Source organism: Mercenaria mercenaria, unplaced genomic scaffold (genome assembly GCF_021730395.1).
Source record: "Mercenaria mercenaria strain notata unplaced genomic scaffold, MADL_Memer_1 contig_940, whole genome shotgun sequence".
In the NCBI taxonomy this organism is placed as follows: domain Eukaryota; kingdom Metazoa; phylum Mollusca; class Bivalvia; order Venerida; family Veneridae; genus Mercenaria; species Mercenaria mercenaria.
The window spans coordinates 1-56,403 of NW_026463858.1; the positions used below are offsets into that span (position 1 = coordinate 1).

At 36.5% G+C, this 56,403-nt stretch overlaps 1 protein-coding gene across 5 annotated transcripts; it reads right to left on the reverse strand.

Annotated features, from left to right (window-relative positions):
* Positions 1–834: 834 nt before the first annotated feature.
* Positions 835–41,827, reverse strand: LOC128555015 (uncharacterized). Of its 5 annotated transcripts, XM_053536362.1 has the most exons (9): positions 41,727–41,827; positions 38,196–38,322; positions 34,547–34,641; positions 15,267–18,719; positions 14,734–14,905; positions 8,294–8,407; positions 4,891–5,187; positions 4,509–4,568; positions 835–986 (listed from the first exon to the last, which is right to left on the reverse strand). In XM_053536362.1, the coding sequence occupies exons 4-9, from the start codon at positions 18,702–18,704 to the stop codon at positions 850–852; spliced, it is 4,218 nt and encodes a 1,405-aa protein (XP_053392337.1). In that variant the 5' UTR covers positions 18,705–18,719; positions 34,547–34,641; positions 38,196–38,322; positions 41,727–41,827; the 3' UTR covers positions 835–849. The 5 variants fall into 5 exon arrangements, with proteins under 5 accessions (XP_053392337.1, XP_053392338.1, XP_053392335.1 ...); XM_053536363.1 differs by lacking the exon at positions 34,547–34,641; XM_053536360.1 differs by lacking the exon at positions 38,196–38,322 and having other exon boundaries at positions 41,727–41,826.
* Between the last annotated feature and the right edge of the window lie 14,576 nt (positions 41,828–56,403).

The window sequence follows — 56,403 nt, forward strand, 5'->3', positions numbered from 1 at the left end:
CAAATCCATTTTGTAATAATTGAGATATAGTGAAAATACATCAAAATCAACCTTAAATTTAAAGTAAAAGGGGACATAATTCATAAAAAATTTAGGTCAGAGTTAAGCACCTTATGTCACATCATCTGGGTGATGAGGTGGAACAACTATTTTAAGTTTGAATCAAATCCATTTAGTAATAACTGAGATATAGTGAAAATACAACAAAATTAACCTTAAATTCTTAGTAAAAGGGGACATAATTCATGAAAACCTGGTGTCAGAGTTATGCACCTTGTGTCACATGATGTGGGCACATGATCTGGAAGATGAGGTGGAACATCTATTTTAAGTTTGAATCAAATCCATTCAGTAGTAACTGAGATATAGTGAAAATACATCAAAATCAGCCTTAAATTCTAAGTAAAAAGGGGCATAATTCATAAAAAAATGGTGTCAGAGTTATGCACCTTGTGTCACATGATGTGGGTGATGAGGTGGAACATCTATTTTAAGTTTGAATCAAATCCATTTAGTAATAACTGAGATATAGTGAAAATACAACAAAATTAACCTTAAATTCTAAGTAAAAGGGGACATAATTCATGAAAACTTGGTGTCAAGAGTTATGCACCTTGTGTCACATGATGTGGGTGATATGGTGGAACATGTATTTTAAGTTTGAATCAAATCCATTTGGTAATAACTGAGATAATAGATTTCGGGACGCGACAGGACGGGACACGATGGGACGCGACAAAACTGACTCCTATATACCCCCCTCAAACATGTTTGGTGGGGGTATAATAAGTGGTACTGCCTAAATTGAATGACAGTCAAGTCCATTTTAGAATTATAGCAGGGAAAAGTTTAAAGCATAACTTTTTTAACACTTACATGTTCTTGATGACGTCTCTGTACTGCAGCCACATATCTCTCGCCTTTCAGTTTGTTGACATATTCACAACGTGGAAACCATCTTGTATGTTCCAACATTGGATCATCTCCTATTATACATAAATCATTGAAAAATATAAAGTTTGAGCGTATAAATTACTGTAACTATTTGGGATATAAGGCATTTTCATAGAAAGTATTTCTGGTCATTTCTTTACCTAATACTTAAAATCTACCAGGGTTAATCCAGAAGTATGTCACTATGTCCAATGCGCATTTATTTTTATATTATTATAGAGATTATATGAAGATGTTACCTAATTCAAGTATGATTACATGGGAAAATTTTGTATTCTAAGGTTGTTTTATTTTAACTTCAAAGTTCACCTCTTGCAACATTTTGGCACACGCAAAAATAACGTTTCTTTCATAAACAGAAAACAAGAGGACCATGATGGTCCTGAATCGCTCACCTGTCCCAACATGACCAGTTTTGAACCGAGTATGATGTCGTTTTTTCTATTATTGGACATAGTGACCTAGTTTTTGAGCTCATGTGACCCAGTTTTGAACTTGATCTAGATATCATCAAGATAAAAATTCTGACCAATTTTCATGAAGATCCATTGAAAAATATGGCCTCTAGAGAGGTCACAAGGTTTTTCTATTATTTGACCTAATGACCTAGTTTTTGAAGGCACATGACCCAGTTTCAAACTTGACCTAGACATTATCAAGATGAACATTCAGACCAACTTTCATAGAGATCACATGAAAAATATGGCCTCTAGAGAGGTCACAAGGTTTTTTATTATTTGACCTACTGACCTAGTTTTTGATGGCACGTGACCCAGTTTCAAACTTGACCTAGATATCAACAAGATGAACATTTTGACTAATTTTTATGAAGATCCATTGAAAAGTATGGCCTCTAGAGAGGTCACAAGGTTTTTCTATTTTGAGACCTACTGACCTAGTTTTGGACCGCACGTGACTCAGTTTCGAACTTGACCTAGATATCATCAAGATGAACATTCAGACCAACTTTCATAAAGATCCCATGAAAAATGTGACCTCTAGAGTGGTCACAAGCAAAAGTTTACGGACGGATGCACGGACGGACGGACGACGGGCGCTGCGTGATCACAAAAGCTCACCTTGTCACTTTGTGACATGTGAGCTAAAAACAACAACAAACACTGACAATCACAAATTGACACCAAAATAACACATTTAATAAAATGAAATTGTAATGATGAGAAGCTATGTCCTTCAACAAAACTTTAGTGGAATCCTCGCAGGTTAAAGTTCATTGTGCAGTGCTCAGGCTTGAAACTGCTTTATAGTGGCAAAAATATCAATTTCTGACGTCAGACACGTCAGTGACGGGCAACAATCATCCTAACCATGCTTTCTGTGCATGGCGATACCTCAATAGAATAGCTGTAAAATCTAATATTTTCCAAAAATAGTGCAAATAGATCAAAGTACTTGTACATGATTATTTTTATTTATACACATTCGTAAGGCTCTAGTAACATTACTTGTGGATCAACCCTTGTATATGCTGCTTTCTCATGGATATCAGGGGTCACGCTGTCGATCGCCACTTGAGCCATTTGCGACAAAAAATTAAATGTGGCTCCGAAATTTTCTAATTGGCGAAAATGGCCCGAAGCTATGTCTGCCTGCAGAACTATGAATATTGCTAGTTTTACGAACCAAAAGGTGTGAAAAATCGATAATCTGTGTAGACACAACATCCGTTATTGAAAGGGAGGGAGCCAATTTGCAATTTTTTTATTTGATCAGGCAGTTAATTGGTGATAATTAGATTACTGAATAACAAACTGGATAATTATAATCTTCATTTTGTGCACTTGATACGATTTTATGAGCAGTCGGCCGTTAGACAAATTTTCTATGATTGCCGAGGGTTAGTTTGGGCAAAAACAAATAAAAATGCTTTAGACAAGCAGAAATTGTAAGTATTGAATAGCTATGATGATAGAAAAGCGATAAAACATAGGTATTTTAGCAAATATTTAATTCTAACTTACGTTTTCCGAATTTGTCACCCGTTTTCGCGACCGTGATTTTCGGATATTTCTGTCATTTCTGACGAAATTTTTTAGTGCAATCTTAATAAAAAGCCAATAAAAAGTCTACATTTAAGAAAAATATGACAAATGTTGCAAAAGGAGCTCTTATTTTGAAGTAATTTTCGAGAATAAAACATGCGAAGGCATCGAACCCCACCCACTTGTAGGCAATGCAAAATAAGACACTGTTTTTTTTTTAAACAATTTTTTTTTCTTTTTTGACATCTTTATTTTAAATGTGATTTTCAGAATTTTTTTTATTAAATGGCAAATGTTTATAAAAATGATAATTTTAGAAATTAACACAAATTGATTTTCTAAATAACTTTTTAAAGGGTTAAGAAATATGTAATAACTACATTAATTTCTTGAGTAGTATGAGTACTTTGGTACATATAATGTAGTCGTACAAGAACGTCAATGCTATGCGCTTTGCCCTTGTTGGCCTCATAATTTTATCTTCGGAAAAAGCAGTGGCTCAGAGAAAAAAATTCCCAGTGTGACCCCTGGATATGAACCTCCTACAGTTACATCAGCACATGCATATTTCATGAAACTGACTCAATTCAATTAGTCAGTAACTGAAACAAAAGCTATTACTTTACAGAACAAAACATCAAAAATATCCATATTAAACATTCTCTGCACAATATCGATATCTTCACTCATTTGATCTGTTCATAAATATAATATATTACTGGGCTTCAGATGCAGTGTGTTTACTGCCTCAAATGTCACTGATTATCATAAATTTGAAGTGGTCCTAACTTGGAAGAATAAGTTAACAATAACTCAGATTAAATAAGTAAGGACTAAAATAAATACACAAGTATATGATAACTCAGAATAATTAGTAAATAATTAGTAACTAGGAAGAAAAAGTACATGATACCAAGTCTTTGTAATAGTCTTGACAATGGCTCATTAAGATGTGCTTCACAAGTAATGATTTCTCACTACTGCTTTGTGTAAAAGTTGAATTCAGAGGAAAAAATTTTCAAAACCACTTGTTTGCATTTAATACACCAGGACGGAAAAATATCAAGTGGCTTTTTCCTCTGAGTTATTGAATTGCAACAGGGCAAATACTGTGAAATCATTTAATATTCGTGGGGGACTAATTTTCGTGAATTTCGTGGTTGAGTCAATCCACAAAATTTAATCCCAGCGAACAAGTAAAATTCCCATTCATTTTATGTTCAAAAGTGAAATCCACAAATTCTTATCCCCATGAAATTACCATTTTGACCAAAACCACGAAATTTCATGACCACGAAATTAAATAATTTTATAGTAGTAAGAAACCTGACCTGGTCATATAGTTTCGACTTCAGTTCAGTCCAACACAAGGATCCAACTAGATGTTATCCAAAAACATCAGTTATCAACATCTATATCTGCTTTCACTGCTATAAATGTTTCATAACCTGTATAATGACTGACACAGACTGACAAAAATATTAAGATCTGTTCATTTGTTCTACGACTTATATTAGACAAGAGAACTAAAACAGTCCCCATGTAACCTACCTGGTTCCCAGTTTCGTAGACCTCCGCCGCAACAAAAGCAACGGGTAAAATCGGCCACACCTGTAATATAAAAGACAGTTACGGAGATCAGAAGTCCTAACTATACCAAGGTATATAGCTTACTGAAACAAAAGCTCCTAACACATGGTTGCACCTCTTGTTTTACATTTTGCTGCTATGATTCCCAGTAATGTAAGCAAAATTCAGTATAACGATCTTAACTTCCCAATACAGACCTATGAACAAAGCTTAATTTGCTGAGTTATCTGACTGCATAGCAGTCAATAAAATTTGCTCATTTTGCACTGTTCACATGTCACTTCCTTGCCAGAAATACGATTTTTTGGTAATACTTTCAGTTTTTAACATGAATGATACCTACCAACAAAGAAGAAACCTGCTTCTGACATTTGTCTAGGGGTTTGATCCAGGTAATCTGGCCATCCTTGGTATGAACTAACTCTAGAATCTATATTGACATAGTCTGGATGTTTAGGGTTATCGACAACCACAGTTATTGTAGGATCTGTTCTTCCTCCTGCACCAGGTGCAGGGTTAGTTTGTCGTGGCCCAGCAGCTGCTTCGGTAGACGATGATGGAGCATTGCTTCGTTGTAAACCTTCAGTTGCTCTTATAACAGAAGGCTGTGCATCTGTGTTTTGACCAGCTCTATTCAGACCTTGAAAAGATATTCTTTTAGTTAGATAAACAAAATATTTCTATCATGTATAAATTTAGATATTCTCAATTTCAAGTAAATTTACACTGGAAACAAGAGTGCCAGAATGTCACAATATACGCCCGTCACAGCAAATTTCTTTACACTAGCACCTGTATTTGCAAATGGAATTTTAATTTTGTGGTAGTAATTGTTTTTCTAAATCCACATAAAAACTCCTTACCAGGTAGAGATACCTTAAATTACACCTAAAATTTGAAAGTAGCATCTATGTTGTACCACAGAAAAGTGGTCTTGGTTTTTCCCTACGGTCAATTATAAAAAAGTTACAATATAAGTTATTTATAGTAACAACTAAGGGAAGTTAATCTTAAAAAAAAACAAGAGGGCCAAAATGGCCCTATATCGCTCACCTGTTATCATTGCACTTAAGGATAAGAAGGTCAAAAAATCATAATCAAGATCAATCAAAAGAATTATGAGAAAATATAGTTGAAATTTTCTTAAAGTTACTTCAAATAAAATTATTTTCAAATCAGGCCAGTAGTTTCATGCCTGAAGGATTACATCAGAGGAGGTTAGGAGCTGATTTTGACTGATGAAGCCCAAAGGACAGGAACAACAAAGGGAAGAAATTAAAAATAAATCTAAGTCCTCAGAAAAAAATCTAAGTCAAAAGGACAGGAACAACAAAGGGAAGAATTTAACCAAAATTAAAAAAAATTCTTACAAGGTACAGATATGTCAAAATACACCTAAAAATTGGAGGTACCATCCATGTTGTACCACAGAAAAGTGGTCTCAGTTTTTCCCTACGGCCAATAATAAAAAAGTTTCTTAAATAAGCTATCTATAGTAACATAAAAGGGAAGTAATTAAAAAAAATCATTGTAAGTGAACAAAACGATCTGCCAAATAAAAACAAGAGCACTGCAATCGACACAAATGCAGAGCAATATACACACAAAACAAAGTCATATGACCTTTGACCCCTAAGTGTGACCTTGACCTTGAAGTGAGCCATCCGAAACAGGCGCTCTGCACATTGTTTCGATGAGGTGAACATTTGTGTCAGGTTTCTTTGAAATCCTTCAAGGGGTTCAAGAGTTACAGAGCAGAAGGGAAATTGCTAACCAACAGACATACAGACAGATGGACACCGAGGCGATATAATATGTCCCTTCATGTGAATAAAAAGGAATCGAGATTTCTGTGCATTGTACTTTTGCCAGACTGAACAATCCCACATTCCATTTATTTGCACTTTATCTAAATTGTGGTAAACCAGTATCACTTTATTTACATATACTAAACCCATTAAAAGGTGGTTTTATCGAATGAAATGTGAAATGTAAGAGGATTGTAAGTACAAAGTACATGTGGTCAAAGGAGTGTCTTTGAGAATTTTGGATCAGACAATTTATATTACTGAACACTAATAGCAATCTGATGACAAAATACAAACAAGGGGAATGATAAACAGTAACTATACAATTAATCAGTACTTTAATTTTTTTATTGGCAAGGCTTTTGAGTAGTTAAGTGTTGTTGTTTTGAGTGCAGTATAACTCCACTTTAAGGTTGTAGCTTTCTCTCTTGGAAACTTTAAATGATTCCTATTATAGTAAATATTTTTTTAAAACACAATCATATAGAAATATTTCCTGTTCTTAGAAAAATACTAGGATTATCCAGGGACTTCTTGGGATTCTTTCAAACAGGACTTTAACAACAAAAGAAAGAATTTGATAGAAGAGTTGTCCTGTTTACAGGAAAATAACATGACTTTTTTCTTAAAAATATAGAATTTTAATCAATCAATTTGAAACATGATCTTGTAATGGTATTGTAAACAAGCGACCAAGTATTTCAGTGACAATACAGAAGTCCCCTAATGCTAGAAAACTTTCAATAGTGAGCTTGACCTTTGACCGACAATCATAGATCATGTGTTGACATATTGTCCAGGGATATAAATAAGCAGGGGCCCAATAGCCCTTGGCCCCTAGATTTTGGGCTGGGCCCCTAAATTGTTGGAGAAAATGCACATATACTTATAATGCTAAATAAAAATACTCATGTACAGGGCATTGCATAATCTACATATTGCCCTCTACTCATATACCAAGTTATATAAACCTAGCTTGAATTCTTTTGCAGACGGACAGAGGGCATTCCTACAGCCCTCTCCGGTGTTATGGGTAGGGGACTTATTAATTGCATCCAGGTGTTGTTTATCCATGTTTAGGGAGACATTTCATTCATTACACATTTCTAGTTATGGTGTTGTCAGAGTAAATGAAATTATTCTATATTTATGGTAAGTTAGAAAATTATTTCTGTATAAACTTTTAGAAAAAATACTGCATCATATTCCTTAATAATATTATGCTTTTAATGGTTTTAAAAAACAAAAAGGCATTTAGAATAGAAATTTTCTTAAAAATCAGTCTGATTACAGCATTAAAATTGAAATTTAATGTGTTAGCAGAGTTTCGGGATATCTGTACAAGTTTGATCAAGGACAGTTTCTTTCGCTTTGCCCAAGGGCATAAAACAAAACAAGTTTGATGGGACCTGTTCATTACATATACTATATCACAATGGTGAACAAGTGTGTTAAAGTTTCAATCTATTTCCAAAAGTGGTTACTAAAATACCAGCTTACATGCAAAACAAATCCACACGTGGAAAAAAGGGGAGAAACTTTGTAAAAAATGCCCACTGCATGTCAGAACAATTGTGTGAAGTTTCAATCAATTCCCTTTGCGGATATCAAGATACCAGCTTTCATACAAAATTTACCCCCTCCCCCACTCCCCAAAAAACTGGGACATAATTTTGTAAATGCAAAATACTGTTATGATATCAAACACACGCACTGTAAGTCATTTTATCACAGTCAACATATGTGTGAAATTTCAATCCATTCCCAAAAGTGGTTACTATTTAGATACCAGCTTTCACAAAAAATTCACAACTAGAGACGGTCTGAGATGAATGGGCGAGTGCAACAGCTCTACTTAATCTTCGAAAAGTCAAGCTAACAACTTTGTATGTACATGTGTGTTAAAATCTTTAGAGTATAATAATTATGGAGATTTACCGGCAAAAGCGCCCGCCCCTACAGGCCCTCCCAGAATTGAAGAGGGGCGGATCCCTGGAATCTGACTGCTTGTACTGGATGTTGTAGAACCACTTCCTAAAGGATCAATTCCAACTGTAACGAAAGAAACGGTCGATATGAATTTCATAAAAAACTTTCCCAAGCAGAAATAAATCCTGGTGGTCAGGAAATCCTGGGAAATCTGTGAACTTCCTCCTAATGTTCAAGAGTCAGTGCACTGCCAGAAAAAGTCGGGACTAAGGCAGACAGGAATATCAACAAGAGCTGTCACAGAAGACAGTGTGCTCGACTATTTCAGTGCTGGATAGTGAAATAGGACATTAATAGTATAATCTGAGGTAGCTTGAGCTATCACAGGAGTTTTTAATGACCCAAATGTGCATGACTACAAATTGGAAAATAGTTTAAGTCTGAGTAAAATGTAATTAGTTTTGATTGAGATAAGGTGAAAGTGTATCAAAACATTAACTAAGTGTAGAAGGGGCATAATTTATAGAATATTTCTGCAAGAGAAATGCACCATGTGTCATAATTTATTATGTTGCTAATTATGTGAAACATTAAAAATAAATCCATTTAGTAATAACTGAGATACAGAAAAAGGGCATCATAACTTTAACATGTTAAAAGGGAGCATAATTAAAACAATATTGGTGCCAGAGTTATGGACCTTGTGTGATATAATGTGAGTGCTGATGATGAACACTCATTGTAAGTTTGAAACAGATATATAGTTAAAGTGCATCAAAATTAACCTGGAATTGAATAATTCATGAAACAAGGCAGTCTGAAAGACAGCTAAATCCCCCGCCACTGCTATGGGTAGTGAAAGGGTAAACCTTTGACCTTTAGCTGTGACCTTGACCTTGAACTAACATGGCTGACTCATGAACTCTGCAAAATGTCTTGATGATAAGTTCTGCATATCATTTTGATGAGGTGATCATTTGACCCAAGTTTTATAAAATTCCTTCAAGGGGTTTAGGAGATACAGAGCGGACACAAAATGGAAGGCTAAAACCTTTGACCTTGAGTTGTGACCTTGACCTTGAACCGACATGGCTGACTCATGGGTTCTGCATATCGTCTTAATGAGGTGATCATTTGACCCAAGTTTCATGATTATCCTTCAAGGGGTTTAGGAGATACAGAGCGGACACAAAATGGAAGGCTCAAACCTTTCACCCTAAGTTGTGACCTTGACCTTGAGCAGGCATGGCTGACTTATGAACTCTGCACATTGTCTTGATGAGGTGATCATTTGACCCAAGTTTTATAAAATTCCTTCAAGGGGTTTAGGAGATACAGAGCGGACACAAAATGGAAGGCTAAAACCTTTGACCTTCAGTTGTGACCTTGACCTTGAGCCAGCATGGCTGACTCATGGGTTCTGCACATCGTCTTGATGAGGTGATCATTTGACCCAAGTTTCATGATTATCCTTCAAGGGGTTTAGGAGACACAGAGCGGACACAAAATGGAAGGCTCAAACCTTTGACCTTCAGTTGTGACCTTGACCTTGAAACGACATGGCTGACTTATGGGTTCTGCATATTGTCTTGATAAGGTGATCATTTGACCCAAGTTTTATAAAATTCCTTCAAGGGGTTTAGGAGATACAGAGGGGACACAAAATGGAAGGCTCAAACCTTTGACCTTCAGCTGTGACCTTGACCTTGAGCCGACAAGGCTGACTAATGGGTTCTGCACATCGTCTTGATGAGGTGATCATTTGACCCAAGTTTCATGAAAATCCTTCAAGGGGTTTAGGAGATATGGAGCGGACACGAAAGTGTTACGGACAGACGGAAGGACGGACGGAGACCATTCCTATAACCCCCCACCATTTGTGGCGGGGGATTAAAAATGGTGCAAGAGCATTGGCCCTAAGTGTCACATGATGTGGGTGATGAAGTTAATTACTTTAATTTTGAATCAAAACCCTTCTTTAATAACAGAAATATAGTGAAGATGCATAAAAATAAAATAGAAAGTAAGAAGGGGGCAAACTTCATGAAAAATGTGTGTCATAGATATGAACCTTGTGCGATGATATGGAATAACTGCTTTAAGTTTTAATCGAATCCATTTGGCATATTCAATTTTGAGATTGTTTTAGTGTTAAAACTATAAAATCACTTTTGATAATCAAAAGTTCTCTTGGCAAACCTGTGTCTGTTGACTCTTCCTGTAAGGAACTGACCTTTGCACATCATGCAATTTACAAAACATGTACATCTAAAGATGTTGCAGTGTGCTAAAATTAAATAATTTGTACAGTAATTGGGACACAAAGTCTGAATAGTCTATTAAGAGGCTCAGTAATATTGCAAGGCCATTTATCATGAAGTCTTCATTAAGTTGTAACCTTTGTGTAATACTGATCATTAAAATGACTACCAGAACTGCTTCAGTAACAGTTTTAAGACCTGGATCTGTTCTGAACATAACTGAAAGACATCAAGATCAGAATCAGGATATTAAAGATGAATAAGTACAGAAATAACAAGAGGGCCATGAAGGCCCTGTATCGCTCACCTGACCTATTGACCTAAAGATCATCAAGAATAACATTCTGACCAAGTTTCATTAAGATATGGTCATAAATGTGGTCTCTAAAGTGTAAACTAGCTTTTCCTTTGATTTGACCCGGTGACTTAGTTTTTGACCCCACATGACCCAGATTCGAACTTGACCTAAAGATCATCAAAATTAACATTCTGACTAAGTTTCATGAAGATACAGTCATAAATGTGACCTCTAAAGTGTTAACAAGCTTTTCCTTTGATCTGACCTAGTGACCTAGTTTTTGACCCCACCTGACCCAGATTTGAACTTGACCTATAGATCACCAAGATCAACATTCTGACTAGGTTCCATTAAGATACGGTCATAAATGTGGCCTATACAGTGTTAACTTGCTTTTACTTTAATTTAACCTGGTGGCCTAGTTTTTGATCCTACATGACACAGATTCAAAACGGAGCTTGAGACCATCAAGATTAACATTCTGAACAAGATTCATTAAGATTGGGCCAAAATTGTGACCTCTAGAGTGTTAACAAGCTTTTCCTTTGATTTGACCTGGTGACCTAGTTTTTGACCCCAGATGACCCAATATCGAACTCGTCCAAGATTTTATTGAGGGTAACATTCTGACAAAGTTTCATTAAGATTGGGCCAAAATTGTGACCTCTAAAGTGTTAACAATCAAATTGTTGACAACAGACACAGGGCGATCACAAAAGCTCACCTTTGAGCACTTGGTGCTCAGGCGAGCTAATAAAAAGTTTTATTTTTGTTGGGTTTAACATTGCACCAACAAAATTTAGGTCATATGGCAACTTGGAGGAAGAACTTTGGTGGCCTCCTTGCATTATTTTATCAATGGCAGGCACCTGGGTAGAACCATCAATCTTCTGTAAGCCTGCTGGAGGGCTTCCTCACATGAAGAATTCAATGCACCGAGTGAGGCTCAATTTGCAGCCTGATCCAGGGATATCTTGATATATCATGACCTGGTATTTCCTCCAATATCCTGGTCCTGGGATATCCTGATCCCTGAATATCTTGATATATCCTGGACCTGGGATTTCCTCAAATATCCTGGTCCTGTGATCTCCTAAGATATCCTGGTCCATGGAACTCCTGATATATCATGGACCTAGGATTTCTTTAGATACCCTGGTCCTGTGATGTCTTGAGATTATAATCCAGGACCTTGGACTTCCTGAGATATCTTTGTCCTGGGATTTCCTGAGATACCCTGGTCCTGGGATTTCTTAAGATATCCTGGTCAAGGGATTTCCTGAGATTTCCTGGTCCTGGGATCTGATATATCCTGGACCTAGGATTTCTTTAGATATCCTGGTCCTAGGATGTCTTGAAATATCCAGGACCTGGGACTTCTTGAGATATCTTTGTCCTGGATCTCCTGAAATATCCTGGTCCTGACATATCTTGAGACATCCAGGACCTGAGATTTCTTGAGAAATCCTGGTCCTGTGATCTCCTGAAATACCCTTATCCTGGGATTTCCCAAGATACCCTTGTCTTTGGATATCCAAAGATATCCTGGTTCAAAGAAGGGATAATCTACTATCCTGGTATTATCTGTCTTTTTCAGATCTGATGTGAAAAACTGCAATGTTCATTACTTTCTCAACTTTAATCTGATTTTGAAACTTCTATCCTCTCCTTTAATGAAATAAGAAGTCATATTAGACAGAAATAACATTAAAACAATGTTGCCTTTCCCTTAAAGATCATCTTTCTTACCAAGTTTCATACAGATCAGGTATAAAGTATGATTGAAGGACAAAATCCGCTCTGCTCAATTTGACAAAGGCAGACAAAATCCTCCCTTTCATTTTGTTGTTTAACTTGAGCAGGGTGTGTGTGCCTGCATGCGTACGTGCGTCTGGCGGGGGCATGATTTTGTCTGTATTCCATAAAATATGGCGTCTGGAGTGTTAACTGGGTTTTCGATAATTAATTCTAGTGGTCTAATTGTGGGACCTTAATGACCCAGTTTCAAACTTTGTCCAGATTTCATCAAGATAAACATTCTGACCTGGTTTAATATAAATCAGTTTGAAACTATATCCTCTAGAGTTCAACAAGGTTTTTCTTTGGCATGACCTAGTCACGTAGTTTATGAAACAAGATGAGTCACTTTTGAATTTGGCCTAGATTCTTTAAAGACAAACATTTGACCAGGTTTCTTATAGTTCTTGTAGAATAATAGGCCTCTGCAGTGTTAACATGGTTTTCTAAAGAGATGACCTAGAGAACTAGTCTTCATCCTATATCAGCAAGTTTAGAACTGGACTTCATTTTCTTAATGACAAAAATTCTGACAAGTTTTATATAGATCAGGTAAAAAGTATAGCCTTTAGAGAATTAACAAGGTTTTTCTATAATTTGACCTTGTGACCTAGTTTTTGACCCATGATGAGTAAGTTTAGATTGTCCCCTAGATTTCAAAAAGGTAAACATTCTAACCAGGCATTATAAAGATAAGGTAGAAAATATGTCCTCTATTGTAAATAGGGTCCATGATTTAACCTATAGTGACCTGGATTATAACCCAAGATGACCAGGTCTGGAATTATAGAAGATTTCATAAAGACAAATATTCTGACCAAGTAGCAAAACTGTGACCTCCAGAATAAAAAGTAAGATTGTTAATGATGCACCATGCATGATGCCCACCAACAGACATATAGCTATCATAATAACTCACCTTGACCAAAGGTGAGCTAAAAAGACTGGCTATTCCATCAATTTTGCATGCAAAATTTCTAAAGTCATAACTAGCCTCTGCAACAATTCATTTTTACATGTTTACTTACTTGTAAAAGTAAAAGTAAAGAACAACAGATTTACAATAGCAAATTAACTGCTGTCTACAACAGTTTTTAACCCAGATTAGCATAGTTTTGACAAAACGTAAGCCAGAGTTATTAAACTTGTCATATGAAGTGTGGAGAATGTGAAAACATCTGATCAAGTAATTCCAGAGAAACAGGCTTACATGTTAACCAAAGTTCCCATTTAAACAGGGGCATAACTTAATAAATGGTAGAGTTATGTAACTTGCCCCTAGATGCCAAACACAATACCATAACATAAGCTCTTCTATTTGAAAAATTTCAGTCAAGCTAAAAATTTGATTCAAACCAGTACCCCTAAAAGGACCTTTTCCCAATTGAAAAATGCAATCTTTTTTCCCAATTATCATCCAAAAATTGCCCAAATGACCAAATTAAGTTTGCATTTCGATGATTGCAGAAGGAAAACTTAGTTACATTGACATTCACCATGATTTAACCATTCAAACAGTTTGTTTGATGATATTTACATGGAATAAAAGAAAGAAGCATTCTAAATGATGTTATTAATTAACTATAAAAATTCCAAATCTGAGTAAAAACTCCGCTATTTTCCCCAATTTATCCCGTACCGGACCTTTTCCCAAATGGGAAAAAAAACCCACTGCAAACATACCTTTGTATTTAGGTTATGTGAACCAAATGTTTATCTTAATTATAAATCAGCTATCAACTGTCAGCTATCACTTGCTGGTCATTATTATATATATCAAAGTCTAAATACATGGACCATTCAACTATTCAATGATATCTTTAGTGATTTGTACCAACCATATATCAAAATCATGCGAGTCTCAAATGCTTGACCTTTGTGAAGTTGTGAACAACCTTTGCTTTATATACACTCGGTGGTTTTAACTTGCTGATTTCGGTGTTGTTTTATTTTGCAAATGAAATCTCTGTTTTAGTTTATCAAACTTTTTCCCAAAAAGCTAACAGTAAAACTAGATGCACATAAGAAACAAATAATTCAAGTGCAGATAATGTCAAGCAAGTAAAATTTTGCTAAAATATATAAAAACATACCATTACTTCTTGCACCTGTAGCTACGTTATTTCTTCTTGGAGCTATGATAGTAGAATAGGAGTGCCCTGTCCGTCCCAGAGCTCGTTGTGTACGGGGCTGAGACAATGCCAACAAGGAACGATCTCTACTTTCTGGATCTTCTGTTGGTTGCTGGGATATACTTTCTCCTCCCTTTTAAATACCGTATAAATTTCAAAATAGTTTTTTAACAATCTATGAATAGATATTTTCAATTAACTTTAATTGACTAAAATCAAAAAATGCAAAGAATGTATTTTAATTTCATGAAATCTTGAGAAAGTCTATAGGTGGAACTAATGGCAGCTTCCCAACAAGGCTTTATTAAGTGATCATATGCAGAGTGATATATCTTCAGTCCTAGGCTCAGTTTAGCCATTTCATCAATCATTTTGCAGATATTCTAATTTCCAGCATGATTAAAGGAAGACTTAAAGTTCTTTAACATATTTTTGCTTTATCTGTCTGCCAAAGATTTTGGGCCTTGCTATCATTTGACAATACATATACTTACACTACTTGAAGCCTGACCAATCTGCAAACTGCTCATGGCCTCACTGGCAGCTGCAGCACTGGAGCTAGTAACTGTGGTATTCACTGAAGTAACAGTAGGAGCTGAAGTCCTTGCCTGTACTGATGCCCCACCTTCATTGTCCCCAGAAGTTATTGATATGTTCACAGACTCTTGGCCTCTGTTTTCATGAAATGGACAATTTGGAGACTGCCGTCGGTGTTCAGCATTAACATCATCAAACATTTCCCAATTAGAGTGACGGGCATCACAAAGGTAACATCTTGTGGTTGTGTGTCCTTCTGTATTGTCATGGTAAAATCCATCTCTAGCAAGAGCTATAGCATTTCCATTACCAGTGTAATTACAAAATGTGGCCAGTCTGAGCCATTCATACTGCATACGCTCTCGAGTTGTTGGAGGTGGACCATTGTTTAGTCTATCAAAGTATCTCGCTAATCCATACACAAATTGAGAATGGTGGTCTAAGTGTATTTCTCGAGCAACAGATTTTGCAACTCTTCTTCCTTCGTTTGTAATATAATATGTCAGACATTTTCTAAGCTTTTTTGTAAAAGATTTGTTAGATATGGTTGAAGAGCCAAGTCCGGAGTCTACTGTAATTTGAGACAATTCTTGTCTGGACTTCAATTCTTTATCCTTGTAACTTTCACCTGTACATGAATGCCTCAACTTTGCCCTTGTACTTTTTTGTAAAAAACATTTCTTTTTTGACCTTAAGGAACATACAAAATTGGCCGGTTCCAGTGACCGAATTTCAGGCTTTGGAGCATGTTTATAGTGTTTCCTTTTCTTTTGCATACGTGGTGTTATCTTCCCTTCTCTTTTACTACTTTTCTTCTTACAAATTCTTCTCTCGCCAGTTTGCACAGTTATTTCTGGATAAACACTCTTGCTAAAGTAATAGCTCTCCTCAGTAATGTCAGCATCACCTAGTTGCTCCATAAAGTTAGGAAGACCTTCATCTAAAGGTACAGTTTTAGAAACAGGCATATTGTAGTCATCAGTAGTAGACTGTGACTCTGTCTGAGATTTTTTTCCTGGGTCCTTTTCAGGAACGTATCTTAAAATCCCATACTTATTATTCCAACTTTTTTCAACATACACCTCTGATGATACTTTAGCACACATACGTCCTGATAGCTCCGTTTGTGAATTTGTCCTAACTTCATTTTCAGCATAACATATAGCGAATGAATAAAATCTCCTTTGAGAAATATCATTATTAAACTGTAAATTACATGTAACATCATGTTTGCAGTAGTCTGGTAAGATTTCTAAACTTCGTGTTTTTCTTAAGTTTGTTTCATACAAGATATAGGAATCTGTAATTTTTTCGTCTTCGTTAGAATGTACTACCAGAATGCTACTATCAGCTAGACTTTTACCAGCATCAACAATTTTCTTTTTTCCACAACTCTCCGTATGTGCATGAAAAACTGCACATCCTTCACTGTCCTTCTGCACTAAAGAACAATTCTTATCACCAGTGTCTGCAGATGATAAAATGAAATGTAAATGATCTGACACATCAAGAACATCCAGATCAATACCTGAATCTGAACTTTCTTTCAGCAGTCGCCTTCTTTTGTTACCAGTTTGAATGAGTTGTTCACTTAAAAATGGTAAGATTCTTTTCCTGCTTCTTGCTTGATTTAAATTTGCATTTTTCTCAAAGTCAGCAAAATCTTTAAATCGGTCACTTCTATGCTTCTTTGTAAGTTTCATACTATGTAGTGTCACTGGTATTTGTTTATCTCGAATCGTGCTGTTTGCCAGGCTTTTGAAATGATCATGTTTGATTATTTCATTACCAGCCCCCTCTTCCTCACCGTTTTGATTTATTTCAACATAACTTTCTTCTTCATTTTCAACTGCTTCCTGCCTACAAAAATTGTGAACTTCTCTGGAATTTTGTAATTCTGTCCATTCATTAAGTCCATTTTCACATATTTCCATGGCAGCTTCACGTGACTGATCGTTTTCACCTTCCCCTTTGACTTCTTGTCTGTTTTCATACTTTGGACTTGAATCTGAGTTATTACAGTTTTCAACTTCATTTAATGAATCTGCCACATATGACTTGTCAGTTTTTACTTCAGTTAACTCTGCCCCAGGCTTCTGATGAAACTTGTCAAAACAATCTGGATTAGATTCTTTTTTACTTACATCTGAAGTAATAAAATCTTCTGTTAACTGCCAGACAGTGCCCGATGAGATGGTGTTCCAAGGATATCCTGTTGGAACTGTTGACTTAGAACTGCTTTCACCTTCTGAATCTGCCAACTTTTTGAGCTGCTGTCCAAACCCTTTAGCTTCAGTCTCATCTCTATTATATGAAGGCTGCGGTAACTTAAGAATAGTCATTTCTTCTTGACCTTCAGTCTCTATATTTAAGACAGATTTTAAGTCTGTTTCTTCATCGCAAGCATTCGTAAATATAGATGTAGACTTGCAAAGTCCTGAACACTCTTTCCCTTTAATATCTTTCCTACCTTCAATTCCAAATTTTCTTTCTTGTTTTCCACATATGAATCCATCACAATTATTTTCTGTGACCACAGCACAATACTTGGATTCATTATTGTTTGAAGTATCATTATCTTTATTTTCTATTGTCAGCAGTTTTCTATTCTCTGTTTTGGTATGATCTTGTTTCACTAATGCTTTTCCATTAGGATTTAAATGACTGACCCTTTGTGAATCTCTTGGATCATGACTATGAGCTCCTCTCTTTTTAGCTAACTGCTGTACTTGTAGGACATCTTCTTGATTCTTAAACATATCACTCTCATTCTCTGATCTAACACATGTTTTCACATTTGAATTTGAACAATCTTTATATCTTTGAGCATTTTCTTTCTTTGACTTTATTTTTGCACATGTATTTGTGGCCTTATTCAAGTGTGTATCTTGTAAGGTAGATGAATGCACAGCAGTGGGACAAGTTGAACCAGAAGGATATGGTCTTTGGTTAGCAATCCCAAATGATGACTCATTTTTATATTCATTACCAGTTTCTGGATCAATATGTCTAGAATGTCTATGCTTATCAAGAGGTATGTCATTCACAAAATGTAAAGAGGGATCAGTAGTATCCAACTCTTCTATTAATGATTCTTGTACTGGTTCTTTAAAACTGTCTGTTCTGGAGTGGAGTCCACAAAAATACTTCCTCGTATTCTTACCAATCGTAAACTTTTTCACAAGGATTTTTAATTTGCTTTTTATACCAGCACTTGACTTTTTAGGATGGCAATTTTTTGCAGTAAAATCAGCTTCTGATCGTTTCGATATTGATTCTGTGCCATATTCTGCACATGCGCATGAGTAATAATTAATGTTGAATATGCATTCTTTCATAGCCCCTACATGAAGTTGGCCCTTCGGCAACTCAAAACTAGTTTCGGTTTCTGCCATCTCCGGTATGTCACTCTGCAGAAGAAAAAAAAACACATTTCAAAATAAATCTGACAGCCTAGACTAAGAAATAGCAATAAAAATAAAATTGTGGGGGGTGGGGGGGGGGGGGGGTGCAATATAAATAACTATATTTTTTGTCTTCTAAGTGTGACTTTGACCTTAAAGCTAAGGGACTGTGATTGCACATGGCACATTGTATCTTCATTCCAAGTAAAATTGAAATATTGATGGCCTGATGGAAGAAAACACAAAACGGACCTTGTTAATCTTCAACCTCCAGTGTGATCTTGACCTTTCAGCTTTGGGTGTAAGTGTTGCACATGACAAATACAAATACACTTAATAGCACAAAAAGTATAAAAATATTCTTTTGCGCTTTACAATAACCTTAAAATGCATATCTGGATTTTATTTTTTAAAACTAATTAATTATTTAAGAAAAAATTATTACAAATATCAACTAGAGTTGTCACAGGAGTGACGAATTATACCCCCACAATATGGCCTTGTCACAGAACTAAGCCAATGTCAAAGCCGAACTTGCTTGACCTTTGACCTACTGACCACAAAATCAACAGAGGTCATCTGCTAGTCATGATCAACCTCCCTATGAAGTTTCAAGATCCTCCGCTAAACCATTCTCAAGTTATCGTCCGTAAAAGGTTTAAATGACCTTTGACCTTTGGAACTCAAAATCAATACAGGTCATCTGCTTGACATGACCAACATCCAGATTCACCGAGTCTCAACGTAAGCGTTGACCGGTGGTATAACTACGTGCGAGCAGGTTGCTTTTTGCGGTTGTTTTCACCAGTCAAGGTAATATTTTCCTTCGCAATTTTTTTCATTTTTAAAGCTTTGTTATTAAGAATTGGCCGAGGATGACCTACAATGGACGCGCTTTGATGGTGATGTATTGAAATTTTCATGTCATTTGTATTTTTTTCTAACATTCATGAAATATTCACTAAAAAACACGTATTTGGATACCATACCATAGTTTTCTCGCTTTAAATGGATAAATTACTGTTAAAATGTCCTGTAATTTAGTTATACATGTACGATATACCCACGTTAACAGATCGCTCACCGTTATATGCAGTTTAAAAATCACATAGCCCGGCAAAACCCGGCCGTCGGCGAAGGTGCTGTCTTACGTCCGAGTCGGTGGTACACCAAAATAAAAATGCATACGTACGAGCTGGTGGAATTTAAGAAAAACGATATTTTCAAGACTTTTCAGGATCCGACAGTGGACAAAATGCATTTTTATCGATATATAGACTACCATTTCATGTTTCTTCATTGTGCACAGTCATTTTAACATATGTCGGGTTCATACTCGAAGCCTGTAGTAAATAATAATGAATTAAAGGGGGGCGGGGGACAGTAGCTGTGCAATAAATAAATTGTATGCATAAAAAGAGAGCACTATATCAGCAAAAGAAAGTATTTACTAAATGTCACATTAAAATAGTATAGATATTTCGCGATTAAAAAAATCACGACAAAATGAAATTTTTTTTGATGATTTTTGTATCAAAATTTACCATATCTGGCAAACATTTTTCAAAACCTTATATCAACGCTACAAAAATTCAAGACTTATAAAAGACGCATAATAAATATGTTTTATTCATAACTTCTATGTAATATATTGACATTCTGTGTGACACAGTTACGTAGGTTTTCTTCGTTCAATACAACAGCCAGTTTTTAAACACATGACCAGTTTTTGACCCTTCAACTGACAGTACTATACCCTTTTGAGGCCCAGGCTAGAGTGCATTTAAACATTTTATTTAACATGGTCATTCTTTTCAACATAAACTTCCTAATAATTGTTCATAACAAGGAGCTGCATTCAATAAACGCTTGATGCCCCCAGTGGGATCCTTGTTGATAGATTTTGCACCTAAGTCCAAAACGAGGTCAAGGTCAAACTGAGGTCAGGTGATGTTTGAAGGAATGGTCACAGGTTACATCTGCATTAGTATCAAGTCATTCTAGTAAGGGGTATTGATGCTAGACGAAACGGTCCCATTTGGTTAACCAAGAGATGGCCCATATAAAGCAACCTAAGTCCAAAATGAGGTCAAGGTCAAACTGAGGTCAGATGATGCCTGAAGATGAGGAATGGTCACAGGTTATATCTGCCTTAGTATCAAGTCACTCTAGTAAGGGGTATTGATGCTAAACGAAACGGTCCCATTTGGTTAACCTCGTACGGACGGACGAACGAACGAACGAATGGACGGACAGGAAATCACTATTTGCCTCCCGCATCAGTAGATGCTGGGGGCATAAAAAGAAAAGGCCTTCGTCTTGATAGGGCACTACTGTCCATGTTATTCGACCTGGCGGGACGGAGTTAAATTCAGATTTGTGCGAATGCTGGTAAACGAGCAAAATACGCAGAGCAATATATTTCTAGATGGCCACTGAATGAGAAATCTGGTTGCAGAATATACTATATATCCAGCACAATAACGCAGTGGAACATCGCGAAACCCCGCCCCGGCAGGTCCAATTACAATCGTACAGAATGTTGGTGGCGATTTCCTGTGCAAAAAAGGTAGTTATTGCCTTATATATAATAGTAAATGATCAATGGAATGTTTGATGTTACTCAATCGCTATTGGGTAAAATCTATGTAGAACAAAGAAATAAACTTTCTAAATTGTAGAAAAAGAAAATTGATTTACTTTCAGTGTTGGTATGACCTAATTATGAACCTGTATCCAATTTCACCAAAATCAAGCGTTTGGTTAATAAAAAATTGAGATTTTTTCGTGTCATTTTGAATCGCAAAACATCTAAAACTTAAAGAAGTATACATTTATATAAAACAAGTGAGTATAACTGGGACCAAAAGCTTGATAGTTAACTATTAACTATCTTCATTGAAAGGTTTTGGTCGAAACAAAGTCATTTAAATCAAGTGATTTCTTTAAATCGATAAAGTAGCATAATTCTATGAGAACCACATGAAACAGTAACTGAAATTTAAATTGCACAATCAAATATTAGTCAGGATGGTTCACAGAGTCTTTACAGTTAAAACTTTCCAATATACATTTATTTATATTTCCATTTCTCGTGCAGCTCGTGTTTTACGTACACTCCTTTTCAATAATAGGTTGTGTCTTATTATGTATTATAATGCAAAGGTCAACCACCGGGGTCAAGTTGCTTCCACTATACTTCAATTACTTTTCTCCCAAACGTTACTTGCAATATTTACACCTATTAATATACTGAGCTAATCTAGAAACGCAACATTTTTCAAAATATATATACATGTACAAGGAAAGTGTGAAAGAAAAACGAGGGAAAAAACGTTGCGTATCAAGATGTACTTAGCTTTTAATAGGGTCAACTGTGGTTTAACTGTACTGTAAGCGTAGACACATAAGCAAATAATAGTCTGGCGATTAATATTCGGTCACAAAATCCTGCTAAATGCGCTAAATGACTGTGTACAATGATGCGTTAAATGACTGTGCACAACGAAGAAACATGAAATGGTAGTCTATATATCGATAAAAATGCATTTTGTCCACTGTCGGATCCTGAAAAGTCTTGAAAATATCGTTCTTCTTAAATTCCACCAGCTCGTACGTATGCATTTTTATTTTGGTGTACCACCGACTCGGACGTAAGACAGCACCTTCGCCGACGGCCGGGTTTTGCCGGGCTATGTGATTTTTAAACTGCATATAACGGTGAGCGATCTGTTAACGTGGGTATATCGTACATGTATAACTAAATTACAGGACATTTTAACAGTAATTTATCCATTTAAAGCGAGAAAACTATGGTATGGTATCCAAATACGTGTTTTTTAGTGAATATTTCCTGAATGTTAGAAAAAAATACAAATGACATGAAAAATTCAATACATCACCATCAAAGCGCGTCCATTGTAGGTCATCCTCGGCCAATTCTTAAAAACAAAGCTTTAAAAATGAAAAAACTGCCAAGGAAAATATTACCTTGACTGGTGAAAACAACTGCAAAAAGCGACCTGCTCACACGTAGTTATACCACCGGTCAACGCTTACGTTGAGACTCGGTGAGATTAAGTTTCCTGATCCTAGTCCCAAGCATTCCCAAGTTATTGTCCGAAAACTGTTTAAATGATACGAGTGACTGTGACCTTGACCTGTGACCTACTGACCTCAAAATCATTAGGGGTCATCTGCTAGTCATAACCAACCTCCCTATCAATTTTCATGATCCTAGGCCCAAGCATTATCAAGTTATCATCCAGAAACCATTTAACTGTTCCGAATCACTATGACCTTGATCTTTGACCTACTGACCTCAAAGTAGAACTTGACCTGTATTTTATGATGTTACACCTGTGTACCAAAATTTATGATCCTAGGCCCAAGCGTTCTCAAGTTATCATCCGGAAACCGTTTAACTGTTCCGAGTCACTGTGACCTTGACCTTTGACCTACAGACCTCAAAGTCAAATCTGACGTGCATTTCATGATGTTACACCTGTATACCAAAATTTATGATCCTAGGCCCAAGCGTTCTCAAGTTATCATCCGGAAACCGTTGTTCCGAGTCACTGTGACCTTGAACTTTGACCTACAGACCTCAAAGTCGAACTTGACCTGCATTTCATGATGTTACACCTGTACACCAAAATTTATGATCCTAGGCCCAAGCGTTCTCAAGTTATCATCCGGAAACCGTTTAACTGTTCAGGGTCACTGTGACCTTGACCTTTGACCTACTGACCCCAAATTCTAACTTGACCTGTATTTTCTGATGTTACACCTGTGTACCAAAAATTATTTAAATCGGTCAAGCCTTTCATGAGTTATCATCCGGAAACCATGCAAACCAACGGACCAACTGCCAAGCTCACTCCTTTATACCCGCCAAAACTTCATTTTGTGGGGGTATAAATACAACTTTATAACAGTATTTAGATATCACTAGATGTTCATATTCCAAAAAAGGCTTTGTCATAATACTACAACAATTACAAACTAGAGTTGTCACAGGAGTGACGAATTATACCCCCACAATATGGCCTTGTCACAGAACTAAGCCAATGTCAAAGCTGAACTTGCTTGACCTTTGACCTACTGATCTTAAAATCAATAGAGGTCATCTGCTGGTCATAATCAACCTCCCTATGAAGTTTCATGATCCTCGGCCCAAGCGTTCTCAAGTTATTGTCCAGAAAAGGTTTAAATGACCTTTGACCTTTGGAACCCAAAATAATTACGGGTCATCTGCTGGTTATGACCAACCTCCCTATTAAATTTCGTGATCCTAGTCCGAAGCATTGTGAAGTTATTGTCCGAAAACCGTTTAATTGTTCCAGGTCACTGTAACCTTGACCTGTGACCTGCTGACCTCAAAATCATTAGGGGTCGTCTGCTGGTCATAACCAACCTCCCTATCAATTTTCATGATCCTAGGCCCAAACGTTCTCAAGTTATCATCCGGAAACCGTTTAACTGTTTCATGTTATTGTGACCTTGACCTTTGACCTACTAACCTCAAAGTCGAACATGACCTGTATTAAATCATGTTACACCTGTGTACAAAAAAATTAAGACCCTAGACCCAAGGGTTCTCAAGTTATCATCTGGAAACCGTTTAACTGTTCCAAGTCACTGTGACCTTGACCTTTGACCTACAGATCTCAAAGTCGAACTTGACCTGTATTTCATGATGTTACATCTGTGTACCAAAAATTACGATCCTAGGACCAAGTGTTCTCAAGTTACCATCCGAAAACCATTTAACTGTTCCGAGTCACTGTGACCTTGACCTTTGACCTACAGACCCGAAAGTCGAACTTGACCTGTATTTCATGATGTTACACCTGTGTACCAAAATATATTATCATAGGCCCAAGTGTTCTCAAATTATCATCCGGAAACCGTTTAACTGTTCAGGGTCACTGTGACCTTGTCCTTTGGCCTATTGACCCGGAAACCGTTTAACTGTTCAGGGTCACTGTGACCTTGTCCTTTGGCCTATTGACCCCAAATTCGAATTTGACCTGTATTTTCTGATGTTACACCTGTGTACCAAAAATTATTCAAATCGGTCAAGCCTTTCATGAGTTATCATCCGGAAACCACAACAAGAGGGCCATGATGGCCCTGTATCTCTCACCTGTTATCACTACACTTAAGGACAAGAAGTTGTTTATAGTAACATAAAAGGGAAGTAATTAAAAAGTTTTTATTGTAAGTGAACAAAAGAAGGATCTGCCAAATAAAAACAAGAGCACTGCACTGCAATGCAAATGCAGAGCAATATACACACAAAACAAAGTCATATGACCTTTGACCCCTAAGTGTGACCTTGACCTTGAAGTGAGTCATCCGAAACATGTGCTCTGCACGTTGTTTCAATGAGGTGAACATTTGTGTCAGGTTTCTTGGAAATCCTTCAAGGGGTTCAAGAGTTACAGAGCAGAAGGGAAATTGCTAACCAACAGACAGACAGACAGACGGACACCGAGGTGATAACATAATACGTCCCTTCAGGCATATAAATAGGAAATGAGATCTTATTGTGATAAAAGTTGTGTGCAAATTTGGTTAAAATCAAATCACAAATGAAGCTGCTATTGTGCAGACAAGGTCAAAATAGCTAATTTTGGCCCTTTCAGGGGCTGTAACTCTGGAACCCATTAGGGGATCTGGCTGGTTCAATAAAGGAATCAAGACCTTATGGTGACACAAGTTTTGTGCAAGTTTGATTAAATTCAAATCATAAATGAAGTTGCTATTGTGCAAACAAGGTCAAAACAGCTAATTTTGGCCCTATCAGGGGCCATAACTCTAGAACCCATAATGGAATCTGGCCAGTTCAAGAAAGGAACCAAGATCTTATGGTGATACAATGTGTGCAAGTTTGGATAAAATCAAATCATAAATGAAGCTGCTATTGTGCAGACAAGGTCAAAATAGCTAATTTTGGCCCTTTCAGGGGCCATAACTCTGAAACCCATTAAGGGATCTGGCCAGTTCAAGAAAGGAACTGAGATCTTATGGTGACACAAGTTTTGTGCAAGTTTGATTAAATTCAAATTATAAATGAAGCTGCTATTATGCAGACTAGGTCAAAATAGCTAATTCTGGTCCTTTCAGGGGCCATAACTCTGGAACCCATAAAGGCATCTGGCCAGTTCAAGAAAGGAATCAAGATCTTATGGTGATACAAGTTGTGTGCAAGTTTAGTTAAAATCAAATCATAAATGAAGCTGCTATTGTGCAGACAAGGTCAAAATAGCTAATTCTGGCCCTTTCAGGGGCCATAACTCTGAAACCCATAAAGGAATCTGGCCAGTTCAAGAATGGAACCGAGATCTTATGGTGATACAAGTTGTGTGCAAGTTTGGTAAAAATCAAATCGTAAATAAAGCTGCTATTGTGCAAACAAGGTCATTTTGGCCCTTTCAGGGGCTGTAACTCTGGAACCAATAATGGGATCTGGCCGGTTCAAGAAAGGAATCAAGATCTTATGGTGATACAAGTTTTGTGCAAGTTTGATTAAATTCAAATCATAAATGAAGCTGCTATTGTGCAGACTAGGTCAAAATAGCTAATTCTGGCCCTTTCAGGGGCCATCACTCTGGAACCCATAATGGCATCTGGCCAGTTCAAGAAAGGAACCAAGATCTTATGGTGATACAAGTTGTGTGCAAGCTTGGTTAAAATCAAATCATAAATGAAGCTGCTATTGTGCAGACTAGGTCAAAATAGCTAATTCTGGCCCTTTCAGGGGCCATCACTCTGGAACCCATAATGGCATCTGGCCAGTTCAAGAAAGGAACGAAGATCTTATGGTGATACAAGTTGTGTGCAAGCTTGGTTAAAATCAAATCATAAATGAAGCTGCTATTGTGCAGACAAGGTCAAAATAGCTAAATTTGGTCCTTTCAGGGACCATAACTCGAACCAAAAATGGAATCTGGCCAGTTCAAGAAAGGAACCAAGATCTTATGGTGATACAAGTTGTGTGCAAGTATGGTTAAAATCAAATCATAAATGAAGCTGCTATTGTGCAGACAAGGTCAAAATAGCTAATTTTGGCCCTTTCAGGGACCATAACTCTGGAACCAATAACGGAATCTGGCCAGTTCAAGAAAGGAACTGAGATCTTATGGTGATACAAGTTGTGTGCAAGTTTGGTTAAAATAAAATCATAAATGAAACCACTATCGTGCAGACAAGAAATTGTTGACGCACACACGCACACAAATTTTGGCCCTTTAAGGGGCAATAACTCTAGAACCCAAAACGGGAACTGGCCAGTTTTCGAAAGGAACCGAGATATCATGCCAATACAAGTTTTGTACAAGTTTGATCAAAATTGCTTGCAAAATGTGGTCTCTATCGTGTTCACAAGAAATTGTGGACAGACGGACGATGGACGAAGGGCAATCACAAAAGCTCACCCTGTCACTATGTGACAGGTGAGCTAAAAACCAACGGACCGACCGACTGACCGACCGCCAAGCTCACTCCTATATACCCCCCTAAACTTTGTTTTGTGGGGGTATAATTATACAGTCACTTTAAAATTCTGGCAGTGTGACATTATTGTCAGGAGGACTGCTTTTTATTTGTAAAGTTACTTGAAAAACTTTTCAAGAAGGTGTGTTTTAAGTTTACATCTGAACTTATTTTCACTTTTGATTCCTTTTAAGTCTCTTGGAAGGGCATTCCACCATTTTGGACCTATTACACGCACTGATCTATCTGCAAATTTCGTTCTTGTTCCTGTATAGCAAAGTTTACTGTAAACGTATATGAATTTGCGGTGACAAATTTGCGCAATTTTGAATTCGCTAAGACATAGGCTTAAAATCATGAATTCATGCACGGCAAAATATCCACTCAAGGGAGGCTATCACAAGAGATATAACTCGTATAAAACGAGGACGAATCGGGACAACATCACGGATAAGTCATAGGTACATAACGGTACATAGTTATCAAGCCGCGACACGCTATAGATATAACTACACTCATAGACTTTTATAATCGGTCAATGTTGTAATTGCGATAACTTGGATAATATTTAAATTACAAGACTGAAATTTTCCCGATCACCTTTGTTCCCAAATGCTATTTTTTCGTGAGGGTAATTTTCCATTTATTTAAAAATGGCTTAAGGAGGTAGGTTACCTTCATATTTGTATGTGCGCATGTCCAACCGGAAGCTAACGTGACGATTTACGACGACGTTTACGACAAACTAAATGTGTTTGTATATTCATTCTTCTGAAAACAAATCATGAACCTGTCTTCGATCTGATGCTTTATGATTTAATAATGCAGAAATAATGAATAAATTGCCACAGAAACGCTTCAAAACAATGTTGCCTTAAAATGACGTCATTGACGTCAAGACGTTACGTGTCAGTTACCGCGCAAAATTAATAGCTTTTATCTTGAAAGTACGTAATTCTGTGCATTTTCTTTATTTTAACTATTTTCAAATAACCATTATTTGCTGAAATATTTTTTATGAGTCTTTTGCTCTGAATAATAATCAATATTTTGCTTCTTTTATGTAGTTATACTGAAATGTTATGCGGAATGTAAGAAAATGGATGATGATAAGCAATGTTATTTGGAATATAGTCGGGTGAAAGGTTACTTGTTACGGCCATTTTCAAATAAAAAATCTAGCAGTTTGATTTGTAATACCTATTTTTCAGGTTCCGTTGATAATTTGTTACTTATGTACTAAAACTAAGATTTAAAATTGTTCAAATTTCAGTAGAAAATTGAGGCTTCTTGAATTGAATTGATGTTACCATGGAAACGAAGCCCGTGACCTATGTATCTAAATGTAAAATTTAAAAGCGTTGACACTGGTCTATTTAAGAAACACAGATTCGGCTTTTTATTTTCATTTCAACAATATCCATGAGAATAATAGCAGCATGCTGAACGATTTTTCCATGAAAAATTCAAGACGAGGGGTACTGCTGTAAGTATTCTAAGCTGTGAAATTTGTTTGAATAAATGCAAATAACACGAAAATATAACTTACGTTAGAAATAATATGTTTTAAAGCTACATCAACTAGAAAGATAATCTTATTCAATACTTTTTATAAGAAAGTACGACAAAAAGCAAGATATAAGCTATTTTAAACATCTCTGTTGCCATGGTTACTTTAAACTTTAAGAAAAATAGGGTATCATGTAAAGTGCTTGGTATTTTGCTAATAATATTACCCAAATATTCCATGTTGGTCATTAACAGAATGACACAGAAGCCGTCGAAAACCCCTATTTTTATACATAGTTGTTTAAAAATGAGAGAAAATTCGTTACCATGGAAACACGAGCCCCGCGACATATACATTTTAATCCTATATTAGAAAGCTAACGTGCATATTAGTAAAATTATCAATTATGCAGACTTCTACGGATATCAATGAAACTAAAATATACTGAAAAGTGTTAAATATCCATATTTTCCTTCTTCTTTCAATACGAAATACCTTTGGAGGGTCATGTTCTTCAAACCTGGATAAAAATTGAACTTGAAGGGACAGAGACAAACGAAATTGAGATTGTAGCAGCTAAAACTTCATATTACACGAAATACAAAAGAATGCTGCGGTTCAACTAATCTGAATTTACCCTTGTAACAAGGTAACCTACCTCCTTAAATCATGTGTGATAAACTTTTATGGTTTTATTTTCAGCGTAGTCTTAATGAAATATACACAAATCATAGGTGGCCAATTATAAATGTCTATGAGTGTTTTGTGTTTCAGTCAACACCTAGATATACAAACAAGAGGGCCATGATGGCCCTATATCGCTCACCTGAGTAGAGTTGCTTACTTGAACAAGATCTAGGCCTTCTGGTTTATTTTTAGCAAATTTATGAAGATTTCCCTATGTACAATCAAGTAACCCTGGGGCTGGGTAAATTTGACCCTGCGTGGGGGGAGGGGGGTCAAGATTTGAACAATTTTTGTAGAGGTCCACTAGGCAATGCTACATGTCAAATATCTAAGCTCTAGGCCTTCTGTTGTTTTTTTTTAGAAAATTTTAAAGATTTTTCTATGTACAATCAAGTAACCCCATGGGGCGGAGCCAATTTAACCCCAGGGATCATGATTTGAAATTTTTTTGTAGAAGTCTATTAGGCAATGCTACATGTCAAATATCTAAGATCTAGGCCTTCTGGTTTATTTTTAGAAAATTTTTGAAGATTTTCATATGTAAAATCAAGTGACCCCTGGGGCGGGGTCAATTTTGACCAAGGGGGTCATTATTTGAACAAATGTTGTAGAGGTCCACTAGGCCATGCTACATGTGAAATATCTAAGCTCTAGGCCTTGTGGTTTATTTTTAGAAATTTTTTGAAGATTTTCATATGTAAAATCAAGTGACCCCTAGGGCGGGGTCAATTTTGACCCCGGGGTCATGATTTGAACAAATTTAGTAGAGGTCCACTAGGCAATGCTACACGTCAAATATCTAAGCTCTATGCCTTCTGGTTTATTTTTAGAATTTTTTTTGAAGATTTTCCTATGTAAAATCAAGTGACCCCTGGGGCGGGGTCAATTTTGACCCCCGGGTCATGATCTGAACAACTTTAGTAGAGGTCCACTAGGCAATGCCACATGTCAAATATCAAAGCTCCAGGGCTTATGCTTTTTGAGAAGAAGATTTTTTAAGATTTTCCTATGTACAATCAAGTAACCCCTGGGGCGGGGTCAATTTTGACCCCGGGGTCATGATTTGAACAAACTTGGTAGAAGTCCATTAGGCAATACTTCACACCATATATCTAAGCTCTAGGGCTTTTGGTTTTTGAGAAGAAGATTTTTTAAGATTTTCCTATGTAAAATCAAGTGACCCCTGGGGCGGTGGTCAATTTTGACCCTGGGGGTCATGATTTAAACAAATTTTGTAGAGGTCCACTAGGCAATGCTACAGGTCAAATATCTAAGCTCTAGGCCTTCTAGTTTATTTTTAGAATTTTTTTGAAGATTTCCATATGTAAAATCAAGTGACCCCTGGGGCGGGGTCAATTTTGACCCCAGGGTCATGATTTGAACAACTTTAGTAGAGGTCCACTAGGCAATGCTACATGTCAAATATCTAAGCTCTAGGGCTTCTGGTTTTTGAGAAGAAGATTTTTTAAGATTTTCCTATGTAAAATCAAGTGACCCCTGGGGCAGGATCAATTTTGACCCCGGGGTCATGATTTGAACAAAACTGGTAGAGGTCCACTAGGCAATGCTTCAAACCAAATATCTAAGCTCTAGGGCTTCTGGTTTTTGAGAAGAAGATTTTTTAAGTTTTTCCTTTCGGTTGCCATGGCAACCAGAATTCTGTATGGAATTCAATTCTTTGAACAATTTTTAAAGAAGACCACCCAAGGAACATCCCTGTGAAGTTTCATCAAAATTGGCCTGTTGGTTTAGGAGATGTTGTTTAAAGGAAAGTGTGGACGGACGACGGACGGACGGACAGACGGACGGACGGACGGACGCCGGACGGTGAGCGATCACAATACCTCACCCTGAGCACAAAGTGCTCAGGTGAGCTAACAATGAAAGGGGTATTGATCATAGTCAACATCTGTCAAGCGTCATCAAAAATATGCAAACAAAAATACCTGGGCAGTTTATAAAAGGATTAAATTGAAAACTGATTAAACAATTGAAATTATATCTGAATAGCGAATGTTTTCACAGCTAATAGAAAGTGATCTAATGAATGCCGTATTTGACATTATTTGTGCATGTTTGCAAGTGTTGCAAGTGTTTTGGTAAAACATAACACGAAACAAGAGCTCGTCGAACACGAAATGCCCCCCTTGATGCATTCAGTAATTGCACAAGGAACAGAAATTATATGCTCACTGTAAACAAAAGTTCTAAAGTTCTGGTTCAATCTGACCTTGACCTTTAATCTATTAACCTAACAAGATATCACAGAGTGATCTTGGCGCCCACCACTGAGCCATTTTTGAATGTTCCAAATTTCAAGACTATGTCAAGATCAAAATCAAGGTCAAATTAAATATCGGTACAAAACAGTCAGAATCAAGGTCAGTCAAATTTTATTTCGGTACACAAAACTATGCATGTGGTCCAAATTTGATGCCTGTACCTTTAGAAATGTGAAAGTAGGTCACTAGGTCAATCTCGAGATCAAAGTTCAGTTCAGTACACAAAACTATGCATGTGGTTCGAATTTGAAGGCTGTAGCTTGAGAAATGTGGAAGTAGGTCACTAGGTCAAAATCAAGGTCAAATTTTATTTCGAAACACAAAACTGTGTGCGTGGTCCAAATTTGAAGCCTGTACCTTCAGAAATGTGAAAGTAGGTCACTAGGTCAATCTCAAGATCAAAGTTCATTTCGGTACACAAAACTATGCTTGTGGCTGTAGTTTGAGAAATGTGAAAAAAAGGTCACTAGGTCAAAATCAAGGTCATATTTTATTTCGGAACACAAAACTAAGCAAGTGGTCCAAATCTGAAGTATGTAGCTTCAAAAATGTGAAAGTAGGTCACTAGGTCAATAACAAGGTCAAAGTTTGTTTCGGTACACAAACCTATGCATGTGGTCCAAATTTGAAGGCTGTAGCTACAGAAATGTGAAAGTAGGTCACTAGGTCAAGATCAAGGTCAACTCATGTCAAGCTTCATCTTGCCACTCAAAACTATACATGTGGTCCAAATTTGAATGATGTAGGTTATGGACATGAAGATTCTAAGTTTTTTGCCTATACAAGTCTTTATGAACCATGTGACCCCCGGGGCGGGGCCATATTTGACCCTAGAGGGATAATTTGAACAAATTTGGTAGAGAACCACTAGATGATGCTACATTACAATATCAAAAGCCTGGTCTTTGTGGTTTGGACAAGAAGATTTTCAAAGTTTTTCCCTATATATGTCTATATAAACCATGAGACCCCCAGGGCGGGGCCATATTTGACCCTAGGGGAATAATTTGAATAATCTTAGTAGAGGACCACTAGATGATGTCATATACAAAATATCAAAGCCCTAGGCCCTGTGGTTTTGGACACGAGGCTTTTCAAAGTTTTTTTCTATATAATTCTATATTAACCATGTGACTCCCAGGGTGGGGCCATATTTGACCCCAGGGAAATAATCTGAATTATCTTGGTAGAGGACCACTAGATTTTGCTACATACCAAATATCAAAGCCCTAGGCCCTGTGGTTTTGGACAAAAAGATCAGAAACCATTTAACTGTTCCTGGCCAATGTGACCTTGACCTTTGACCTAATGACCTCAAAATCAATAGGGGTCTGACACTAGGCCCAAGCATTCTTGAGTTATTGGCCGGAAACCATTTTCCTGTTCCTGGTCACTGTGTCCTTGACCTTTGACATACTGACCTCAAAATCAATAGGGGTCATCTGCTGGTCATGACCAACCTCCCTATAAACTTTCATGACCCTAGGCCCAAGCATTCTTGAGTTATCATCCGGAAACCGTTTAACTGTTCAGGGTCACTGTGACCTTGACCTTTAACATACTGACCTCAAAATCAATAGGGGTCATCTGCTGGTCATGACCAACCTCCCTATCAACTTTCATGATCCTAAGCCCAAGTGTTATTGAGTTATCATCAGGAAACCGTTTAACTATTCAGGGTCACTGTGACCTTGACCTTTAACATACGGACCTCAAAATTAATAGGGGTCATCTACTGGTGATGACCAACCTCCCTATCAACTTTCATGATCCTAGGGCCAAGTGTTCTTGAGTTATCATCCGGAAACGGATTGGTCTACATTCCGACCGACCGACAGACCACCGACATCTGCAAAACAATATACCCCTCCTTCTTCGAAGGGGGGCATAACAACAATTGCTTTTTTAACAATTTAATAACTTACAGTAACTAACTAGTTAATTTTTACAGTTTCAAACCTGAGGCCCAGGGCCCATTCAATTGGGAAAAATGGCACGAAAACCTGAAAATTGTGAATTCAAAAAATAAGTTTTACCATCATACAACCTTTATTTCAGCATTGTTATTGTTGTATGTCACATTACAAGTCTTTTTTTCTCTTTTTTTTTTGTCTTTTGAAAGTGTCTACTACATTTTCTACATCTCTTCAGTGAGAGACTCTCAGACACTCAACGGTCAGTAAAACCTTCACTTGTGTACAGTGTTTTATCAAGTGTTTTATCACGGGTATGATCCGAAGATGTGTTTAATTTGTCATCAGGGTTCGCTGTTCTTACTGAATCCTGAGACGTTATCCCAGTCACCTGTTTCTCGGCACTTGTTTTATTGACAAAAGCTTTTGGTTGTCAGCAGCATACTTTTCAACGACTTTCTTTGTATAATATTTACTTATAATTGCTCGGCATATTTTCATTTCCAGTGAAAAGTGGCCAACTTGATTAAATGCGATTGTGTACAGGCTCGGTTATTCAATTAACACAGGAACAGCGTTAACTCGATTAAATATAAGGAAAACTGAAACTGAAACTGCTTTATTTGATTAAACGCCTAATTTTACACATAGTATATTCACTGGCGTTGTACATTAAATTAAAAAAGAAAAATCATGATAAACTATATACATAATGGAATCAAACAATGAAACACGACATATTTGACAAAATTACTGTACAGTGCAAATTACAACATAGCGTATAAAGCATACGTCAATCACACTACATAGTAGAATATACTCAGCGTCTCTACCATATTCAGTCCACCAACAGAGAAATAATCAGAACCATGATTCAAAGCTTTTAAAAAACAGTGTTTTGAGCTTTTTCTTAAAAGTGTCTACCGAATCAGAATTTCTCACCTCTACTGGTAGTTTGTTCCATAGTTTCGGCCCTACAGTTTGAAAACTTCTGTCGCCAAATGTTTTACGTTTGTTAAATGGTACCTCGTAACAACCTGTAACAGAGTCTGAAGACCTTAAACTACGTTTTGGTGCTTGCTCCGATAATAATTCAGTCAAGTAAGATGGAGCTTGGCCGATTGAACAATTAAACGTGACAGTTAAAATCTTAAATTCAATTCTAGCTTTGATAGGAAGCCAATGTAATCGGAACATTAAGCTTGTTTTGAACTGTCGTACTTGCTGAGTCTTAAAACGAGTTTGGCACACATGTTTTGTATCCTTTGCATTTTCTGAATTTCACAGTGAGGAATACCATACAATATTGCATTGCAATAATCTATATGTGAAATGACCAGTGATAATACCAGAATTTCAGTAGCCTCTTTAGTAAGGTATTTTCTAATATTTTTGATTCTAAGATAATTAACCATTGCGGTCTGACATTTTCTCTTGACATGATCCTTAAACCTAAGATTTTCATCTAAGAATGCCCCTAGGTACCTTATACAATGTACTGATTTGATTTTGTCACCAGCAATGTCCATTTCTGTTATTGAACATTTGTCAAGTTGCTGTCTACTACCGAATAAGATGAATTCGGTTTTTGACGTATTCATTTTAAGTTTGTTTTGTTTCATCCAGTTATCAATGGTGAATGCACAGTTTTCAAGTTCTTGAATAGCCTGTTTCTCATTTTCAACTGAAGTTGGTCGAAAGCGTTTGTTGGCAATATGGTCATCAGCAATCCCATACACTGATATTGACTGGGGAATGACATTAAATAGAGTTCCTGCATAAGTGAGATAGAGCCAGGGGCCTAAACAGCTACCCTGGGGAACGCTACATTGTAATGGGCGTGGAGTTGAAACAGCAGTTTCTACACTTACACTACAACTGCGTGGCCTAAGATAAGAGTCAATCCAGTTGAGAGCTGTACCACATAGCCCATACTGAGAGTGTAACACTTGCACTAAAATATAGTGGTCAACAGTGTCAAAGGCGGCACTCAGATCCAGTGCAATTAGAGCACTGACCTCCTGATTTTCCAAGCCTTCCAACAAGTCACTGGTTAATCTGAGTAAAGCCGTTTCGCATGAGTGAAAGCGTCTATACACTGACTGATTCTTGGGAAGAAGATGGTATTCACTAGCATGTTTATTTAATATGAAAAGAGCTGCCTTCTCTATAAGTTTCGACAGAAATGGCAAATTGCTCACAGGGCGATAATTGGATAGCACAAGTTCAAGTCCGACCTTCTTCAACAATGGCCTGACTATCGCATGTTTCCACTTCGATGGAAAAATCCCTTGACGTAATGACAGATTAACCAAGTCAGTTATTAAAGGGACCAATTCATTGAGATGCATCTTTAATATTTTTGTGGGTAGTTTATCAAGCTCACAGGATTTGGTTTGAAGTTCGTTTATCAATTTTTTCACTTCTGCTTCACTTAGATCTCTGAAAACCTCAAAAGATGGAACATCCCTTTTTTCTGGTACGTAACTTTCATAATTTCCAAGTGATTCACGGATCTTTTCAATTTTGCTCAAAAAGAAATCTGCAAATTTTTCTGCCAATGTAATGTTACTTTCTTCAGCGGGCATTGGATTTTCAGACTTTGTTCCAGTGAGTTCAGATACCAACTTATACAATTTTTTTGAATCGCCTTTTGAACTTACCACTTTCTCACTAAGAACTGATCTTTTTTCTTTACGAATTTCATAATGATACTTGAGACGTAGCTTTTTTACAGTGTCAAGTTGGTACGGTTCCCGGTATTTTCTCCATACTCGTTCAGCTTTACGTAATGACCTTTTAAGTTGAAGGAATAAGAATCAAATGGAAACTAATCAAGCTAGTATTGGAAACCTGAAAATTGGTACTTTTTGGCAGATTTTTGGGAAATTTAAACCTCAGAATTGGGAAATAAGCAGATTTCTGCAACTGGGATGGGGCCCAAATTCGGCCCCAAAAAATCCCTGTTTATACATTATAAGTAGAAATTTGTGTAGAAATAATCGCGTTAATCATAAATTCGTGGACTGCCGACCATCGCGAATATTGCGAAAATTTGAAGCCCGCGAGTATTTATACACTTACAGTATTTCATTTGATGATCTTGTTTTGTATGTAGTATTTTGGACAGGATGAAGAAGTTCACTAAGATAAGATGACACATAAATCCATTTTGGTCAACATTTGTGTCAACTAATATTAAAATCCTAGTGCAGTATTGTTTGTACCGGTAACCCCTCTCGAAAAAAAATTTGAGAAATATCACCACATATACCAATTAAACTATTCCTTGGTCTAACAAGAAAACAATAAACATGTAAAACTATCTCTTCTTGGGACCGCGACTGGATCCGGTCATAACCTCATCAATGAAAGGTTGATATTATTAAATGATGTCTCAAGAAATCACCAGAAATTTTATCAAAACAAATACCATGTCAGGAAACAAACTAATATGGTAATTTAGATAATTATATTGACACTTTTTGAGAAAACAATTGAAGTTAATCCATTTTACCAGTTCAATTTGTACTCCACCTACCTAATTTACAATATATATTTGCATGTCGCTACTACCTCTTGATATTCATTGCTTTCGACTATTCTTATTGAGTTGAATTTGAAATATGATTACCGGTATTTCTGAATGTACCGAGATAAATTTACAATCTGGGAATATAAAAAAAAAAGTGCACTATAAGAAAGTACCTAGAATATCAGAAATGTGCTGAAAATTCAGTACAGTTCTATGTCAAACAGTAAAAGCACTATTCTATACTAAAAGATTATAAGATTATGTACTATGCATATGTATAATGTTTAGCAATTCAAACATAATCAGGTTAAAAACGAATCAACAAACTGGCCTATAGAGGTTTAATAGGAATGATTGTAAATGTTCATAATGTGTCTAGAAACACTAAGATAATCCATAAATGCATATCAGGGGTGTAAAAACTTTTTTCACACCACTCGCCCTGCAGGACTAGTGGCCTAATAAAATTACAACTATATGTATCTTAATGACCTTTTTAATATTGTCACTTTTATGAAAGAAGTATTACTATTATGTACAACAAACAAATTGCAAATATAACAAACAGTAGACAAATAATATTCTCTTGTACACTACATTTCCTTTTTATTTAATCATATTCATTCTTTCTCAGCAGACATTTTTCTTTTTCTTTCACTGTATTTTGTCATCTCCACCACCCGGTCGCTCTTCAAATTTTATAGATGTTGGTTTGCATAGGTTTGACAAAGTACGCGAAAATAAATGGTGATGATAATAACATTAACTCATTAAGTCATTTTTCGCGATGTAATTCAGAACATCTTTTGCTGAATTTTGGTCAAGTTACGATGTAAAAAGCACTTGCTCGATCGGTCAAGTATACAGCAACGTCCACTCATCCTATTCTGATTTAACTCTCCAATGCGAGTGGGCGAGTTGAATTTTACACCCCTGCACATAGAAGTTATGGAACAGAAACAATTTTCATTTGACCTTAAATAGTAACCTTGATTTTGGCCTACAAGCATAAGTCATGTACGTACATAATCTACATATTGCTGTCTATATACATACATAGTTTTATGAACCGACTTGAATACTTTTTGAGTTATCGCAGGATCCAGATTTGCGGACGGACTGATGGACAGACGCTCCTACATATGGTAATTTATGTGTCTTCTTTTTTGTTCTCTCTATTGTTCTTTAAGCCATGTAAAAGAAAAACAGCCATATAAAACCATACGGAATAAATGACATCAAAGAAAAAGTACAGAATACCTACATGTATTGTTCCTATTGCCACCTAAGTATGCAAATGTAAGCTCGGACGAGTCACCAGGGCTTTTTCTAGGGTTTTGGGGAAAAAGGCCCCTGGTCAAACTGGGAATTTTTAAATTGTCAAAATTGGGAAAATGTATTGACAAATCAAGCGACTTTTTAACATTTAATTATATTAGTTTAAAACATCAGTTTCAAGTTTTCTGGTAGACATTCAAATGAATTACAAATTTAAAGTATCCTCTAGTGAAATTTTGAGAATTTATTTTTTCAACATTGTCTTCCAAATTAAAGTTGCTGATACTATATTGCAAAAATAAAATACAGTTATTTAGAAAAATTATGTATTTAATTTTTGCTGAGGTTGCAGACAGTCATGTTACTAAAAATACTATGCAAGAATTATGTTTGAATAACAAAAATAAAACTGATTTCAGTTGGGAATTTTTTGCTCAAGATTGGGAAAATTGGTGCATATTTGGCATTGGGAATGGAGCTGATATTCGGCTCCGTGGGACAGGTGGAAAAAGCCGTGACGACAGACACAGTGTAATCACAGTAGCTCACCATGAGCACTTCATGCTCAGGTGAGCTATAAACTAGCAATGCCCCATGATCATTTTTGGGCGAATCAGAATAACTTTAAGGAATTGGGAAGAGGGTCATCCAAGAAACAATGCTATGAAATTATCTTAACAAGAGGGCCAAGATGGCCCTAGGTCGCTCACCTGAGAAACACACCATAACAATGTAAACATGTATGACCTCGTGATTTCATGGAAACAAATATTTTGACCAATTTTCATTAAGATTGAACCAAAAATGTGGTCTCTTCAGTGTAAACAAATATTTCCTTCATTTTGACCTACTGACCTAGTTTTTGAACCAAGATGACCTACCTTCGAATTTGACCTAGATTTCATCAAGGCAATCATTCTGACCAAATTTCATAAACCTCGACTGAAAAATACAGCCTCTATCACATACAAAACGTTTTTCTTTGATTTGTCCTAGCGTCCTTGTTTTTGACCCCAGATGACCCATATTCAAACTTGACCTTAATTTCATTAAGGCTATCATTCTGACTAAATTTCATGAAGATCAATGGAAAATACAGCCTCTATCGCATACACAAGTTTTTTCTTTAATTTGACATAGTGACCTAGTTTTTGACCCTAGATGACCCATATTCAAATTTGACCTAGATTTCATCCAGACAAACATTTTGATCAAATTTCATGAAGATCCGGTATAAAATGCAGCCCCTATTGCATACACAAGGTTTTTCTTTGATTTGACCAAGTGACATAGTTTTTGACCCCAGTTGACCCATATTCCAATCTGGCCTAGATTTCATCAAGGCAATCATTCTGACCAAAATTCATGAAGATCAGTTGAAAACTAGAAATTGCTTTTGTAAAAAAGCGCATGTCTCCCCCAATGCAAAGTCCTATAGGCAAGAAGTCAATAGGGGTCAGGAGCAAAAGTCAAAGAGACACTGATGGTTGGCTGCAATAGGGATCATCTACTTGGCATGTCCAGTCATCCCGCTAAGTTTCAACATTCTTGGCCTAGTGGTTCTTAAGTCACTGTTCAGGCTCCTGTGACCTTGACATTTGATCAAGTGACCCCAAAATAAATAGGGGTCATCTACTCTGCATGTCCAATCATACTATTAAGTTTCAACATTCTAGGTCAAGTGGTTCTCAAGTTATTTTCCGGAAATGATTTTACATGACCAGGCCCCTGTGACCTTGACCTTTAATAGACTGACCCAAAAATCAATAGGGGTCATCTACTCTGTATGTTCAATCAGCCTATGAAGTTTCAACATTCTGGGTCAAGTGGTTCTTAAGTTATTGATCGGAAATGGTTTTCCATGTTCAGGCTCCTGTGACCTTGACCTTTAATAGAGTGACCCCAAAATCGATAGGGGTCATCTACTCTGCATGTTCAATCATCCTATTAAGTTTCAACATTCTGGGTCAAGAGGTTCTCAAGTTATTGATCGGAAATGGTTATCAATGTTCAGGCCCCTGTGACCTTGACCTTTAATAGAGTGACCCCAAAAACAAACAGGGATCGTTTACTCTGCAGGAACAATCATCCTATGAAGTTTCAACATTCTGGGTTGAGAGGTTCTCAAGTTATTGATTGGAAACGGTTTTTGATGTTCAGGCCCCTGTGACCTTGACCTTTAACAGAGTGACCCCAAAATGGATAGGGGTCATCTACTCTGCATGACCATTCATCCTATTAAGTTTCAACATTCTGGGTCAAGTGGTCTGGAAATGGTTTTCAATGTTCAGGCCCCTGTGACCTTGACCTTCAACAGAGTGACCCCAAAATCAATAGGGGTCATCTACTCTGCATGACCAATCATCCTATAAAGTTTCAACATTCTGGGTCAAGTTGTTCTCAAGTTATTGATCGGAAATGGTTTTCCATGTTCAGGCCCCTGTGACCTTGAACTTAGATGGAGTGATCCCAAAATCAATAGGGGTCATCTACTTTACATGACCAATCATCCTATGAAGTTTCAACATTCTGGGTCAAGTCGTTCTCGAGTTATTGATCGGAAATGGTTTTCCATGTTCAGGCCCCAGTGACCTTGACCTTTGACAGAGTGACCCCAAAAACAATAGGGGTCCTCTCCTCCATAAGCCCTACCAACCTATAAAGTTTGAAGGTTCTAGGTCAAATGGTTCTCCAGTTATTGCTCGGAAATGAAGTGTGACGTACGGACGGACGGACTGACGGACAGGGCAAAAACAATATGTCTCCCCCAGAAGGGGTGGTGGGGGGGGGGAGACATATCTATCACATACACAAGGTTTTTCTTTGATTTGACCTAGTGAACTAGTTTTTGAACCCATATGACCAATTTTAGAATTTGGCCTAGATTTTATCAAGGTAATCATTCTGACCACAAGTCATGAAGATTAACTGAAAAATACAGCCTCTATCGCATACACAAGGTTTTTCTTTGATTTGACCTAGTGACCTAGTTTTTGACCCCAGATGACCCATTTTCAATCCTGGCCTAGATTGCAACAAGGTTATCATTCTGACAAAATTTCATGAAGATCAGTTGAAAAATACAGCCTCTTATCACCTGCACAAGCTAAATGTTGACAGACGACAGACAGACAGACGCCGGACATCGAACGGTCACAAAAACACACCTTAGGTGAGCTAAAAATCAAGTCAGTGGTTTGAGACGAGATTTTCACAATTTTCCATGTAGCCATATATGGAAAACTAGCCCCACTCCCTGGCATCATTTTTTAATGAAACAGAATGATTTGAAAAGATAGAATGTCTTACTTTTTAATAAGGATACCCTCCTGCTTCAATTACCCGAGACTTGGGACACGGCGACGGCGAGTTACTTTTCCTTTGTGCATGATGACCCTATATATCAATCTGAAATAAAAATCAGAGCAAAAGATATAGTTCAAGAGTGAATTGAGTATTACTCTATCATTGTGGTTTGAATTGGGTATTCACTGCTAAATTGAACGAAGTATTATAAAACAAGCAAATTCGATGAATTGGTATCCCCCGCCGAAAGGGTTTGTGGTGAGGAATGGCAAAAAAATATATCCATCAAAAAGTTAAGGATGTTAATAAGAAGCAAATAATTTCATTAGTCAAAATCAATTTAACAGAAAACAAATGTTTAATTAAAGAGTACACAATAAATGTATGATACTTTGATCCTGACTAAAGAATTTATTTTGAATGGGATATGCTTATTGTAATAAGCTTAGCTTTTAAAATTAAATGCAGTTAATTGAAATGTGAGCTTGAAGTTTAACTGGAATGAAATATTGTCTTTGAGTGGTTTGGCACCAGGTGTTGCTGATTAACATGTACATTTGAACTTAAAAGAACAGAATGCTGATGTCCTTAAGAGAACACAGGTAAGATATCTTGAACATGGCTGAGGGCAAGGTTTGTGCAGTCACAACTTAACATGTTGAAGGTCTGAACATTTAAAAAAAAGGAATGGAAATATAATTATATATGTATATATTTATATATTTATTTTTTTAGGGGGTGGGGGTGCGGGGGAATGGGAGAGGAAACAAAATTTCACATGTTGATTATAAATATTGATGGAAAATTAAAAATGAAAAAAAAAAAAAAAAAAGGGTAAAACAGTCAGGGGTGTAACTGTTTCAAGTTATCGCAGTTTATAACCCATTTGAGTTATTGCTTAAACTTTGATAACTTGTTTCAGTTATCATAAAATATTACAAAGCCCTCCTGTGCCAATTCCTCATTTTGAATGAGACTTATGCAATTATTTCCGGAATCCTTGACCTTTTATCTTTCCAGCTATGCAGTAAAAATTTTTACTCAAGGCTGATAAAGTTTTATGCAAGGCTGATAAAGTTTTACGCAAAAGCTTTAAAGTTATAAAACTCTTAATATCTCATTAGTATCCTATTATGCTTATCCAGGTCATGCTCAGACTAAAAGAGAATTTGATTAACCATAGTTTGCTACTAATTTGACTTTAAAGGTCACTTTGTGAGAACAGCAAAAAGACTTTTTTTGAATAACTTACCTGAGTTAACTATATTTTATAACTAATACAGGTTATAAAATGCTTGAAAAAGTAACTGAAACAGGTTACATAACTTAAAACAGTTACACCCCTGACTGTAAAAGGGTGAAGTTGTGGGGGGGGGGGGGGGGGGGGGGGGGGGGGGGGCAGAGGATGCATGATTAGTGGTGGGCATGACTGTATGGAGGAGTGAGGTGGGGGAACTTGCATGCTGATAAATAATCATGGAAGGTTTGAAAAAAAATTTAAAATAAGAAATGAAAAAAAATAAATTATTATTTGTGGTTTTTTTTGGGGGGGGGGGGGGAAGCGGGGTTGGGGGGGGGGGGGGGGTGTGACCAAGGCAAGTGGGTGACCAGGTGTAGGTGCGCAACTTCACATGTTTCTAATAAATGTTCACAGAAAAGAATGAAAGAAATTTAATGAAATTCTGCCAAATGGTAAGTTTGTTATGTACAAATATGTGGATTTTTAGACAACTAAAGGGCAATAACTCCAAAACCCGTACAAAATTGTGTGTGCACAACCACATTATAGTGCTCTAAATTCTGTTAAAGTTTCATAGTTCAAGGTCAAATATATCAAAAGTTATGATGCAGAAATTTGCCATATCTATAGATCTATAGTACCCTATATTATAGTTAACACTAGAAACTTCTAAGGGCCATAACTCTGGTGTTACTTGGGCAATCTGTCTGAAACTTGATGGGCCCCATAACCTCATAGTGGTGAACATGTTTATGAAGTTTGTCTGAAAAAAATATAAAATAATGAATTTTTTTTTTTTTGGGGGGGGGGGGGGGGGGGGGGGGAGGGGTGTGATCAAGGTAAGGGGGTGACCAGGTGTGGGTACACAACTTCACATGTTTACAATAAATGTTCTTGGAAAAGAATGAAAGAAATTTAATGAAATTCTACCAAATGGTAAGTTTGTTATGTACAAATAGGTGGATTTTTATAAAATTAAAGGGCAATAACTCTAAATTTACAAATAAATCCAAACGAAATTGTGTATACACAACCACATTATGGTGATCTAAATTCTGTTTAAGTTTCATAGTTCTAAGTGAAATATATCAAAAGTTATGATGCAGAAATTGCCATATTTATAGTACCCTATATAGTTAACACTAGAAACTTCTAAGGGCCATAACTCTGGTGTTACTTGGGCAATCTGACTGAAACTTGATGGGCCGCAAGAACTCATAGTGGTGAACATGTATATGAAGTTTTAAATAAATATTCCCAACCATTTCCTAAATATGGCTCCGGACGGACGGACGGAAAGACAGACAGAAGGACGGACAACGCCAAAACTATATCCCTCCGACTTTCGTCGGGGGATAACAAGTTACATTGTACTTCATGATTTTTACTTTATATTGTCTATCAATGCATTTCAGTGGGAGCTATTAATTTTTTATGCTTTCACAGGGGATGAAACTGTAGAACAATGAAATAAACTGAATAATTTAAACCAATTAATATTAGCTATATTAGCAGGATATTTCCGCGAATATTAGTACATGTATATTAGTAAAATGTTCTATCCAGTTTCACTTTCTTTGGCCATAAGTACCAATACGTGCACTAGACTCACTAGTACTTTATTTAGCATGCGACTGTAATTGTCGTATCTGCGTACTTGTTACGGTCTTCAACTAAACACATAGCATAAATACTCATATGAAACTTAATTCAGTATGAATAATGATAAATACATAATAATTTAATATCTGTGCATATCTTTGAAATCAACAATCAGCACTGTACCATTTCAGTATATAAAACTACCTGTCAAACAAACAATTTACATTGTTACAAGGAGGAAAATGTACAGCAGTATGCTGTAAGGAGTAAGTGAGTAAAACGTATCGCTGTAACAACAAGAGCTGTCAAAGGCCGACAGCACGCTTGACTATTTTGGTGCTGGATAGTGAAATTGGGCACATCTGAGGAAGATTGCCTTAATTCTGTGTCAACAGTATCAAAACATATAAATAAGTGTAAAAGGGACATAATTCATGGAAACTTCCTGCAAGAGTAATGCATCATGTGTCATATCATGTGACTAATAATATGGAATAACCATTTTAAGTTTCAATCATATCTATTTAGTAACTAGAAGATGCTTTTGTAGAAAAGCGCATGTCTCCCCCAATGCATAGTAGTAAAAGGCAAGAAGTCAATAGGGGACAGGAGCAAAAGTCCAAGAGACACCAATGGTTGGCTGCAATAGGGATCATCTACTCAGCATATCCAATCATCCTAAGAAGTTTCAACATTTTTGGCCTTGTGTTTCTCAAGTTATGGATTGAAAACGCTTTTCCATGTTCAGGCCCCTGTGACCTTGACCTTTGCTAGAGTGACCACAAAATCAATAGGGGTCGTCTACTCTGTAAGTTCTATCACCCTATGAAGTTTTAAGGTTCTGGGCCTTGATATATGGCATGTGATATCAGATTTGTAATTTCTACCATAATTATTCAAATCATTGCCCTAGGTTCAAAAATGTGTGTGAAATGTATACTCTGGACCAATACAAACACACTTGAAGCCTTGTACACAGATGAGCACTTTAGGGTCAATGACCCTCTTATTTATTCTATCTTCATAAAACTTGGTCAGAATGTTTCTTATTATAAAGTCTTGGATGGTTTCAAAACTGGGTCACATGAGTTCAAAAACTAGGTAAAATCAAAGGAAAAGCTTGTATACACTCTAGAAGCCACTTTTTTGCTCCAATCTTCCCGAAACTTTGTCAGAGTGTTTTTCATGAAATCTTGGACAACTCAATTTAAAGGCCGGTGAGCAGTTTCACAAAAGAAGATTTTTTTTTAATTTCCACTATATACATATAGGGAAAAGTGACCAAGCCCCCTGGTGCCCATGTTTTTTGACAAATCGGTATAATTTGAACAATCTTGGTAGAGGGTCGCACATGGACCATTTGAGTAAAATTATTCTAAAATTGGTCAAACAATTTCTAACAAGAAGATTTTTAAAGTTTCCACTATATACATATAGCATTAGGGACTAGAAATGTGTCACAGACACGGATGCCCCCGCAACATGAGAAAGGTCACAGGCATGGTACTGCACACAAACGAAAAGAAGGACCCTTGGCCAAGGGAAGTAAATATTAAATTTAAAAAAAAAAAAAAACAACTACAAGAAGGCCATGAAGGCCCTGTATCGCTCACCTGACCTATTGACCTAAAGATCATCAAGATTAACATTCTGACCAAGTTTCATTAAGATATGTTCATAAATGTGGCCTCTAAAGTGTTAAACAGCTTTTCCTTCGATTTGACCCAGTGACCTAGTTTCTGACCAGACATGACCCAGATTCGAACTTGACCTAAAGAGCACCAAGATTAACATTCTACTAAGTTTCGTGAAGATACAGTCATAAATGTGGCCTCTAGAGTGTTAACAAGCTTTTCCTTTGATTTGACCTAGTGACATAGTTTTTGACCCTACCTGACCCAGATTTGAACTTGACTTATAGATCATCAAGATTAACATTCTGACCAAGTTTCATTAAGATATGGTCATAAATGTGGCCTCTACAGTGTAAACTAGCTTTTCCTTTGATTTGACCTGGTGACCTAGTTTTTGATCCTACATGACCCAGATTCAAACTGGACCTTGAGATCATCAAGATTAACATTCTGAAAAAGTTTCATCAAGATATTGTCATAAATGTGGCCCCTACAGTGTTAACAAGCTTTTCCTTTGATTTGACCTGGTGACCTAGATTTTTTACCCTGGATAACCCAATATCAAACTTGCCCAAGACTTTATTGAGGGTAACATTCTGACCAAGTTACATTAAGATTGGGCCCAAATTGTGACCTCTAGAGTGTTAACAAGCTTTTCCTTTGATTTGACCTGGTGACCTGGTTTTTGACCCCAGATGACCCAATATCAAATTCGTCCAAGATTTTATTGAAGGTAACATTCTGACCAAGTTTCATTAAGATTGGGCCAAAAATGTGACCTCTAAGAGTGTTAACAAGCTTTTCCTATGATTTGACCTGGTGACCTAGTTTTTGACCCCAGATGACCCAATATCATACTGGTCCAAGATTTTATTGAGGGTAACATTCTGACCAAGTTTCATTAAGATTGGGCCAAAATTGTGACCTCTGGAGTGTTAACAAGCTTTTCCTTTGATTTGAACTGGTGACCTAGTTTTTGACCCCAGATGACCCAATATCGAACTCATCCAAGATTTTATTGAGGGTAACATTCTGACCAAGTTTCATCAAGTTTGGGCCAAAATTGTGACCTCTAGAGTGTTAACAGTCAAATTGTTGACGACGGACGACTGACTACAACGGACACAGGGTGATCACTAAAGCTCACCTTTGAGCACTTTGTGCTCAGGTGAGCTAATAACTGAGACAGAGTGAAAGTGCATTAAAATTTTAACCAGAAATTCTAAGTAAAAGGGGGGATAATTCATTAAATATTGGTACCAGAGTTATGGACCATGTGTCATATGATGTGGCCGGGAGATGATGTGGCACAACCACTTTCAGTTTTGATCAAATCCATTTAGTAATAACTAAAGTTTAACCTGAAATTCTAAGTAAAAAGGGGGGATAATTCATGAAATACTGGTGCCAGACTGAGAGTTATGACCCTTGTGCTGTAAGATGTTGGTGATGATGTTGAACAACTATTTTAAGTTTGAATCAAATCTATTTAGTACTAACTGAGATAAATCATAAAGTGAAAGTGCACCAAAATTTTAACCTAAAATTCTAAGTAAAAAGGGGGGATAATTCATGAAATATTGGTGCCGGAGTTATTAAACCTGTAGTCACTGCCACCGAAAACATTTATTATGGATGCGGCCATTTTTATTCAATGTCGCCGCCCAAAATTCATCAATTTATCGGATGTTAATATGAAAATAGCTAAGAATCTCACGTTTCACGACTTTTGGCGGGAAAGCAATACACGTGCGTTTCATGTCGTAAATTTTCTGTTGTCGAATAATTCATTATTAAATGTGTGCATATTTTCCTCGTAACATATGCGAATAGATTTCAACATTTAGAGGCTTATGTAAATTACTTTAAGTAAAGTTTCAGAAATGTAGATTGTCTTTGCACACAGTATTTACGGAAAGGAAGTTTTAGATCAACGTCCGAAAATTGGGAGTAGGACTTTTTTAGGTGAATCCTTTTAAACCACATTACCATGGATCCGTAGCCTCATCAGATATGACTCTCTCCCCTACATTAAGTTAGTCTGTTAAACAAGAGGACCATGATGGTCCTGAATCGCTCACCTCTTCCCACATGACCCAGTTTTGAGTATGACGTCGTTTTTTCTATTATTTGATATAGTGACCTAGTTTTTGAGCTCATGTGACCCAGTTTTGAACTTGACCTAGATATTATCAAGATAAAAATTCTGACCAATTTTCATGAAGATCCATTGAAAAATATGGTCTCTAGAGAGGTCACAAGGTTTTTCTATTATTTGACCTATTGACCTAGTTTTCGAAGGTACGTGACCCTGTTTTGAATTTTACCTAGATATCATCAAGGTGAACATTCTCACTAATTTTCATGAAGATCTCATGAAAAATATGGCCTCTAGAGAGGTCACAAGGTTTTTCTATTTTTATAACTACTGGCCTAGTTTTTGACTGCACGTGACCCAGTTTCGAAACTGACCTAGATATCATCAAGTTGAACATTCAGATCAATTTTCATGAAGATCCATTGAAAAATATGGCCTCTAGAGAGGTCAAAAGATTTTAATAATTTTAGACCTACTGACCTAGTTTTTGACCGCAGTTGACCCAGTTTCAAACTTGACCTAGATATCATCAAGATGAACATTCAGACCAACTTTCATACAGATCCCATAAAAAGTATGGCCTGTAGAGAGGTCACAAGGTATTTTTTATTATTTGACCTACTGACCTAGTTTTTTAAGGCACGTGACCCAGTTTCAAACTTGACCTAGATATCATCAAGATGAACATTCTGACCAATTTTTATGGAGATCCATTCACAAGTATGGCCCCTACAGAGGTCACAAGGTTTTTCTATTTTTAGACCTACTGACCTAGTTTTTGACCGCACATGACCCTGTTTCAAACTTGACCTAGATATCATCAAGATGAACATTCAGACCAATTTTCATACAGATCCCAGGCTTAAAATAAAATTAAGTTTGTTTGACCTTTACCGACCGACCCGAAAAAATTGCCGCGACTCAAATAATTTTATTGCATTCCAGAGAAAAAAAATATTTTTATTTTCTTATCAAAGGGAAAAACTTATTTTGGTGCTTGAAACTGGCGATTATTTTATTTAACAAATGCGTACATAATTATGGCAAGTGAGAAAGTAACCCGCGGTCGATAAAGCGGACTGTTTATCATCTCATGTATTCCGAAAACGTGTCAACTATGCCGATAACGTTGCCTAAGGCCATAGGATGCAGACGACAATCAAACCGCTTATAACCGGAAGGCAATCTGACGAAAGGAAATAATTTTACAAATCTAGTATCTAATTTACCCGCTAAACGTAAAGAAACCAAAACGTCATGCCGGTACTTTTCCATTCCACGAGCACGTGCGAGCTATCGTAATATCTAATTTCCATCACTCGACGTTACTTTTGTTTACACATACACAAAAAAACGCGCGTAGTGCATTCATTTTTTGTTATTATCGCATCAAATTTTTTAGCACCGCTTAAGAAGTAATATAGTTTGAATTCTATAACGATTTTAATAAGATATCGACAGAAATGTAGGCAAAATTCTATAAAAACGGCCAAATTTAAATTTAGTTCTTTGTAAAATTTCAAACAGTGCGATCTTAAAATTACTTATTTCTTTCTAAGAGTAAATAAATGATAAATTCTATGGGCATAAAGTTCAGACTTTTGACCAGAAGGTACAAAAAACAAAACAAAAACAGAATAAAAAATCTTAAATAATGAAAAAGCGTCAGCAATTTAAATACATGGCGTAAAACGACTTTGGCAAACAGATTTATGTTAGTGCGGCAAATAGCTCACAGAGGTAGGATATCCACAATTATCGTTTGACACATTTACCTTTCAGTTTATACAGGATATTGAATTCGCTTTAAGAAATTAAAGAAGAAACATTTTTATTGATTAATTCAAAGAACCGAGGCGGTATACGATCAAACAGTGATGTGTTATATGGCGCGAAAAACATGACGTTAATTCCATGAAATCTCGGGCAAACTGTAACGCTTTGATCTCCACTTCAGATGCCATGATACCGCACACTTCTTTAGCTCTTTGAGAGGGGTGTTAATTGATGATGAAAACAAGGACAAGGACTAAGTTATCAACAGAATAATACCGATAATCGTTACGCTTTTTAATACGCTTTCAACATTGGTGGATTATGATTATTGTGTCCATATTTTTGGGACACTTTACAAAATAATCATTTTTCGGGAAAGTGAAAATAACTAGTCCTAACATTTTTGGAAAATACGGTAAGGGCTAGACTGTGATTATTTTTACTATCGATGCAGTTATTATGGAGAGCAACTAGGTGGTGGTGATTACTAAAATACCCTGAAAGAAAAATGTCTGCTGTGAAAACGAAATTTAAGAAGAAAAATATGATTGATTACAAAGGAAACGTAATGTACATGAGATTATTATTTGTCTACTATGTGTTATATTTGAAATTTGCTTGTACCAAAGAGCTATAAAATTTTTATACTTCTTTGCTTGTACATATTACTGCTTTCATAACAATGACAGTATTACGGCAATTGACAGGCGAGTGGTGGGAAATTTGATTATCTGTGAAAATATATTATGAACTGACTTAATTGTTGATTTCACAATATCTTTACTCAGAGATCGTTTTGAAATGCATTTGTTCGAAGTGAGAAAATCTCAGTTTCCGAATTTCAAGAATTTGACACGAACGTAAATGTTTTGAAATATGACAAGCTAGATAGTTTTAATATTTTAATTTTGTAATGCCAGAACAAAGAGTATAAAAATCTATACTTCTTTTGCCAGGGACACTGGCATAATAAAATGTCTGATGTCGGGGAAACCCAATCTGTTTCTGTTCTTAGTAACATGAACAATATATGCAAGTAGCTTGAAGCTAAAAAAATCATCACTTTTGCTTGCATACTGCCATAACCGTTGTAAAAACCTTCTAAAACTCATAAAAAGTTATTATCTATTGAATTAAGCATCAAACACTTGTTGAAAATAAGCTGTAATTCAGTAGTGTGTTAAGATGCCAAATATTTTCGCGACTATATCGTTTTGTACTTTTAAGCGCAGATGTAGTGAAAACATTTTTGATATATATATAAAGAAAAAGTGTAGACATGAAAGATACTCAAAGACTTGGTCAACTTTGCCTTATGTGCAAATTAAGTCTGTGCCCATATTGTGTGTGCATGAATAGGGCTAGGGGTTTATTACAAGCATACATTTAACAGAGCATCTTCCGGGATTATCTACAAGCAATAGGTATTAATAAATAGACTTTAATTTTTATTATTACTGAGACAACAAACATTAAAAAAAAACTAAAATATAATAAAATTATTTACCTACCTACCTACCCACTGTAAAAATACTGGGTCGGTAAAGGTCAAACAAACTTAATTTTAATTTAGGCCCCATGAAAAATATGGCCTTTAGAGAGGTCACAAGGTTTTTCTATTATTTGACCTACTGACCTAGTTTTTGACGGCACGTGACCCAATTTCGAACTTGACCTAGATATCATCAAGATGAACATTCAGACCAACTTTCATACAGATCCCATGAAAAATATGGCCTCTAGAGAGGTCACAAGGTTTTTCTATTATTTGTCCTACTGACCTAGTTTTTGACGACACATGACCCACTTTCGAACTTGACCTAGATATCATCAAGTTGAACATTCTGACCAATTTTCATGAAGATCTCATGAAATATATGGCCTCTAGAGAGGTCACAAGGTTTTTCTATTTTTAGACCTACTGACCTAATTTTTGACCGCACGTGACCCAGTTTCGAACTTGACCTAGATATCATCAAGATGAACATTCAGACCAACTTTCATACAGATCCCATGAAAAATATGGCCTTTAGAGAGGTCACAAGGTTTTTCTATTATTTGACCTACTGACCTAGTTTTTGACAGCACGTGACCCAGTTTTGAACTTGACCTAGATATCATCAAGGTGAACATTCTGACCAATTTTCATGAAGATCTTGTGAAATATATGGCCTCTAGAGAGGTCACAAGGTTTTTCTATTTTTAGACCTACTGACCTAGTTTTTGAAGGCACATGACCCAGTTTCGAACTTGACCTAGATATCATCGAGATGAACATTCTGACCAACTTTCATAAAGATCCCATGAAAAATGTGACCTCTAGAGTGGTCACAAGCAAAAGTTTACGGACGCACGCACGCACGGACGGACGACGGACACCACGCGATCACAAAAGCTCACCTTGTCACTTTGTGACAGGTGAGCTAAAAACCCAATGAACAAAATTAAATTATCAAAATAACTAAACCCTACGGAATTGAAATACGTTTTACACAACCACAATCCTACCCAGAACTGAGGTCCACCTCTCCCAAATAAAATGATAACAACAATTTAGAATTTTAATACCATGGTGGCTGCACAAACCCCAGAGGTCCAGGATATATATGACATCAACCAGACACACCAATGAAACTGTAGTGTCACTCTGACAGATTATTATGTTTGTCCATGAAACAAAATGATTCCAGGATCACATAAAAAACAAGTTCATGCTGAAAATGCATCTGAGGCCTTCTCTAGCCTTCTGTTTTTCAAAATTTTCTTAGGGGAGATCCCCCAAAACCCGCCTATGGGAGGGGGTTACCCACACTCTCCACCTGCTAGATGCTTTGCGACTCGCAAGTGCCCTTTTGGCAACTAGCACCCTGCCCTTTTCAAATCCTGGCTGGAACACTGTAAGTTCATATCAAATCAGTTTTAATGGCTACTCAGGCAGTACCTGTGCATCAAATAATGACCGCAGATGTTTTACTAGTGCTGCAGGTTAAACGTATTTGTTTTCGTCTAAGCATGTATAATGATTCTGTATATTTTGTTAGTGTTGCATTGTTCATTATATTTCATTAAATTATGCTAGAAGAGTCTGTGTAATGCGTCAGGGGAGTGATTGATGATGCAGTTTTGATTACGATAAACCAATATATCACATGTTCGAGACTTCCCCTACATTACACTTTAATAAAATAAGGTTGAAATGTTTGCTATGGCCTATGCAAACAGCTGTCAATCGATTAAATTTGACACAGGTACATGTTGAACATCCAAATATTAAAAGGCGCTCTGTACAAGTTAATGTTATTGAACTAGCCTTTCCAGCCTCCAGGATCATATTTTTTCTTCAGTCTAGTCCAAGTCATTTTCAGTCGGTGTAAACACCCCGGGACACCTTTATTTTTATAGAAAGCTTTAAGTATAATTTTTTTTATTGCAGCTATATCATATTAAGCAATAAATTGAGCATGAATATAGGTATATCATAAGTAGCTGTATCATAAGTAGCAGACTCATAACACGAAGCCCGGGACACCCGATTCTTCTTCGCGATTACAGTGATAAACTGCATACACCGGGACACCTTATTTCCCTACAAAAGCTTGCAAGTACTTATTTTGTTATTTAGATGTATTTATTTCTGAAATAAAACATAAATTTAAGATTAAGAATATTATAACAGTATAAGTACAGCAAACTTGCCTATTCCGAACCAGTCTGTAAATTGACTCATTTCCAAGCTTTTAAGCAGCCGTCGCGCATACGTCAACAAAAACCGTAAGCTATGTTTTGGTTTTATATCTAATGCATTAAGGAGGTAGGTTACCTTGTTACAAGGGTAACTTCAAATTAGTTGAACTGCAGAATTCTTTTGTATTTCGTGTAATATAAAGTTTTAATTGCTATAATCTCAATTTCGTTTGTCTCTGTCCCTTCAAGTTCAATTTTTATCCAGGTCTGAAGAACATGACCCTCAAAAGGTATTTCATATTGAAAGAAGAAGGAAGATATGGATATTTAACACTTTTCAGTGTATTTTAGTTTCATTGATATCCGTAGAAGTCTGCATAAATGATAATTTTACTAATGTGCACGTAAGCTTTCTAATATAAGCTTAAAATGTATATGTCGCGGGGCTCGTGTTTCCATGGTAACGCATTTTCTCTCATTTTTAAACAACTATGTATAAAAATAGGGGTTTTCGATGGCTTTAGTGCCATTCTGTTAATGACCAACATGGAATATTTGGGTAATATTATTAGCAAAATACCAAGCACTTTACATGGTACCCTATTTTTCTTAAAGTTAAAGTAACCATGGCAACAGAGATGTTTAAAATAGCTTATATCTTGCTTTTTGTCGTAATTTCTTATAAAAAGTACTGAATAAGATTATCTTTCTAGTTGATGTAGCTTTAAAACATATTATTTCTAACGTAAGTCATATTTTCATGTTATTTGCATTTTATTCACAGCTTAGAATACTTACAGCAGTACCCCTCGTCTGGAATTTTTCATGGAAAAATCGTTCAGCATGCTGCTATTAGACATTTACGGATTAAGTCTACGTGGACTGTGAACACCTAAGACGATAGATTTTTCAAGGGGACCATCTCAACATGATAATTTTAATTTATGTTTGGTAGGAAAACATTCCTATAATGATGGTAAGGTCTGGCTTAATATGTCACTGCACAGGATAATATTTGGATTTGTCTGTCCGTCCGTCTGTTCGCCAGAGAAATGTTTTGTTATACATATCGCAAAAAGTATTTGATCTAGCGTCATAACACTTTCCTGAAATGTTCTTCAATATTATAAGTTGCGCATCTGCGACAAAGTTGAAAAGATGAGCTAGTCTGATCGCAATGTATCCGTATTCCATCGTCGTTGTCGTACAACATGAAAAAATCTAAACTGGATCAGTTGGGATCATGATGGTCCTGAATCGCTCACCTCTTCCCACATGACCCAGTTTTGAGTATGACGTCGTTTTTTCTATTATTTGATATAGTGACCTAGTTTTTGAGCTCATGTGACCCAGTTTGAACTTGACCTAGATATTATCAAGATAAAAAATTCGCCCAATTTCATGAAGATCCATTGAAAAATATGGTCTCTAGAGAGGTCACAAGGTTTTTCTATTATTTGACCTATTGACCTAGTTTTCGAAGGTACGTGACCCTGTTTTGAATTTTACCTAGATATCATCAAGGTGAACATTCTCACTAATTTTCATGAAGATCTCATGAAAAATATGGCCTCTAGAGAGGTCACAAGGTTTTTCTATTTTTATAACTACTGGCCTAGTTTTTGACTGCACGTGACCCAGTTTCGAAACTGACCTAGATATCATCAAGTTGAACATTCAGATCAATTTTCATGAAGATCCATTGAAAAATATGGCCTCTAGAGAGGTCAAAAGATTTTAATAATTTTAGACCTACTGACCTAGTTTTTGACCGCAGTTGACCCAGTTTCAAACTTGACCTAGATATCATCAAGATGAACATTCAGACCAACTTTCATACAGATCCATAAAAAGTATGGCTTTTAGAGAGGTCACAAGGTATTTTTTATTATTGACCTACTGACCTAGTTTTTTAAGGCACGTGACCCAGTTTCAAACTTGACCTAGATATCATCAAGATGAACATTCTGACCCAATTTTTATGGAGATCCATTCACAAGTATGGCCCCTACAGAGGTCACAAGGTTTTTCTATTTTTAGACCTACTGACCTAGTTTTTGACCGCCACATGACCCTGTTTCAAACTGACCTAGATATCATCAAGATGAACATTCAGACCAATTTTCATACAGATCCAGGCATTAAAATAAAATTAAGTTTGTTGACCTTTACCGACCGACCCGAAAAAATTGCCGCGACTCAAATAATTTTATTGCATTCCAGAGAAAAAAAATATTTTTATTTTCTTATCAAAGGGAAAAACTTATTTTGGTGCTTGAAACTGGCGATTATTTTATTTAACAAATGCGTACATAATTATGGCAAGTGAGAAAGTAACCCGCGGTCGATAAAGCGGACTGTTTATCATCTCATGTATTCCGAAAACGTGTCAACTATGCCGATAACGTTGCTAAGGCCATAGGATGCAGACGACAATCAAACCGCTTATAACCGGGAAAGGGAATCTGACGAAAGGAAATAATTTACAAATCTAGTATCTAATTTACCCGCTAAACGTAAAGAAACCAAAACGTCATGCCGGTACTTTTCCATTCCACGAGCACGTGCGAGCTATCGTAATATCTAATTTCCATCACTCGACGTTACTTTGTTTAACATACACAAAAAAAAACGGCGTAGTGATTA

What these genes read in the sequence shown, in the direction of transcription:
- LOC128555015 (XM_053536363.1), bottom strand. Translation starts at nt 18,704, where the DNA reads ATGGCAGAAACCGAAACTAGTTTTGAGTTGCCGAAGGGCCAACTTCAT. An exon ending in TTGGTCAGGCTTCAAGTAGT is followed by an intron (nt 14,906 to 15,266) that starts GTAAGTATATGT and finishes GGTATTTAAAAG; the next exon opens with GGAGGAGAAAGTATATCCCA. An exon ending in TACAGGTGCAAGAAGTAATG is followed by an intron (nt 8,408 to 14,733) that starts GTATGTTTTTAT and finishes CTTTCGTTACAG; the next exon opens with TTGGAATTGATCCTTTAGGA.